At 44.8% G+C, this 63,240-nt stretch overlaps 1 protein-coding gene across 1 annotated transcript; it reads right to left on the bottom strand.

Moving 5' to 3' along the window:
* Nucleotides 1–25,191: 25,191 nt before the first annotated feature.
* On the bottom strand, nt 25,192–56,349 carry LOC142649424 (uncharacterized). Its single transcript, XM_075825524.1, has 4 exons — nt 54,963–56,349; nt 34,577–34,748; nt 33,744–33,919; nt 25,192–31,901 (listed from the first exon to the last, which is right to left on the bottom strand). Exons 1-4 carry the CDS (start codon nt 56,217–56,219, stop codon nt 31,710–31,712), a joined length of 1,797 nt encoding a protein of 598 aa, XP_075681639.1. The 5' UTR covers nt 56,220–56,349; the 3' UTR covers nt 25,192–31,709.
* Nucleotides 56,350–63,240: the final 6,891 nt, after the last annotated feature.

Consider the following 63,240-nt stretch of genomic DNA (forward strand, 5'->3'; position numbering starts at 1 on the left):
GATCTCGCGAGATCACGCTGTGCTGTCACATACACCCACATTAACTTTACCGAAGTGTCTTGAGAGTGAATAGAGATCACCTCCAGCCAGGACGCGATGTCTATTCATACTCCCGACACTTCGGTAAAGTTTCTGTGAGACTTAATCACACAGCACAGCAAGATCACGCTGTGCTGTGATTAAGTCCCACAGAAACTTTACCGAAGTGTCAGGAGTGTGAATAGACATTGCGTCCTGGCTGGAGGCAATGTCTATTCACTCTGCAGTGAAAGAAGCTGGGCTGGAACAATGAGAAGTGTATGACGCTGATTGGTCACTGATTGGTCAGTGTCATACACTCCTCTGTACCCAGTTGGTAATAAGGTAATAAATGCCCAGTTGTCTATTAAGAAACTAATTAGCATAAATCTAAAATTGTTCATAACTTGCTCAAAAATGATCGTTTTTCAAAATAAAAACCACTGCTATTCTCTACATTACAGCGCCAATTCTATTATGTAGGAGATAGAGCACTTATAATGTGGTGACAGATCCTCTTTAACTCTGATACAGCATTTAGAAAAACACACATGATCTCTAAGCTTAATGGTACTCTTTTGAACCATGCCTTTTTCATTTTTCTTTTCACAAAAGCATTAAAAAGAGGTATCAACTATAATATATATCATCACCCATCTTAAGTTACCCCCTGGAGAAGAGGTAAAAACAAATCCTAACATTTCTTCAAGTTATTGGTATGATTGTATGTGAAAATACATGACATCAGAGTCACCTACTATAAATGTAGGAGGGATATGTTGTGTTTGTTGGCCCGCAATATGTTAGAAATATGTGACTAGGAAATAAAGAATTTGAAGAGTATCTCAATTAAATGTAATGTCATGTATTTAATTTTCATTTCATTAATTAGATTTAACTATATAGATTTTTTTTATTTGTAAAACCTTCCCTGGGGGCCGCTATAATAGAGACACGCACTTTCTTTCTGTACCTTCTGTGTAGTCAGTACAGCAGGGTGTGTATACTTTATGGGAGTCAATTGACAGAGAAATCTCATAGAACTGTCATTAACTAGCCCACTCTCTGATAATGAGATGACTCTCCTCATACTGTGTATACAGGTGCAAGAACACATGTGACTGCAAATTTATACACACTAATGTCACCTAAGCCAATAATTATAAATAAATATGCATTGCTGCTAAATCTACTTACAAATAGTGAGGTTTTTAGCGCACATTTTTATTTTTTTTATTTTTTAAAACATTTTTATTGAGAACATTTTAAAATTTTGTAACAGATATAAACATCACAAATAATATGCTCATAGTAGAGCAACACAAAAGATACACCGTACAATAAAGAAAAATACATGGCATATAACTTTTTCCATATCATGAGTGAAAACAATCTCTCCCCCTCTCCCAGAACACAACTCCGGCAATTACAAATAACAGCGCATATAGGCAATAAGAGTGAATGATTCCAAAACAACATTCCCGAATTAAGATATGAGTTGCATCCCACCAAGGGTGCCTTTGAGAAGTTCCCTATGATACCAAGCGGTGTGCCGAAATTGTGTATTAAAAGTGTATTAAAGAGGCTCTGTCACCACATTATAAGTGACCTATATTGTGCATGATGTGATCGGCGCTGTAATGTAGATTACAGCAGTGTTTTTTATTTAGAAAAACAATCATTTTTGACGGAATTATGACCTATATTAGCTTTACGCTAATGAGTTTATCAATGGACAACTGGGCGTGTTTTACTTTTTAGCCAAGTGGGCGTTGTGGAGAGAAGTGTATGACGCTGACCAATCAGTGACCAATCAGCGTCATACATTTCTCCCCATTCATTTACACTGCACATAGCGATATAGCTATATCGCTATGTGCAGCCACATAAACACACTATAACATTACTGCAGTGTCCTGACAATAAATATACATTAACATCTCTTCTGTCCATTTGAGTGATTCTCAGCTGACACTTTTACATAAAGGCCTGTCCTTTACCCCCACTCCACTATTTGATGAGTTTACTTGGAGTAAAGATGTCAACCTATTCGCTAGAAAAATAGCTTTATTGTAATGGCAGGAAGGAGGTGAAGGGAACAAGTGAGCCCTAATCTACCCACCGCCCTGTCCCTGCCTACTTGCAACGACCCGCCCTAGGCGACGGGGTACAACTTGGCGGCGGTCCCTACGCTGTCTAAGTGCAAAGGAGACAAACAGGGAACACGCAAGGGAATACAGTAGCCCACGGAACGCCGCGAGGAAACGGAGCGGTGAATGAGCCAGTCAGGATCAGGAAGTAGTGGAGTATACAAACGGGAGCACGGAGCAGAAGCAAGCCAGGGGCAGAGCAACGCAGGATAAACGGAACTGAAGCAAGGCAGAAGCACGGCAGAAGCAGGCTGGAGCAAGGCAGCAGTGGGGCCAGGAATCCAAGAAGAATAACAAGCAAGGAGGAAGAGAAAAAGGCAGGTATAAATGGACAGGGGGCGGAGCTAACTCTGACTGACCAGGCCGCGATAGGTTCTCCCACTCCTGAGCCTGCCACCCTGATTGGTGGGAGCAGGTGTCAGTCTCAGAGGTCTGGCCTCAGGTGTCGACTGATTAATCCTGGGAGTATACCCAGACGTAGTGCCTGGCAGATCCTTTACATTTATATAAATATTTTAAAAATAACAACACGATTATGGAGAACAGTAACAGAATGGAGCATGACACACTCATGGACCTTGAAAGCCTCCTGTACGAGAACGAATTTGGACCTATTACAGCAGTTGGTCCATTCTCTTCACTGCGTCCGAAATCTAGACTCACCCCACCTTTCTCACAATATGCCCACCTGGACATCTTTGTTAAACTAGTGTGTGCTGATTTGAAAAAAATTAGATCAGACAAAAAGAGAGCACTCTCTAATCTCAGTATCATGGAGAGAACAGCACTGGACGAACTCCGTAATAATGAACACATTACTATAAAGCCCTCTGTTAAGGGGGGCAATATTGTGATTATGAACCATGGTGACTATGTGGCCATGGTTCATAGACTACTAGATGACGCTACCACGTATTCAATCTTGGATAAAAACCCAACTGATCTTTTTCTAAAGGAACTATATGTGCTACTTAATACAGCTAAGACACAGAACATGATAAGTAATGAGGAATTCAAACGGATTTACAATCCCACCCCCACGCTAGCAACCTTTTATGCTCTGCCTAAGATTCATAAGACTACCCGCCCATTACCGGGGAGACCTATTGTGTCTGGTAATGACAGCCTTACGCAGGGCATAAGTATGTATCTAAATGAAATACTCTCGCCATTTGTCACCTCTCTTCCCTCTTATCTAAGGGACACTAAGGACACCATAAACAGGATCCAGGAGATACATGTCACTCCCTCCACCTTCATAGCCAGTGTTGATGTGGAGTCACTTTATACTAATATCCAACACCAATTCGGCCTCACAGCAGTTGCACGCTTCCTGGGTACTAAGGGAATTCAATTCCATACACACAATAAATTTCTTTTAACACTACTTCGATTTCTTTTGACACACAATTATTTTTTATTCGATCACAAATTCTATCATCAAACTAAAGGAACAGCCATGGGCACCATCTGTGCACCTACCTATGCTAATTTATTTTTGGGGTGGTGGGAAGATACTATGGTTTTCACTGACACACTGGCTATCTACACTTGTCACATCCTATTCTGGGGGAGATTTCTTTTGACACACAATTATTTTTTATTCGATCACAAATTCTATCATCAAACTAAAGGAACAGCCATGGGCACCATCTGTGCACCTACCTATGCTAATTTATTTTTGGGGTGGTGGGAAGATACTATGGTTTTCACTGACACACTGGCTATCTACACTTGTCACATCCTATTCTGGGGGAGATATATTGATGATATTCTCCTCCTATGGGATGGCAACATTAACACCTTTCACAATTTCATGCACGCACTTAATTCAAATCATATAGGCATGAAATTTACTCATGTGATTCATAAAAAAGAAATTACCTTTTTGGACCTTAAAATCTCCCTGGACCCTGTTGGTGGTGTCCATACGGATATCTCACGTAAACCTACGGCGACAAATAGCCTTTTGCATTGGGATAGCTATCATCCTCCTGCCCTCAAAAAAGGAATCCCTATCGGGCAATACCTCCGTGCTAAACGGAATTGCTCTGACAAGGAGGCTTTTGAACTTGAATGCAGTGGTCTATTTGTTAAGTTTCTAGCTCGGGGTTACCCTAGGAAATGGCTAAATAAAGCTTACGCTAGAGCGAGAGCCACTGATAGAAAAGAATTATTGTATGAACAAAAATCCACGAGTACACACTACACGACTACTGCCATCGAGTCTGGTGGAACTACCAAGGTCAGTTGTATTGGTACCTTTGACACTGGTTCACAACAGGTTCGTGAGATTCTTGAACGCCATTGGCCAATTCTTCTGTCCGACCCCGATCTTCAGGGGTTTGTACACTCAGTCCCAGCCATTACGTACCGCAGAGGTAGGAATCTGCGAGACTATCTGGTGCATAGTCATCATACTGGACCCTCTACTATCTCCAAAAACTGGCTGAGGACGTCTGTCATAGGCTCTCATCCATGTGGCCGTTGTTCCTTTTGCCATTTAATGCCCACCACTAAACAATTTACCAACCCAGTTGATAATAGAATATACCAGGTCAGACAATTCATGAACTGTCAGAGTAAAGGGGTTGTCTATATCGCTAAGTGTCCCTGTCCCAAATTGTACGTGGGGAAGACCGTACAGGAGCTGAGGAGGAGAATATCCAAACACCTCAGCACTATTAACAACAGAGAAGATACACCCTTATCTAGGCATATACGTTATTCTCATGATGGTGATATTTGTTCGCTACAATTTTGGGGTGTTACGCAGGTCAAACTTGGTCCAAGAGCAGAGAATCTGGACCGAAAATTATTACAGGAGGAGGCACACTGGATCCATCGTTTGGGTTCTCTTAGCCCAGGTGGTCTGAATGAGGGCTTTACGTATGCTGCGTTCCTGTGAATATATGCGCTTATCAAGTTATCAACTTAAAAATAGGATGGCATTTGCTATCGAATTGACCGTTCTATATTAATTATGGGTCATGTGATCATACACTGACCCTTATTGAACCTAACTTTTTCTTTATGTCTTTGACATTATCTCTACTAATCAATCTATCCACCATAGTTTGTAGGCAATACTTGCTTTTACATCTCTTTAGAACTATACTCAGGAAATGACACAGTGACGTTATGTCATCTTGTTAGACTCTACCTTATAGACTAAACACAGTCGTTTCACTTGCTCCCATGGTTATTACTATCCATAACCACATCGCTATTATATGCAGCCGCTTTACGTATGGGGATTTTCTCTATTACCATTTTTGCTGCTACTGCGCATGCGCGATGAGGGCATGTATTTATGGTCAGCGGTATCTTGTCTGCTTTCACCCTGATGCGCCTGCGCGCCTTGTCTTGTCCCCATTGGCTATTCCGACTGGCCGGCCGTTGGTAGCGTGGGACGCCTATTGCTCACCGGAGGGCTCGTCTCATGCCCTCTCTTTGATTGGCTGTTGCCGGGCGGGGGAACACGTGGAATGACGTCAACACACATATAAGCACGGACATCTCGCCGCGCGCTGTCATTAGCCCCGATACCCCTGAAGACGCTACATCGTAGCGAAACATGTCGGGGGGGCTTCCTCTTTCATTTTAAATACTAGTCCTGCTGACTCCTATAATCTAACTGTGAGCTGGGCGCAACGTGCTGCAGCCGTTGGCTCTAGGCTCCTCATACTCTGCACTGTGCCGATTGTAGTCAGCATTTGGACCTTGCTTTTATTTATATGTAGTCTGTCAGTGTTGCATAAACTTAATAAATACTTTATTATTTTATATTTTGGTAGTTGGAAAACAGGGCTTTGCTTGCCGGTAGGCAAACCATTTCTCTCATATTAAATCCAATAGCTCGCTTTTATTTGGATTAATTCTGAGCCCTGCAAATGATCCATAATTGCGAATCAAATCAAACATTTTCTGTAGATGTCGAGATGAGAGAAACAACAGAATATCATCTGCGAATATAGCTGATTTCACTTCAATGTTTCCCACATGTACACCAGTGAACAGCTGGTCGTGTTCTAATACATAAATCAATGGCTCCAACGCTAAGTCGAACAATAGTGGCGACAAGGGGCAGCCTTGTCGCGTTCCTTTATGTAAATGGAACGTCTTAGATCTAAATCCTGACGTGCATACTGCCGCTGTGGGGTTAGTATACAGTGATTTTAAATACAGTCTAAATCCCCCCCTGTATATTAAATTTATCCAGGACCATGTTCAGCCATCGCCACTCAACATTATCAAAAGCTTTTTCAGCGTCTAATAGCACAAGTGCTGGTTGGTTGGATAGCGATGGCAGAGCTTTAATCTCATTCATTACCCCTAAAACTTTCCTGATATTTGTTACTGCTGCTCTGCCTTTGATAAAACCCACCTGTGACGGTCCCACCAAAAGGGGCATCATTATCGCAAGTCTAGCCGCCATAATCTTTGAGATCAGTTTGAGATCCTGATTGATAAGTGAGATGGTCCTATATGAACTTGGTTGCAAAAGATCCTTCCCAGCTTTAGGTAATACCTTTTATATATGCAGTATTCGCTGCAGCAGGTATGTTTGCACCTTGCAATAATTAATTAAAATATGACAATAATGTCGGGGTTATCTGTTCCTGTAGTGTTTTGTATCTCCTACATAATCTGATTGGCGCTGTAATGTAGATAACAACAGTGGTTTTTATTTTGAAAAACGATAATTTTTGAGCAAGTTATGAGCTAGTTTAGATTTATGCTAATGAGTTTCTCAATGGACAACTGGGCGTGTTTTTACTTTTTACCAACTGGGCGTTGTGAAAAGAAGTGTATGAGGCTGACCAAATGGGCGTTGTACAGAGGAGTGTATGAGGCTGACCAATCAGTGACTAATCAGTGTCATACACTTCTCATTGTTCCAGCCCAGCTTCACATTGTGCTGTGGATCATGCTGGGCTGGAACAATGAGAAGTGTATGACACTGATTGGTGCTGATTGGTCAGCCTCATACACTTCTCTTCACAACGCCCAGTTGGTAAAAAGTAAAAACACGCCCAGTTGTCCATTGAGAAACTCATTAGCATAAGTCAAAACTAGCTCATAACTTGCTCAAAAATGATCGTTTTTCAAAATAAAAACCACTGCTGTTATCTACATTACAGCGCCGATCAGACTATGTAGGAGATAGAGCATTTATAATCTGGTGACAGAGCCTCTTTAACATTCCATGTCACTACTCTCATAAAACAACAAAGGATATAGTGCTATGGTAGTCGTCTGTGTGCCATGAATAAATCTGAAGATGTCGTGCCGTGGGAGCAAATAAGGGATTAATAAGATACCCGTGCTCCTTGGAGCCAGTGTCAGTTTGTCGGTAATGTCTGCCATTTAACAAAGAACCATAACTTGTAGGAAATATTACAACTCTCCCTCTCGCCATCAGGGATCCCCAACTCTCCCCATTATTATTTCTCTGAACTTCGCTTTGTTCTAACATGTTACCTTCTCGAACCTACCTTTAGATATAATAGTCAAACATCAGAGTAAGCATAGACAAGGTGCCTTCATAACATCAATTAGTTATAACTTTGTTACCACATGTAGACATATATGCCACCTAACATAGGCTTGAGACTCTACTGTCCTATCATGATGGTTATAACAGTTAGACAAAAGCAAACTAACTAGTTTCCTGCTGTACTCACTACTTACAGAAAAAGGAGAAAAGAAAGTTCACAAAATGCATGTCTCGTGTCGTTTTCATATGGGTTGCTACACATGCCGTGGAGTTTGAGGCAATCTTTTATCTTTAGGTGGTTGGCCCTTTGTATAGGAAGCCATCTGCTGCAAATCTTTTCCAAGAGACTCCCCGTCGGTTGCAGGAGGAGTAGATTCTTTAAATAGGTCTCTGAACACCGCTTCTGCTTCTTGATGTTCAGTATAGATTTTCAGGGTGCTGCTTGGAGTAGTGACCCTTAAAATCGCTGGGTATTGTAATTGGAACTTCACTCCGTGGTTATGAAACGCAATGAAGATCTTACTGAACAGTTTACGTTTTTTTGAGACTTCTGCCGAATAATCTCCAAACAGCAGGACTCTGACGCCATTTAGCTTTGTCGGTCCCTGCCGTGTTTTATATGAGCGTAATAACGCTTCTTTATCAGAGTAATAAAGATAACGCACTATAACCTGCCTGGCTCTTTTACTCTAGCCCTGTTGATGATGTAAGTTTTGTCGGTCTGGGCCCAGTGTGCTCTTTCTACTTTACATGGCCCTTCCACATTCAGCACTAGAGATGAGCGAACTTATGAAAAGTTCGGTTCGGCTGGTTCGCCGAATTTCATGAAAAAGTTTGATTCGGACCGAACTAGTTCTGACCGAACCTGTAATACAAGAAAGCCCCTAAAAATCGTGTATAACACTGTTTAAAAGCCCTAGAAGCCCTGTATAACACTCTTAGGTCACCCATGAGTGTATCCAAGTACTTTTGAGCTGTCTTTAAGGCAAAGTTAGTGTCAAAGTTACGCCAACATGTATGGCTATAGGAAAACATGTGGGGCACGGTGATAACTAACAGAAACCACTGCACTTGTGCATGTTGTATGCTTAATGCATTGTTAAAAAAGGTACAAAAATTAACCATTTTTGGCGGTAGATGCCTGCCAGGGTTCATACATATAAGGTGGTAAAAGAAGAAGCAATGGCTTTTGACAAGCCCTCAAAAAATGTACCCTTTATGGTGGCAGATGCCTGCCGGGGTTCATCCATACATGGATGTAAAAGCAACAAGCAATGGCTTTTGACAAGCCCTCCAAAAATTTACCCTTTTTATTGGCAGATGCCTGCCGGGGTTCATCCATACATGGATGTAAAAGCAACAAGCAATGGCTTTTCACAAGCCCTCCAAAAATTTACCCTTTTTGTTGGCAGATGCCTGCCGGGGTTCATCCATACATGGATGTAATGTAAAAGCAACAAGCAATGGCTTTTGACAAGCCCTCCAAAAAATGTACCCTTTTTATGGGCAGATGCCTGCCGGGGTTCATCCATACATGGATGTAAAAGCAACAAGCAATGGCTTTTCACAAGCCCTCCAAAAATGTACCCTTTTTATTGGCAGATGCCTGCCGGGGTTCATCCATACATTGATGTAATGTAAAAGCAACAAGCAATGGCTTTTGACAAGCCCTCCAAAAATGTACCCTTTTTATGGGCAGATGCCTGCCGGGGTTCATCCATACATGCATGTAAAAGCAACAAGCAATGGCTTTTCACAAGCCCTCCAGGCCTGCTTGTAGCAGACGGCAGTGGAGGTGCATTGGTGGTAGTAGAGGTAGCCAACAGATAGCAAGGGTGGTGGTGGTGGTAGTAGTAGTAGCAGCACATTAAAAGACACTGGACAGTCACAGACAAAGCCCTGTGGTGGGGCAGGCCTGCTTGTAGCATACGGCAGTGGAGGTGTATTGGTGGTAGTAGAGGTAGCCAACGGACAGCAAGGGTGGTGGTAGTAGTAGCAGCACATTAAAAGACACTGGACAGTCACAGGACAAAGCCCTGTGGTGGGGCAGGCCTGCTTGTAGCAGACAGCACTGGGGGTGGATTGGTGGTAGAAGTAGTAGCAGCACCAACAGCAGCACATTAAAAAAAGAGTGGACAGGACAGAATCCCGTAGTAGCAGGCGGCAGCAGCAGCAGCAATGTCAGATCTAATCAGTGGCATCAGGCACAGGGGTTTTAAAATCCTCACCGATCCACGCTTGATTCATTTTCAGAAACGTGAGATTTTCCAAGCTGTTGGCGGAAAATCTTGTTCGCTTAGGGGTGACGAAGCCCCCTGCCGCGCTGAATACCCTCTCTGACGCTACACTGGAGGGTGGACAAGACAGTACACCCATGGCAAACTGGGCCAGTTCTTGCCAATGATCCAATCTGCTCACCCAGAAGTCCATGGGGTCTGGGATCAGGATTTCTGACGGAGAAAGGGCACAGTCCAGGTACGAGTGAACCTGGTTGTTTAGGTGCTGGACCAGGTGATGGTGAACATCCCTTTGGTGACTACAATGTGTGTCAGGTCGGGGTATTGGATGTTAAAATGTTGTCATCATATTTTCCAAACTGAATTGGCTGCTGCTGCTGCTGCCGCTGCTGCCGCCTATTGCAGAGGTAGCTCTGCCAGAGGCGGTGGAACGATGAGACAGTGGGGAGTGGAGAGTGGCCCCCCGATCAGACATGCTTGCAGCAGGTGTTTGCCGTTTGAAAGCCGTGACAAGCTGGCTGCATAGCTTCTCTCGATAATAAGCCAATTTTGCCTCCCTCTCGGAAGGCGCAAAAAACTCCCCCATTCTGGCTTTATACCGAGGGCCTAAAAGTGTGGCTATCCAGTACTCATCTCTTTGCTTCATGCTAACAATACGACAGTCAGCGCGCAAATAACGAAGCATACAGCTCGCCATCCTGGCCAGCGTTACAGAGGGCCCGGTTGGTTCCATCTCCGCCCCATACTGCCATGGTTGTCCATCATCAAGGTCGTCGTCAGACTCGTCATCACCATCACTGTCATGTTGTGCGGCTGCCTCGTCCCCTATCCCTTCCTGTGATTCCATCTCCAAATCCAGCTCCTCTTCAGGTCCTGTTTCCTCATCCTCATCCTCCTCCTCCTCCTCAACATCCATAGCCAGAGGTCATCCTTCCTCCATCCTTTGCTGAATCATCGCTGTGAGCGTTTGCTCCATAATGAATATCAGCGGCATAACATCGTTCATTCCGCTAGCGTCACGGCTCACAAATCGTGTGGCCTCTTCAAAGGGCCTCAAAACGCGACATGCGTCTCTAACCAGCTGCCAGTGCCTGAGCTCGAAATTACACTGGCTCCAAACGCTGCCCGTCTGCTGCATCAGGAAATCATTCACGGCTTTCCGCTGTTCGTACAGACGGTCCAACATGTGCAGGGTGGAATTCCAGCGTGTTGGAACGTCGCAAATCAGGCTGTGTTCTGGGAGATTGTTTTGACGCTGCAAGTCCAGGAGGGCGTGCTTAAATGCATACGAACGTCTAAAGCGAACGCAAACCCTCCTGGACATGGCCAGCACACCCTTCAAACCAACATATGACTTTAAGAAGCGCGTTATGACCAGATTAATCCCATGTGCCATGCAAGGAGCGTGTGTCAGGTGACCTAGACGCAGTGCAGCCACAACGTTCTTCCCGTTATCAGAGACAACATTGCCCAGTGTGAGTTTCAGAGGAGACAGCCAGCATGAGATTTCCTCCTTGATGCACAGCAGCAGCTCCTGCCCTGTGTGGCTTTTCTCGCCCAGGCTCAGCAGGTGTAAGACAGCGTTGTGGCGCTTCACCTTGCACCTATGAAAAGAGGAGGGAGGAGGAGTGGAAGATACGCTGTGTCCTGTCGGGGACGGGAAGACCTCCATTGGGGAGGGCAAGGAGGAGGAGTAGGAGGAGGAGGATGGTAAGCGCCTGGTGTCCGGAGTTGAACCAGAAAGATACAAGCGTGGAGGTGGTAATGCCTGGCATTGCTGCGGTGGTGCATCGGACTGCAAAATATTGACCCAGTGGGCCGTGAAAGACATGTACTGTCCCTGCCCATAGTTGCTGCTCCACGTGTCGACGGTGGCATGTACCCTGCTGCACACGGATAATTGCAAGGACTGGCCCACCTTTTCCTCCACGTGCTTGTGCAAGGCAGGGACAGCTGTTTTGGAGAAGTAATAGCGGCTAGGTATTCGCCACCTAGGCTGAGCGCACGCCATCAATTGCTTGAAGCCGGCGGAGTCGACCAGGTGGTACGGCAGCGACTGCACCACCAACAACTTAGCCAGGTGTGAATTAAGCCGCATGACAAGTGGATGACTGGGTATATATTGTTGCTTATTGGACAACGATTCCGTAATGGATAACTGACGGGACGTAGGAGGAGCACTAGATGACAGTGATGATGATGATGACAATGACATGGTGGATAAGGCCTGGCTACTACTTAGATGACAGGGACTCGGAGCAGCAGCAGCAGCGGCAGAGGGGTCTTCATTAGATGTACATGATGGTGGGGCATGTCGATTGTCCCGCATGGCCTTGTGATGCCGCACCATGTGTTTACGTAGAGCGGTAGTTCCTACATTGCTGCCCTGCCCACGCCTTACATTCTGCTTGCACATACTGCACTGTGCCATGTTTTCGTCCTCCGGGAAGGTACAGAAAAATTGCCACACGGCAGAGTACCGTAAAGAGGTAGTACCACGTCCACCACCACCACCACCGCCACCACCACCACCACCCGAGCTTGCCCCTTGTCTGGCAGGCTTTTTTCGGGAGCCTACACCAGTAGCATCAGTGTCGCTGTCACCGGCTCCTGAGCTGACCCTACCTCTGCAACGTTTTGCAGATTGACTTCTGCCCCTACCTCGGCTTGGCTGTTTATCACTGCCAGTGCCGCCACTACTACCCTCCTCCTCTGACGCCGTCATCACCTCGTCACCTGGTTCCCACGTCCTGTCTAAAACAACATCATCATAGCCCTCCTCATCATCCCCGCCACTTCTGTCACTGTGTTGTGAATGTGATGTGACATCATGGCGGGCTCCATGCCCCCCCTCTAAACTGCGTCTGCCACCACGGCTACCACCAACACCCCCACTACCACAGCTATGCTTCTCGGACACCGCTTCCACCTGCACCACCGCCGCAACACACTCCGTTGGCTGACTCGCGGAAAACAAATCATCATCACTATGTTGTTCAGTATCTTCATTTGCACCCGAGGAGATGTCTCTTAGGACTTTCAGGAATGATGGCTTCCCGCTAGGAAGGGGGAGTGAAGACATAGATGATGGAATGGAAACGCTAGAAATACCCATATTCCTACTGTCACTGTGCCAAGGAACTGTAGAGGATCTGGAATCCAACGAAACCTGGCTTGAAGCCAGATCGTCAGAGTCTTCCTGCTGAGATGACCGTGAGCCAGCCAACCAGTCCACAATGGCCGTATTGTCTAAAGTAACCCGCCCACCAGAGGAGATGGACAAGTCTGGCTTGCTGATACTGCTACTACTACCAGCAGGCACATGGCTGCTGCTACTAGTGGAACTGGGCACATGTCTTGTGCCACAAATGCTGGTACTGGGTCTGGCACCAACAGATCCAACATTTGGACTGGAAGAGGACATGGCATGGGTGTTTTTTCCTCTACCCCGTCCTTTCACAACCGTTTTTTTACCAGACATTTCACTGCTGTGCTGGAGTGCAGCAAGTTGAATCAAAACCCAGGGGATGAGCCCCTTCTAAAAGCGTATTCACACACTGGCTTGGCAAATGGCAATGAGAATTTCTATCAGCCACTGTGCACTGACTCAGGGAATGCTGGCCCTGGGCATTGTAGTACTACAAAGGCTGCCTCAGCTGCCTGTATTGCAAGTTGGATGCAACGGGGATGAGCCCCTTCTAAAAGCGTATTCACACACTGGCTTGGCAAATGGCAATGAATGAGAATTTCTATCAGCCACTGTGCACTGACTCAGGGAATGCTGGCCCTGGGCGTTGTAGTACTACAAAGGCTGCCTCAGCTGCCTGTATTGCAAGTTGGATGCAACGGGGATGAGCCCCTTCTAAAAGCGTATTCACACACTGGCTTGGCAAATGGCAATGAATGAGAATTTCTATCAGCCACTGTGCACTGACTCAGGGAATGCTGGGCATTGTAGTACTACAAAGGCTGCCTCAGCTGCCTGTATTGCAAGTTGGATGCAGCGGGGATGAGCCCCTTCTAAAAGCGTATTCACACACTGGCTTGGCAAATGGCAATGAATGAGAATTTCTATCAGCCACTGTGCACTGACTCAGGGAATGCTGGCCCTGGGCGTTGTAGTACTACAAAGGCTACCTCAGCTGCCTGTATTGCAAGTTGGATGCAACGGGGATGAGCCCCTTCTAAAAGCGTATTCACACACTGGCTTGGCAAATGGCAATGAATGAGAATTTCTATCAGCCACTGTGCACTGACTCAGGGAATGCTGGCCCTGGGCGTTGTAGTACTACAAAGGCTGCCTCAGCTGCCTGTATTGCAAGTTGGATGCAACGGGGATGAGCCCCTTCTAAAAGCGTATTCACACACTGGCTTGGCAAATGGCAATGAATGAGAATTTCTATCAGCCACTGTGCACTGACTCAGGGAATGCTGGGCGTTGTAGTACTACAAAGGCTGCCTCAGCTGCCTGTATTGCAAGTTGGATGCAACGGGGATGAGCCCCTTCTAAAAGCTTATTCACACACTGGCTTGGCAAATGGCAATGAATGAGAATTTCTATCAGCCACGCCGCGGTGCACTCAGGGAATGCTGGGCGTTGTAGTACTACAAAGGCTGCCTGTATTGCAAGTTGGATTGTTATGTTAACCCATGCAACGGGGATGAGCCCCTTCTAAAAGCTTATTCACACACTGTAGGTAGGTCATATTCGCAAATACGTTTCAAGTGCAAAGCCGGAATGCTTTTCAGAAGACCCACTATCCGGATGTTATTACGTCGCGATCTATTTTCTAGATAATCAATCTTAGACATCATCCGTTGTATCAGCAGCATCATCCTCCAACATAGATATGCGTTGTTCTGCCTCATCTATACGTGTGCTATGTTGGACAATGTTGTTTTGTATTAGTTGCAATGAGGCTGATATAGTAGTCGCCAGAGTGTCCTGTATATATGGTGTTATACGTTTGGCCACTTCTATGGCCAGTTTTTTTTATAATCAATCATCGTCGCCAATCCGCAGGCTGGCTCCATGCTGTCGTCATGAGATATTAGATCCTCATGATCCGACGATGAACGGCTTACCGCCTGCTTCTCCTTCCTAGTCACAGGTGGCATGGCGTGTTTTTAGTCAGAAGTAATAAGGTCCTCACAAGGAGTGAGCCTGGGTCAATATTAAGTCTGCTGTGCACCACAACAGAAGTTCCGAATAGTACAGGACGGAGAAAACAAAGATGGTGCTCACCGGCTTTAAGCAGGCTGCACGTGGGTTTGGTGCCAAAACATTTAGGGCCGGCTGTCTATATAAACTGAATATTTTACCTCCCTTGCAGGGCAATATCGTCCCAGAGATGTCCAGCACAGCAGAGATGCTAGTCAGCAACTTATCTACGTCCTCGCCAGGGTTCGCCGATCAACATAGCCTGTGTCGGGAACTTCCGTCGAGTGAGTATAAATGTCTGCCATCCCAAAGAACACCTATCACCTCCTCAGTGCTCTGCCAGATAGGTGCAATAAAATCAGAATGTCTGCTTGAACTTGCGAGATGTATATGTCGAATTTTTGTAAGTTAGGTCCAGAGAGCTACTTTCTCCCTCCTTACATGTCAGCGCCGGAACCGGAAGTCGAATAATGCTATCTTTAATTCAGCAGATCCTACTTGTATGCCATTAAACAATGTAGACTCCTCTAAAAACTTGGCCATGGGTTTCAGCGCTAGGTTAAATAGGAGTTGTGACAGGGGACAACCCTGACGGGTCCCTTTATATAACTGAAAGGGGGCTGATAAAAATCCAGGAATATGAATGCGAGCCTGTGGGCTGGCTTAAACACCCTTCAAAAAAGTTCTAAAGGCTCCCTGAATATGCATCCTGTCTAGCACCATCTCCAGCCATTCCAACTGTATACTATCAAAAGCCTTTTCTGCATCCAACGCCAGCAGCCGTGGGTCTGGATCCTGGCTGGGGATGATGCTTAACTGTCTCCAACACTGTCAATACCTTTCGCAGATTCGCCACTGCTGCTCGCTCCCTAACAAAACCTACCTGGGATCGTTCTACCAATGCAGGTAGATATAAAGCCCAGCAATTTGCCAAGGTTTTTGACAGGAGCTTCTGATCTTGATCTATTAAAGATATTGGTCGATATGACCCCGGGTCCAGGGGATCCTTACCTTTTTTTAGGCAATACCTTGATATAAGCCATTTTGGCCTCAGCAGGAAATAGGCCAGATCTAAGCAGGGCGTTATAATAATCTGACAAGAGGGGGCTAATTTAGTCTCTCAAAGTCTTGAAGAATTCCCCTGAGTACCCATCCGGCCCAGGTGCATTACCGTTAGATAGGGTCTGTATCGTACATTTAATTTCTTCAACCGTGATGTCTGCGTTTAGTGTTTCACATTGGTGCTGAGTTAATCTGGGTAATTTTACCTTTTCTAAGGCCTCATTGCACACGGCCCTGCCCGTAACCACAGCCCGCATTTTCGGGCTGTTTTCCCATACAAAAAACGAAAAGTAGGACATGCTCCATAATTCTCGACATGGTTCTATGGCATGGACACCTTACTATAGCGATACGGAAAGGTGTCCGCGGCCAATAGAACCGGGTGGGTCCGCAATTACGAAGATTTTTTACGGTTGTGTGCATAGGGCCTAAGAGCTCCCTACCTTTGTTTAGGTCAATAGGTGTGTCGGTGTCACGTAGCGGGTAGTGGACCCACTAGGCCGTACCGCCATAGCGGGGAGGCAGATGGCCAAACAACAGGAAACCCCAGAAATACAATGTCCCGCACAAGGGTACAAGGGTACCTGGATAGTCAAGACGGTGGCCGCAGCTCTGGCATTGATGGAGATGGGTGCAGCAGATAACGCCAAACGTGGCCGATGACACAGGTGCCGCAGGTTGCGCCAGACGTGGCGTATTCCTCTGGATGTGGCAGATGTCACAGGACGTTGCGGATTCTTCTGGACGTGGCAGATGACACAGGACGTGGCGGATTCTTCTGGATGTGGCAGATGACACAGGACGTGGCAGATTCCTCCGGACGTGGCAGATGACACAGGACGTGGCACGACTCGATACTAGAGGCACAGCACGGGAAACAGGAACAGGTAACAAGGCACAGGTAACAACTGGAACGGCAAACACTAAGGGACCATTTGCAAGACAGACTGGGAAAACGAACAACGCTCAGGCAAGGATCAGAAGGCCTGGGGCCTACTTATAGACCAGGAAATCGTGGAAGTTGATGATGATGATTTCCTTTGTGCGCACGCTGGCCCTTTAAGTCCGGGCACGAGCGTGCGCGCGCACCCTACGGGACACAGCAGACCGGAGCAGGAGTGAGCGCTGGCGTCTCCTAGGAAGGAGATGGGGACCAGCGCTCACGGATCCATGGCTGTGGGCGTCGGGAGGTGACAATATCCCATTTGATAAAAAGTGGGATATTGTGCTCCTACCTTCACCTGGTGACAATACGGTATTGAGGTCACCCCCTACCACTAAGAGCCTAGTACGGTCCTGTTGTATTTGTATTTCTAGTAAAATGTTGATTTTTTGGGGGGTCTGAGGTAGGAACTCCTTGTATATCTTTAAGGGTTAAAATGTGCGTTGGTGTATATCTTTAAGCGAGCCAGCAGTTTACCTGCTTTATTGCCAAACCTAAAGAGTTTAGCTTCAAACTGTGACCGATAAATATCTTCCCTTTTGTCTAGCCATAGATCAAACTGTTATTTGGCTTCCTTCCATTTATCTCCCAGTGCCTTAGTCGGGGAGTGCAAAAACGCAGTGTATGCACACCTTAAATGGTCACTAGCTTTCCTGTACCCCTCGGTTGAAGAGTGGACATGAATTGCATAATTTTCCCCCGAATCACGGCCTTTGCTGTGAGCCAATATAACGTGGTATCAGATCGATGCGCTTTGTTATCCCCTTCAAGTTCTATCCACCATCCCCTTTGCTGCTGGAGTAAATTGTCATCGTTCGCTAAGAAGGAAGGGAATCTCCATATTAAATCCATTCCCTTAGAAACAGTGTTAGCAAGGGTAAGCGTAATCGGAGAGTGATCAGAGATAATTGATCCTCGATCGTCGCTTCTCGCAAGCGGTGGGGAAAAAAAGCACTCACTAGCACATAGTCGATACGAGACCAAGATTGATGAGCGTGTGAGTTATGTGTGAATTCCCTAGCATCCGGGTGTAGGCAGCGCCAAGCATCCGTGAGGGCAGTGTGTCCTAAGAAATTTGGCAGAATCAAATCCCTATGTCGTTGTGAAGGGGATATTGTGCTCCTACCTTCACCTGGTGACAATACGGTATATTGAGGTCACCCCCTAGAGCATAATTTCTAGTTCACTAAAGAATCGGGCATTGGTGGCATTAGGGCCGTATACATTGTAGATACTGAGTGTTTCACCTGCATGTTCAAATAATAGATGAACCCAACGACCTTCATCGTCACACTCCGGGGACACTACGTTAAAGACAAAGTTTTTGTGCATCAATATCATGACTCCCGCCTTGCCATCTCAAGCGGCCGAGCCGAAGACCGACCCTACCCTGAATTTTTGCATATATTTAAACTCTGGTTCTATAAGGTAAATCTCCTGTAAAAGGACTACGTCCGGTCGAAATCTTTTCAAGTGTCTCAATAGTTTGGTCCGTTTATGTGGGGATCTAAGACCTTTTACGTTCCATGAGACTATCTTCATGTAATTGGACTATGCATATGATGATTTAAATTACAATAGAGCCGTGACGGGGCCATGAAGTTGGATTTTCAGAAGTTTTTTAAGCCACTCGCGTTTTCCGCTGCGTTTTTCGCTGCATTTTTTATGGCCGTTTTTGGAGCTGTTTTTCTAATGAGTCTATGAAAAACGACTCCAAAAACGCTGTTAAACGCTGTTTTTTTCATTGAAATCAATGGGCAGATGTATAGAGGCGTTCTGCTTTCGCTTTTTCAGACGTTTTTCGGGACGTTTACGGCCCGAAAAACAGCTGAAAACACTCCATGTTAACATACCCTCACAGAAAAGCCATGTGTGAACATTGAGAACAGAACTTAAATAAGGCATAGAAAGTAAAAACATGTGCAAAAGCAACGGACATTGAGAAGAAACGCCCTTGACGAGTGTATGCATAACACAGCTCACTATTGGCGTATTGGACTTCGCTTTTTTCTGGCGAACAGAAAATACCTCACTTTCCCAGACCTATAGAACAGAAGTACAATGAGCCAGTGGCACTCCAGACCATATACTAATGATAGGACAATAGAGTTTAGAATAAAAAGTAGAAAATGAAGTCTCCGATCCCCTGCCACAATTTACATGTCAATCACACATTAACGTTCAAGACAAAAGTTAAAGACAACGTTTTTATGCATCAATATCATGACTCCCGCCTTGCCATCTCAAGCGGCCGAGCCGAAGACCGACCCTACCCTGCATATATTTAAATTCTGGGTCTATAAGGTGAATCTCCTGTAGAAGGACTACGTCCGGTCGGATCTTTTCAAGTGTCTCAATAGTTTGGTCCGTTTATGTGGGGATCGAAGACCTTTTACATTCCATGAGACTATCTTCATGTAATTGGACTATGCATATGATGATTTAAATTACAATAGATCCGTGACAGGGCCAGGAAGTTGGATTTACCCTCAGGGTATGTGCACACACAAACTCAAAAACGTCTGAAAATATGGAGCTGTTTTCAAGGGAAAACAGCTCCTGATTTTCAGACGATTTTTTAAGCCACTCACGATTTTCGCTGCGTTTTTCATGGCCGTTTTTGGAGCTGTTTTTCTGTAGAGTCTATGAAAAACAGCTCCAAAACAGGCTGAAGAAGTGACATGCACTTATTTTTCGCGGCCGTTTTGAAAAAAGTCTGTGAAAAAAAACGACCCGTCAGAACAGAACGCCGTTTTTTCTATTAAAATCAATGGGCAGATGTTTTGAGGCTTTTTGCTTCCGCTTTATCAGCCATTTTTCGGGAGGTTTATGTCTGAAATCACTCCGTGTGAACATACCCTCACAGAAAAGCCATGTGTGAACATTGAGAACAGAACCTGAATAAGGCATAGAAAGTAAAAAAATGTGCAAAAGCAACTGACTGAGAAAAAACGTCCTTGACGAGTGTATGCATAACACAGCTCCCTATTGGCGTATTGGACTTCGCTTTTTTCTGGCGAACAGAAAATACCTCTCCCTCCCCCACCCTCCCCGACCTATAGAACAGAAATACAATGAGCCAGTGGCACTCCAGACAATATACTAATGATAGGACAATAGAGTAAAGAATAAAGAGTAGAACATGAAGTCTCCGATCCCCTGCCACAATTTACATGTCAATCACACATTAACATTCGAAGATTAAACTATATAAAATTCTGCCATGTGGTTAAAGTCAGAGGAATTACCATTTAACTGTTTAACTGGCCTTCAGCGTCCACAGAGGTCACCTCACAGGACCAAATGTCCCTATGGATCAGGGGTCTCAAACTCGTAAGTGAGCCGCATATAGAAAAGATATGAAGTTGACGGGCCGCATTACTTTAAAATTTGATACAATACAAAATTATTGTTAATAAATTACTTATTTTAACTACTATAACACTATATTACTATAATAATAATAATAATAATAATAATAATAATACTACTACATTACTATCAAATTAATACTACATTACTATAATAATCCAGTTTTCCAGTTTAAGTGTCGCTAAATGCAGTCCGGCGGCTCAGTTGGCAGCGTTTGGCAGACACACATGTCAAGATTGGGCAGCCCCTTTTTAGATAGTGCCACAGTGCCCTCTGTAGATGCTGCCACAGTGCCCTCTGTAGATGCTGCCACAGTGCCCTCTGTAGATGCTGCCACCGTGCCCTCTGTGGATGCTGCCGCAGTGCCCTCTGTGGATGCTGCCGCAGTGCCCTCTGTAGATAATGCCACAGTGCCCTTTGTAGATAATGCAACACACCCCTAGATAATGCCACAGTGCCCTCTGTAGATAATGCCACAGTGCCCTCTGTAGATAATGCAACACACCCCTAGATATTGCCACAGTGCCCTCTGTAGATGCTGCCACAGTGCCCGCCGTAGATGCTGCCACAGTGCCCTCCGTAGATGCTGCCACAGTGCCCTCCGTAGATGCTGCCACAGTGCCCTCCGCAGATGCTGCCACAGTGCCCTCCGCAGATGCTGCCACAGTGCCCTTCGCAGATGCTGCCACAGTGCCGTCAGGGGCTTGCCCGGAGCTGGAGTCCCGGAGCAGAGCCGCTTCTAGCACTCTTCCTGGGATTCCAGCTCTGCTCCTGACATCATTGTCCATATATGGACAGAGATGTCAGGGGCAACCCCAGAGCTGGAGTCCCGGGCAGAGCACTAGTAGGCTCTTCCTGGTACTCCAGCTGTGGTCCTGACATCACCGGGACTCCGCTCTGGGAAGACCCTGCACTGTCCATATATGGACAGCGATGTCAGGGATTTCCACAGAGTCCTGGAGCAGAGCCTGTACTAGAGCTCTGCACTGGACTCCGGCTCTGGGGAAGCCCCAGACATGGCGTGTCCAAACATGGACACCGATGTCAGGGAATTCCACAGAGTCACGGAGCAGAGCCTGTACTAGCGCTCTGCCCGGGACTTCGCTCCGGGGAAGACCCTGACACACTGTCCATATATGGACAGCGATGTCAGGGAATTCCACAGAGTCCCGGAGCAGAGCCGATACTAGCGCTCTGCTCGGGACTCCGCTCTGGGGAAGACCCTGACATCGCTGTTCATATGTGGACAGCTATGTCAGGGAATTCCACAGAGTCCCGGAGCAGAGCCTGTACTAGCGCTCTGCTTGGGACTCCGCTCTGGGGAAGACCCTGACATCGCTGTTCATATGTGGACAGCGATGTCAGGGAATTCCAGAGTCTCCGAGCCGAGCCGATACTAGCGACTCTGTGTCCCGCGGGCCGCAGATAGCAGCCCCAGTGACCGCATGCGGCCCGCGTGCTTGAGACCCCTGCTATAGAACCTTCAGTCTGGAGATGGAGAGCGGGTGCGGTTTCTCGGCTGTCTCTGTGGTTTAGGGGAGTCCGCTCTTCATAGAGACCATTCTCTGGGAGCATTTCCAGGTGATGAAAATAAAGCCTCCGACCAAGTCTGGCCAGCATCTGACCGGCCACGTTGGAGGTACTTGGACTGGAACGTCGACCGTGTCAAACTTCGTCTTGCGGGTTGTTGAGGGTGTCTAATGCATGCTTCAAAAAGTGCTTCCTCGGCTTCAGTCGCTGAAGTGTAGACCTTGGCTTGCCCATCCACTTGAAACACCCGTAAGATAGCAGGGTATTGTAGGGGGAAAGCGTTTTTTAGCTTGGAACAAAGCGGTACATATATTGCTAAAGGAACGGCGGCATTTGGCGACCACCACTGAGTAGTCCTCGAAAAGTAAAACCTTCATGCCCCTAATCTCCAGAGGTCGGGATCGACGGCGCTAGGCTTTCATGAGGGCCACCTTGTCATTATAATCAAGCAACTTCAGCATGACTTGTCTAGGGCAGGGTGGTCGGTTGGCATCAGAAGGCTGATGGTGTCTCGGATTCGGGCCCACTCGGCGTGTGCTCTTTCCACCCTACATGGGTGATGCAAACCCAGGGCTTCCAGCAAGTTCTTCTTCTACAGGCACTGTAAATCAGAAAGAGCAACCGATTCTTTCAGACTCAATTCTCAAGTTACTCCTCCTGGATTGGTATTCCAGGTCGTCTACCTTGTCCCCCAGCTGAGTCGTAGTAGTCAGAACGGTTTTAAGTGTAGATTGCCAGCGTTATACGCTGTTCTAGTTCATCCATTCTGGTTATTTGCACCAGATCCGCATGCATGCGGTTAAGGTAATTTTGAACTGTGGTTTCCAACGCCTTCTGGTGGTTCGGAGCTATCTGTCTAGCTACCTCCTGTGCCAGGGCCACATAATCAACAGTTGTGGGAGATGGCACAAAGTCAGCCGGGGGGGGAGTGGCAGGAATTTTACCTCCCTCCTCAGCGGCCAGCTCCGCTTCCTCGGAAGCTAAAAATGACTTCTGGGCGCTCTGGAGAAGGTATCTCTCCATGCAGGCAGTGCTGGAGACCTCACTATCAGCGCACAGTACCTTAGCGCACATTTTGATCAAATTTTGTGAGCAAACCTGCCAAGACATGGCAACCTCTATGAGGTGGGAAGCTACACAGCACATAAACCCAGAACTGCTGGCTAAGAACCCCACTATTTGTAAGTAGATTCAGCAGTAATGCATATTTATTTTATATTTAGTGGCTGAGGTGGCATTAGTGCTCGCAGTGTGCGGTCGCCATTTTCTTGTGTGCTCTCCTCATACTGTGCCTGTATATACGACAAAGCTGACAAGTGAGCTACAGCGAACAGGAAATATCAGGTTTTTGTGACTGCTCTAGTGGCCAGTGTGAAAAAATGCATTTTGAAAAATTTCAGTTATGTGGTTTGTCACTTAAAAAAAAATAAAAAAAATATTTGGGCCATGCACTTGCAATATAACCAAAAATAAAAATTTAAGAACAACGACGAAGTTGTGTGATCAGACAGGGACTGGCCGAGAAAATAGATAGGGGAATATCTGGAACCTGGTGTAAACCATATAGAAAAGGAAAAACATCACATGGCAAGGCATAATTTAAGGCCCCATGCCCACGTCCGTTTTTTCCTTCAGGGTGCTAGCCGTTTTTTTTGACAGCTAGCACCCTGACCCATTCATTTCAATGGGGCCATGCACACTTCAGTTTTTTTGTTCCCTTCCAACAAAAGTAGAGCATGTCCTACTTTGGTCCGAGATGGGTCAATGGGTCCGTCAAAAAAACTGAAGGCACATGGAAGACATCCGTGTGCCGTCCGTGTGTGACGGAGCCATTGCCTAGTAACGGCTGGGCGGGCAGAAGTACACATAGAGAGAGATATTGCACTGCCCTAATCGGCAGCCCCTTCTCTCTATCCAGCACTGATAGAGAGAAGAGGCTGCTGATCAGTGCTGGATAGAGAGCGATAGAAAGAAAATTAAGTTCATACGTACCCCAGCCATTGTCTTGGCGACGCGTCCCTCTTTTGACATCCAGTCCGACCTCCCTGGATGACGCGGCAGTCCATGTGACCGCTGCAGCCTGTGATTGGCTGCAGCGGTCACATCGGATGAAACGTCATCTCAGGAGGCCGGACTGGAGGAAGAAGCAGGGAGTTCTGGGTAAGTATAAACGTATTTTTTTCTGAGTTGGGGTTTTTGAAGGAAACATTAGAAATCTTTATTGTGAGCGCCGCCGCGCATGGTACTCACTGTCCAGCGGTAGTCACTGTCCAGGGTGCTTAAATAGTTACTGCCGATCAGTGCAGCCCCTTCTCTCTATCCAGCACTGATAGTAACTCTTTCAGCACCCTGGATAGTGACTACAGCTGGACAGTGAGTACCACGCGCAGCACTCGGAAACACGGAAGTGTACACGGAGTACACACGGAAACCACACTGATCCAATTACAGACACACGGATCCGTGAAAACGGTGATGGAAGTGTGCATGAGGCCCTAAGGGGCCATTAGTTGGTTATTTGTCTTAGACTTCGTCATCTTCAGCAGTAGTGAGATGTCAGATGTACCAAATGGACAATACAGGGTCATATAGATCTTGTGTCTTATGCTGCTTTGCAGTAAGTAATTTAATTGATCTAACTTTAAAAATGCGGTAATACAAGTCCTGTGATGTAGGGATATCAGTTGTTCTCCAAACTAAAATAAAGTTTGCAGACATTTGGTTGCGGTAAGGAGCTGCAGGAGCAACCGAGGCCGTGGGGTTGGCCATACATTTTGACATGTATCATTTGTATAACAAAAGAAAGTATGCTGTAATATTACTACAGTAGGCCATCCGTATGCCAAAAGAACGTTATTTTGGCTTAGGTTTAACCGCTTTTGGCTCTGTTCACATCTGTGTTGTGGTGTCCACAATGCAGGATCTGTCGTATGGCAATTAAAACGACTTTAGTGAGGATTTTGACCAATCGTAACGCTTGTTACTCAGCAATGAATGGGAGGTCACATGACAGGCCAGTCAACCATCAACATGTAGAAGAACAGGTCATGTATTCTAAATTACCCTAAAATGTTAATATAACATTCTGGAATGGTTTGCACAAAAATATACAAACACTGCTATTAGCTGACAGATGCTCTTTACGTAGGGCATACTGACAAAGAGTTGTGTATAGTAAAAATATCTTGTACTATATAAAAAGAATAAAGTGACAGAAATGATATTTCTTAAAAATATTTTTATTTCAAAAGATAGAGCTATTAAAGATTAAAAACAGCCACACAGCCTTCTACAGCAGTATTTTGGTACCACATTGAACAGTTTTATGGGTTTTGTCATGTAAGAAGCTTTTCCATTGCCTTGTTTGCTCGTCTGTACAATTATTACCTGATAATACTAAGGAAGGCGATTTTCGGGTCGGCCGGGGGCGGAATGTCACCCGAAAGCCGCCCGCAAATCACGGACTGTGCACATGGGTGCGGCCAATATTTGCTATGAGCCTGGACCGCAGAACACGGCGTAATAAGACTTGCCCGTTCTTTCTGCGGTCCGGGCTCCTAGTCCAAGCACGGACCGTGAAAACCACGGTCGTTTGCATGGCCCCATAGGAATGAATGGGGCCGCAATTCTCCCCAATTTTCAGGGGAATTGCGGCCGCAAAAGCACGTTTCTGTGCATGGGGCCTTAGGCTATGTTCACACATCGTTTTTAACCAATTTTTGAGGTATATATTCAGAAAGGCTCCGCCAAATGCGTACATAGACTGTAATGGGTCTGATGTATTCCATAAGAGTGCACATTTGGCACAAGTTTGGGCGGTATATGTTGGCTTCGGTTTTTTTTTGTATTGGAATGCATAGTCGACTTTGCTTTCAATACAAGGGGATTGAAGAATCTTATACCGTGCAATATACTGCATGTTTTTTTTTACAATGCAAGTCAATGGAAAACTTATGCAATTGTATAGTATAAAGTGGCACACATCGGGCCATATGTTTGGTGTATATGTCAGGAGCATTTCCCAAAGTATACCCTAAAATATGGAAAGAAAATAAAAAAAGATGTAAATAGAGCATATACATTTTCCCTTGAAAAAAAACCAAAAACAAAAGCTAAAATTCATACTGTACTGACGGTAAATTGTCCTTTTGTTATTAATAGAACATACTGACAAATTGACAACTGATCAGCAGTTTCTAAAAAGAGAATTAAAAAATAACAAATATGGCGGCACTTCCGGTTGTCACTTTTACAGAATCCCGCCACAACGAAATAAATAATTGCCAATATCTCTGTAAGGAAAAAAATATAATAACTAAACTGTGGCTGCTGCGCTAACTTTTAATTAACTAAAATATTAAATTATCACATTTTTATTTTGGGTGAATATCTTCTTTAAAAAGTCATTTGGACCCAAAACAGGATAAACTAATGTAACAGTTAGGCCAGAATCACACACAGTTTTGGTGAAGTTTTTTGAGCCAAAGCCAGAAGTGGATCTAAAAAGGTAAAAAAGGTATTAAAGACTGATGCATCTCCTTTCTTACATGTCCATTTCTGTTTGGTCAAAAAAAACTGTGCCAAAACGGTGTGTGAGATCCTGGCCTAATATGGTAATTCTGTTTTTAACCCCTTAGTGACCAGCCCATTTTAGGCCCTAATGACCAAGCTATTTTATTCGTTTTTCTATAGTCGCATTCAAAGAGCTATAGCTTTTTTATTTTTTCGTCTACATAGCTGTATGAGGACTTGTTTTTTGCGGGACTAGTTGTGCTTTTTAATGGCACCATTTTTGGGTACATATAATTTTTATATTAACTTTTATTAACCTTTTTGGGGGGGATTATAAAAAAAACCTGAAATTCCGCCATTGTTCTATGCGTTTTTAAATTGACGCCGTTCACTATGCGACGTAAATAACATGTTACCTTTATTCTATGGGTCGGTACGATTACGGCGATACCACATATGTAGAGGTTTTTTTATGTTTTACGACTTTTGCACAATAAAAACACTTTTGAACTAAAATTATTTGTTTTTGCATCGTGGCTTTCCAAGAGCCGTAATTTTTTTATTTTTCCATCAATGTAGTGATTTTTTGGGCTTGTTTTCTGCGGGACAAGACGTAGTTTTGATTGGTACTGTTTTGGGGTGCATGGGACTTATTGATTCATTTTTATTATGACTTTTTTGGGGGGCAATGGAAAAAAATTGCAATTTCGCCATGTTTTTTTGCGTTTTTTTTTTACGGTGTTCACTTTGCGGTTTAAATTACCTATTAACTTTATTAATGGAGTCATTACGGTCGCGGCGATACCACATATGTGTACTTTTTTTTTTACACTTTTACTAAATAAAACCACTTCTTATGGAAAAAAATGGATTTATTTTTTTACTGTACTTTTTATTAATAATCTTTATTTCACTTTGATGACTGATTTTATTAGTCCCACTAGGGGACTTTACTGTGCGATATTCCGATCGCTGCTATAATGCTCTGGTATACTTCGTATACCAGAGCATTATTGCCTGTCAGTGTAAATCTGACAGGCAATCTGTTAGGACGTGCCTCCGGCGCGTCCTAACAGGAATATGTCCAGGGCAGACCTGGGGGCTTTTATCAAGCCCCCGGCTGCCATGACACCCCATTGGAGACCCGCGATTTCATTCGCGGGCCGCCGATGGGTGACAGAGGGAGCTCACTCCCTCTGTAAACAAAGTTAAATGCCGCGGTCGCTATTGACGGCGGCATTTAACGGGTTAAACGGCCGCGATCGAAGTAAACTTTGATCGCGGGCGTTGGAGCAGGAGCTCAGCTGTCATCAGACAGCAGAGCCCCGGCTCCAGCCTGCACGGGAGACCCGTGCAGGACTTAGACTAGGCTGACGTGAAAAGGCGTCAGCCTAGCCTAAAGCCCATTAGTGAATCACGTAAAAAGGCGTATTGGTGGTCACTAAGGGGTTAAAGTGAAACATCCTTTAAGCCAAAAAACTAAAATGCATATAATGACTTTTTAAATACCACCACTTGACTACTTAGGAACTGCCAATTCTACAACAACAAGCAATGAGGGAATGCAAGTCACGCAAATATAGAAAGCTCTAAAATATAGAAAGCTCTGTCCAGTGCACAATATTTCATATATCCCTTATTAATAAACAATAAAGATCACCTGCAATATAAGCATTATTATTAATTCATGTTTCCAGTCTAAGAAATTGGAATTTACCTCCAACTTGCAGGTACACAGGTTAATAAACGAGGCCGCATTCAAACGTTGCAGCTTAATCGGCAGTGTAAAAAAAAGAGGCAAAATCCAGTTTTGCAAAAACGTTATATTCTTAGGGCCTGTTCACATCAGTGTTGGCTTTCTGTTCCGGGGTTCCGTCAAAGGTTCCACTTTAATGACAGAATCAATAACGCAGTCGACTGCACTATTGATTCGGTCAAAAAAACGGAAACCTGATGGAATGGTGACAAACTGAAACCATTAGCAATGTTTCCGTCACCATTGATATCAATGGTGATGCAAACGGAAGCTAAGGTTTCCGTTTGCCTTTCCGAGGGGTTCACCCGACAGAAACCTCCAATGGAACCCCTGAACAGAAAGCCAACGCTGATGTGAACCGGCCCTTGGAGAACTGCACTCAGTGATTGCTACTTCAATAGAAAAATTATCCCTGCTGAATTTCAGTTTCCCACAGCTGGCGGTGGACAGACTATTGAGTGTTGTCCTCAGTGGTCTATACATCGCCTATGGGTCACAGGATTCTGACTTTAAATATAACGATTTATGAAAATCTACAGCCAACATCATGGGGCCGTGAAGAATTTGTTTTCTCAGTCTGTGGTAAATTGGACTTGCTCCTTCTGTAAGAAAAAATATTTGAATAAAATTATATTTAGGCACGACAGTTTTCATCTTGTTGTGAATTCTATTTTTCTGTTCTGTCCTGAGTGCAGAAATGAATTTAAAGGCTGCATACACCTTTGAATGATTGAGTGCTTGGTGGTTTTACAATTTTTCGAATTGACATTAAAAATAATTTTTACTTTTTATGATACAGCTTCTATGTATCCTGTGTACATAAAAGCTGTATCATTGTCTCAGCCGATTCCGGACAACTTGGCTGAGAGCGGGTCCTGCATGTCTCTGACACACAGGATCCAGCTAATATGCATTACATCTAAGTTCACAACTTAGATGTGATCGATATTAGCTGGATCCGGTGCTGAATTGCCTGAGAGAGAACGATACAGCTTTTATGTATACAGAGTACATAGAAGCTGTATCGTAAAGAGGAAAAATATTTTTTATAAAAGTCAATTAGAAAATTGCTTAAAAACATTTATTTAATTTAAAAAAAGATTTTTTTTATTCAAAGGTCTGCATAACCATTAAGCTGTGACGGTTCCGCCCACGATAGATACCAATGGTGCCTGTCGGACCACATTGACTCCTAATGGGTTTCATCAGATTCCGTCAAGGTGTCCGTCATTTGCCGAAAAAAATAGCACGGCATGCTGTGCCATTTTGTTTAGCAAAAACCACGGTACTTGCGACGTAATCCTGGCGCAGATGTAAACAGAGCCTATATGATGCAACAGCATGAGTTTGTGGTGACACAGCCGCCACAGAAAAATTCTGAGAAAATGTAAGAAACATTTTAAATAATTTGAGTCACGTAATAAACACAGCGTTCTCCTTGTTGTGAAGAGCCTATAACTATTATAAGAGTTGAGTGAATAAAACTTGGGAGCGCATACAACTTAAGATCTTGGAAAGGAACCATGTAACATACATTACAATACAACACCCCCAATCAAGGAGTGTTCACACATTGCTTTTCGTACAATTTTGCGGTTTCAAAGCAATACGAGTGTGTCTCAATGTAATCATGCATCACGTATGTACTCTAACATCTTCTAGCAAATGTTCTTTTATTCAGCAAAGAGAATATTGAAAATCAGGAAACACACGAGACCAGAAAAATCATTTAAAAGAGGAATAGCCATTTTGTTTCAGCTAACTAAAAAGTGCATCTTCATTAATTTCAGTGCATTTATGTCTCTTTGGTGAGGTTCTCTCTCATATCGGACCCTGAATTATAAAAACAACGTTCTGTAGCCCGATTTCACTGCTAGTTGGTACTGAACTCTAGAAACTTACAGGCTAATCTTCCTAGTCAAATGCTGTCTGGCTTTTCTAGTAGCACTCCGCGCGCCTCCTTGCGCGTTTCGATGCGTGATATTCATATTATGGTGTTATTTTCCCCTAAAAGCAATTCTGATACAGGAAAATGGCTCCCAGCATTCAAGGGAGCATATCATATTTTTTTTCTATACAGAATTCGACAGAAAAAACCTCTGTATGCCTTTATATTAAAACAGAGGTATATGGAATTTCAGTAGGGCCCCAAGTAATTATATGGGTGCCCTATTACGCCTTCATACAACTCAGTGGTTGTAGAGAGCTGTAATATGGCCATGTACCTTAGATCCAAGTGTCCACATCACCAGGCTTTAGAGGAACACAACATGTAGAGACCAATTACAGTTACCGAATGTCCTAAGTGACCTTATATACTTCTTAGTTCAATGTTTTAAAACATCAGTGCATGGTACCATTTCTTTGACCCTTGGTCCCTTCCCACAGACCGTAGCTGCTTTATGATTTTTTTTTACATAGGGAAGTAAAATAAATTGCTATTATGATGGTTTTATATGCTAAGAGGGCTACAGGAAGTATAGTTTTGGTCTCTACACTATTTTCTGTGCTGCGCCATTCCTCACATTGTCACCACAAAAACAGAATTCCTACAATGTACGTTACAACATATTGCTTACCTTAGACTTCTCTTTTAGAAATACAATAATATTAAGGCCAAATTTTATTCTGCAGTGCAATAAAAATACTGTTTTTAAGACCTCTTACAACAACACTCAAGCTAATATTTATAGAATCAGACTCCGGCAACTTGTTTGCAGCCTATCAACTCTTTGGAAAGCAGTGACATCACTAAGGCGCTCTCTGAGAATATTCAATCAACGTTCTATGATTTACTGTTTTCTAGGGTGCACTTTCACAAATACAAAGAACCAAAAAATGTATTTTATCAATTAAAATAGTTTTTGCATTGTGACTCGATCCATTATTTAAAAGGGGCGTTTGGTCAAGACCACTTGTCAAAATGTTCGAATAAGAAAAATTTGGTCCACTTGCATTAGTAAGAACCATGAACTAACTACGAGCGGTCTGAGCCGCTGTGCAAGAATTGTCATGGCCCCTAACCAACCACCATAGTTAAAAAACATGAGCCGGGTTAGCATAATACCATTGAGCAGCTTTTATCTCATGTATCTGGTCTTTTCATACTTTGCACCAACATTTTAAAGCATCAGATTCAGGGGCACCTTTTGGTCATGGCCCTTGCCCTAATGGTCAGTCCACCCATCCAGAATTTAGAGCAGTGCTACTCTGAGTTCTGGAGGATCATTGGCATCCACCAAAAGAATCGATGGATGTCGATCAAGATGTAATGTTTCCTTTTCCCTCCAGCTCTGATAAAGGGATAATAAGCATTTACATTACGGTTAAGCCAGCATCAGTGGGAATTCTGGTTATCATCTTCACCAGTGACCTTGAAATTGAAAAGAAGTTACCCAAACAGGACATCTCTTAAAACCGGCACACTTTTTGATAAATTGGTAATATTGATGGTTAGGACAAAAATTATTATTTTATTTCAGCAGAGTTTTCTAAAAGCAGCTGTGAAAGAAATTCTTTTGTGTCTTGGATCCCAGAAGAAATCTCAGAGCCATCCTTAGCGACATACGTTCCAATTATAAATAGCTTCCGATTTTCACAAATCTCCGATAGTGCAAGGGCAGCATGAATCTCAGGGATGTGGTGTGCATTTTGTAGGTCCTACAAGGAGAACAGAAAAGTTGATTGGATATGATAACTGCTGAAATTCAACATCCAACACTGAAGATTGAATATAGTAATACATGATGAAACCTTTAACTACATAATGTCTCAGTGAAGAAATTCGGGAATTATACAAAAAGCATTAAGAAAAAAAGTGTCTTGCAATAGGAAAGTGAAAAGAATGTTGGCCAATAAAATAGCAATATGTTTAGGGCATTGAATATACAGGGTGGGCCATTTATATGGATACACCTAAATAAAATGGGAATGGTTGGTGATATTAACTTCCTGTTTGTGGCACATTAGTATATGGGAGGGGGGAAACTTTTCAAGCTGGGTGTTGACCATGGCGGCCATTTTTAAGTCGGCCATTTTGTATCCAACTTTAGTTTTTTCAACGGGGAGAGGGTCATGTGACACATCAAACTTATCGAGAATTTCACAAGAAAAACAATGGTGTGCTTGGTTTTAACGTTACTTCATTCTTTCATGAGTTATTTACAAGTTTCTGACCACTTATAAAATGTGTTCAAAGTGCTGCCCATTGTGTTGGATTGTCAATGCAACCCTCTTCTCCCACTCTTCACACACTGATAGCACGTTCAACTCCAACGAACATGAGATTATTTTGCGAATGGGAGGACAGGAGCGTCTGCCAGATATTTCTGGCTCCCCTCATTTCCAGGGAAAATATCAACATAGGAGAGATAAAATCCAACCTGCTGTTTAGTCCATGTTTTCCTTGACAGCAGATGTCAAGGGACTGTCTGGTATTGGAATGTCAGCGGGATACACTAAAATACAATGTTTATGGCCAGATTTGTTTTTCCCTAATACTTTTTATTGTACTGACTATTAAAAGGGGTTTTCCCATCCACAGGATATGTCATAAATGTCAGATAAATGCAGGTCCCACCTCTGTGATCTGCACCTATCTCTAGAACGGGACCCCCTAAACCCCGTTCTAATGCTCTGTGTTGTGGCTGAAGCGTGGGATTCCCGACCACGAATTACGGAAACAGCATAGCTCGCTGAGCTACACTGTTTCCGCAACTCCCATAGTAGTGAATGGCAGTTACGAAAGCAGCGTAGCATACGAGCTGTGCTGTTTACGTAACGACCATTCAGTTCTATGGGAAATACACCATGTTATCAGGAAGTGGCCGGGAGGCAGTGGGAATCGAGAAAGGTACAACAGGGTTAAGGGACCCTGTTCTAGTGATAGGTGCGAGTCCCAGAGGTGGGACCTGCATCTATCTGACATTTATGACATATCCTGTGGATCGGTCATAAACGTCTCTGATGGGAAAACCCCTTTAACTTGTTCCACTTCATATAGTCCATACTACAATACAGTTAGGGTCAGTTTACACAGAGATTTTTGGCGATTATTTTGACGTGACAGTGTCGAAATCGGCACCAAAATATGGCCAAATCGCCCCCCATTGATTTCAATGGGAGGCAGAGGCATTTTTTTTTCCCCAGGCAGATTTTAGCCGCTTGTGGGGGAAAAAAAGTGGTTTGTTCTTATAGCAGTTTCCACCTCAGACCTCCCATTGAAATCAATTGGAGGCAGAAAAAACCCAGGGCGCACATTTCTGAGTGTTTCTAGCTGTGTTTTCTCCCCCCACAGTCCTTGCATTAGATTCAACAGGTGCAGGCAAAAAACGCAGCGAAAAAGGCATAAAAAATAAAATAAAAAATGAGTTAAAACAATGCTGCCAGTTCAAAATCTGCCTCAAAACTCCTGAAGGAATTTTCTAAGAGGGCTATTAATGGGTACATTTTACATTCATAGCTTCATTCTACAAATACATTTAGAAGAGCATGCATCAATACCTGTTTATTAGCAAGTACTATAAGAGGAAGGACAGAGTCTTGCTGGATCAATTGATGAAGATGTCTTTTAGCAAGTGGAAGACGACCATGATCAGCAGAGTCCACCACAAAAATTACAGCAAATGCCCTAGAAAGGTACATTTTCCAATAAGGTCTCAGCTGCTCACTCCCTCCAACTGTAGGTAAAACAGAAAAACCCTGGTTAACTTGGAGTGCACGTTAATAAAAACACGGTCTTATGGAAGCCCATTCAATATTAGCCCGAGTTTTCATCATACTGGGAATGATGTAAACAGTGAAAATTTGTTGGCGCTATGCAAGCAACAGAACAAAAAAAAAACAAGACATAGATGCCATTAAGAATTTAGGGGTTGTTGGAGATCAAGAAGGTTAATTTCCTGTAACATGAAATCCCTCCCAGTTAGGCCTCGTGCACACGTCCGTGATATATACGGCTGCGTTTCCCGGACCGAACACAGTTCAGGGAGCCGGAGTACCTAGCATCATAGTTATGTATGATGCTAGGAGTCCCTGCCTCTTAACAGAAATATTGTCCCGCACTGTAATCATGTTTTCAGTACAAGACCGTATTTCTGCGGCAAAGCATCATACATAACTACGATGCTAGAAACTCCGGCTCACTGAACAGTGTTCGGTCCGGAAAATGCGGGTGACATACGGTTCATATATCACGGACCAAACACGGACGTGTGCATGAGGCCTTAGTGTAGCCACTCTACCTTTGTCAGGTATTTACATAGAAGGCTACTGCGGCAAACGGAGTATAGATTTGGCTCTGGCTATAGAATCAATAAATAAACCTTTAAACCTACTTTCCAAAAACTCCATTTTAGAATTTCCATTGCTGATGCACATTGCATTAACGCCTTCTGTAGGTGTTGGAATAAGTTTTCCTTTATTGGCTGCAATAGAGTTCAAGACGCTAGTCTTTCCTGATCCATCCAGTCCAAGCACTAAAACCTGCTTGCATGGTGCATGTTTTTCCTATTAAAGAAGCAAAAGCAGACAGTCAACAATAAGTAAGCTCTTAGAACTGTGAACAGGCGTCTATGTGGTTTGCTGCACAACAACACAAACATCGGAGCCGTCAGAATAATATGCATTATTAATACTTGCATTAGGTATTAAGGAGCTATTTAGTCCTGCAGCCCAATCACACCTCAAAATAAAAACATAATAAGAATATCAGGTCCATAAACAGCAGCTTGTATACAGTTTCCAGGTAACATCAAACAAAATGAAGATCTATTATAAAGATGCTAGATTGGTTAACCATAAAGCTAAGTCGGGGCTTCACTTTCCTACATAACAATTTATGTAGCTCTTCAATGGGAGAAAAGGCTGCAATACCTGTGAATCACCGCTACATACGTGTCGACGATTCACAGTGAGAAATGTAGGGAAAGCAGCATTCGTACGAGCGCTACACCCACTTCAAAACAACTGATCGGCGGGGGTCCCGGGAGTCAGATCCTGACCCATCAGCTATTGATGGCCTATGCGGAGGATTGGACAGCCCCTTTAAGCTACATAAATTGCTATGTAGGAAAGTGAAGCCCCGACTTGGCTTTACGGTTAACCAATCTAGCATCTTTATAATAGATCTTCATTTTGTTTGAGGTTACCTGGAAACTATATACAAGCTGCTGTTTATGGACCTGTTATTTTTATTATGTGTTTATTTTGTAGTGTGAACTTTTAGGGACTGGACAACCCCTTTAATCTTTCCACCGTGTGCTTTTAAAATAGTTTCTAGGGACGGATGCAAAATATATGCTCTGTGCTTATTCTGGCTTTCTACTTCCACAACAATTTGTAAATGCGGTTGAATTTATGAAGTATAAGAACAATCCACATGTATTTGCTACCTGAGCACGCACCAAAATTGGCTATACTCTTATAATAAAGCCACTGTACTGAATTGAGTTATTTCAATAATAACAACATATTAAGGAATTCCTGTTGAGAAAAAAATTGTAACTATACATACATTAAAAGTATTTTTTTTCATTACATGTCAATTTAAAATGCAATATAAGTGTGGAAAGTTGGGGTCCATCCACTAGGATTCCCTCCAATCCTATTAATATTAAAAAAAAAACAAAACAACAAAAAGTCTATGTTAGAAACATTTGCTAGGAATAATTAAATACACATAAAAGTCTAAATAAATGTGTAGAGTATCTCAAGGTATGCATACATAAGTAAAAAAAAAAAAACAACAAAAAAACTGTAGTTAAAAAAAGGCTTTCAAAACAGAAGCAGTAGCATTAATATAGCGGAGCAAAAAAACTAAAACATACCATTCTTTTCTTCATTACTTTGCATGCGCTTTCAGGACCACATTACTCTCTTGTCTAAATACAAGAGTAACAAGGCTCAAGTAGAAAGAAGAGGTAGAATGCAATGTGGTGACGTAGTTATTGGGAGCCGCCATTAATAAGATTTGGCTAATGCAGTTAATTCTAATCCAGCTCTGACCTAAAAGCAAACACACCTTTACGTACCTTGATATTTACTGAGCATCAGGTTAGCAGAAGGAAAAGAAATGTAAAAGCATGATTGGTGAATTTTCGGAGAAGAAGATAGATATCTCCATCTATAGCAATAATTCAAAAAAAAGTAGTAGCAGCACTATTGAAACTAGTTTTGGGTGCCAGCATCACAACCTTGATTAGGGTCCTAATAAGTTTACAAAAAAAGTTGCAGCAGAGAGAGAGAGACAGAGACAGAGAGAGAAGAATGAGAGAGGAATAGCCGTGTTTTTTAAAGCCGGTATTTCTAAAAAAAACGCAGCACAATACAGTAGCAGCATAGTGGATGAGATTTAAGAAAGCTCATTCACATGCTGCGTAAGATTTCCGAGCCGAAATTGACCTGCGGTGCATGTCAAATCCTGCAGCGGAATGTGGCCAGAAATGCTGCGTTTTTCAGAGGAGAGGTCACCATCTCCTTCCATTAAAACACACCAAAATATTTACTGTAATGTAATTCTATTTTCTGCCATAAAAACCATGCAGAAAATGGTGCGTTTTTGCCGCAGTAGAACGTCTGCGTTTTTCAACGGAATTGCTACAGAAATTTTCTGCAGCAATTCCGTTGTGTGTGGAGAAGCCCTTTGGGTGGATTCACTCGTGGCATATTTTTACGCTGCAGATTTTGTCTAGGTATATCCGCCATAAAATGTGTATGTTTTGTAGTGGATTTGTTTCAGACTGCTGCGGATTTCACACAATGCAAAGGATGCAACAAACAGGCAACAAAATCTGCATGTAAAACCTGCAGATTTTGCAACGGATTCACTGCAACCAAATCCGTGGTATAAAAATATATGTATTTGTTTAAGGCCTCATGCACATGAACGTGTTTTTGCGTCCGTAATTCACCTGCAAACCTGCGGATCCATTGCAGACCCATTAATTCCTACGGCCCTATGCACACGACCATGATTTTCACTGTTATGTGCAGGACCGCAAATCCGTACCACAGAAACTCAGGACATGAGGTCTGCATATTCGCTACGGACATGCCAATAAAAGTGAATGGGGCCGTGAAAACTGCGGATACACCTCCGCAGTTGCGGTTTTGCGGAGCAGATGCTAATGGCTCCTGAGTGATTATGTGACCTACTCAGGGGGTTGGGACAAGCTTGTGACATCATTTTTTGCCTTGCCCGTTTTAGAAGCTCTGCAAATGCGGATGACACACGGATGCAAATCCGTATTGCGGGTCCTTGAAATTGCGGACCACAAATGGACCACAGGCGTGTGCATGAGGCCTAAGCCGAAACCAGGAGCGGAACATAGATAGAAGAAATATATAAAAGGATGGCCTTAAAGTGTCTTCTCTACTGGATCCAATTCTAGTTTTCTCTTAAAAAAAAAATACATGCACAATCTGCACAGTGGGAACAAGGACTTAAGTATATACACAACTTGAGGGGAAAAAAAAAAAAGACTGCACGGCACTCACCGCTTTCCAAAGGTGCTTTAATTCAACAAACAGAGGCAGGCATAACAGGGGAGACAAGGACAAGAGAACTGGCCTGCTGGGATTGAGTGCTCTCATGCATGGCTAGGGGATTTAAGTGAGCTGCTCATCTGTCGTGAGGGGGGCTGTGCGGCAGCGTCGCCGAGGGGGTGCTGTGCGGCAGCGTCGACGCGGGGGGGGGCTGTGCGGCAGCATCTGCTGCGGGGGGGGCTGTGCGGCAGCATCTGCTGCGGGGGGGGGCTGTGCGGCAGCATCTGCTGCGGGGGGGGGGCTGTGCGGCAGCATCTGCTGCGGGGGGGGGCTGTGCGGCAGCATCTGCTGCGGGGGGGGGCTGTGCGGCAGCATCTGCTGCGGGGGGGGGCTGTGCGGCAGCATCTGCTGCGGGGGGGGGGCTGTGCGGCAGCATCTGCTGCGGGGGGGGGCTGTGCGGCAGCATCTGCTGCGGGGGGGGCTGTGCGGCAGCATCTGCTGCGGGGGGGGGCTGTGCGGCAGCATCTGCTGCGGGGGGGGGCTGTGCGGCAGCATCTGCTGCGGGGGGGGGCTGTGCGGCAGCATCTGCTGCGGGGGGGGGCTGTGCGGCAGCATCTGCTGCGGGGGGGGCTGTGCGGCAGCATCTGCTGCGGGGGGGGCTGTGCGGCAGCATCTGCTGCGGGGGGGGCTGTGCGGCAGCATCTGCTGCGGGGGGGGCTGTGCGGCAGCATCTGCTGCGGGGGGGGCTGTGCGGCAGCATCTGCTGCGGGGGGGGCTGTGCGGCAGCATCTGCTGCGGGGGGGGCTGTGCGGCAGCATCTGCTGCGGGGGGGGCTGTGCGGCAGCATCTGCTGCGGGGGGGGCTGTGCGGCAGCATCTGCTGCGGGGGGGGCTGTGCGGCAGCATCTGCTGCGGGGGGGGCTGTGCGGCAGCATCTGCTGCGGGGGGGCTGTGCGGCAGCATCTGCTGCGGGGGGGCTGTGCGGCAGCATCTGCTGCGGGGGGGCTGTGCGGCAGCATCTGCTGCGGGGGGGCTGTGCGGCAGCATCTGCTGCGGGGGGGCTGTGCGGCAGCATCTGCTGCGGGGGGGCTGTGCGGCAGCATCTGCTGCGGGGGGGCTGTGCGGCAGCATCTGCTGCGGGGGGGCTGTGCGGCAGCATCTGCTGCGGGGGGGCTGTGCGGCAGCATCTGCTGCGGGGGGGCTGTGCGGCAGCATCTGCTGCGGGGGGGCTGTGCGGCAGCATCTGCTGCGGGGGGGCTGTGCGGCAGCATCTGCTGCGGGGGGCTGTGCGGCAGCATCTGCTGCGGGGGGCTGTGCGGCAGCATCTGCTGCGGGGGGGCTGTGCGGCAGCATCTGCTGCGGGGGGGCTGTGCGGCAGCATCTGCTGCGGGGGGGCTGTGCGGCAGCATCTGCTGCGGGGGGGCTGTGCGGCAGCATCTGCTGCGGGGGGGCTGTGCGGCAGCATCTGCTGCGGGGGGGCTGTGCGGCAGCATCTGCTGCGGGGGGGCTGTGCGGCAGCATCTGCTGCGGGGGGGCTGTGCGGCAGCATCTGCTGCGGGGGGGGGGCTGTGCGGCAGCATCTGCTGCGGGGGGGGGGGCTGTGCGGCAGCATCTGCTGCGGGGGGGGGGCTGTGCGGCAGCATCTGCTGCGGGGGGGGGGCTGTGCGGCAGCATCTGCTGCGGGGGGGGGGCTGTGCGGCAGCATCTGCTGCGGGGGGGGGCTGTGCGGCAGCATCTGCTGCGGGGGGGGCTGTGCGGCAGCATCTGCTGCGGGGGGGGGCTGTGCGGCAGCATCTGCTGCGGGGGGGGGCTGTGCGGCAGCATCTGCTGCGGGGGGGGGCTGTGCGGCAGCATCTGCTGCGGGGGGGGGCTGTGCGGCAGCATCTGCTGCGGGGGGGGGGCTGTGCGGCAGCATCTGCTGCGGGGGGGGGCTGTGCGGCAGCATCTGCTGCGGGGGGGGGCTGTGCGGCAGCATCTGCTGCGGGGGGGGGCTGTGCGGCAGCATCTGCTGCGGGGGGGGGCTGTGCGGCAGCATCTGCTGCGGGGGGGGGCTGTGCGGCAGCATCTGCTGCGGGGGGGGCTGTGCGGCAGCATCTGCTGCGGGGGGGGGCTGTGCGGCAGCATCTGCTGCGGGGGGGCTGTGCGGCAGCATCTGCTGCCGGGGGGGCTGTGCGGCAGCATCTGCTGCGGGGGGGCTGTGCGGCAGCATCTGCTGCGGGGGGGCTGTGCGGCAGCATCTGCTGCGGGGGGGGCTGTGCGGCAGCATCTGCTGCGGGGGGGGGCTGTGCGGCAGCATCTGCTGCGGGGGGGGGCTGTGCGGCAGCATCTGCTGCGTGGGGGCTGTTCATTATGTCACCATATATTCTTATTAGCCTCAGTTATACAATCCGTTTTAGTCAGGCACTGACCTCTATTTATTTTCTTTTAATATATTGTTATGTTAACCCCTTCAGGACTGAGCCAGTTTCGGCCTTCAGGACGAAGCAGATTTTTCAAATCTGACATGTCACATTATGTGGTAATAACTTGGGAATGCTTTTACCTATCCATGTGATTCTGAGATTGTTCTCATGACATATTGTACTTTATGTTAGTGAAAAAATGTGGTCGATAAATTCAATATTTGTAAAAAAATTCCAAGATTTAGAGAGATTAGCAAAAATTAGCATTTTTCTAAATTTAAATATCTCTACTTGTAAAACAGATAGTAATACCACACAAAATACTTACTAGTTTATATTTCCCATAGGTCTACTTTATGTTTGCATCGTTATTTTTCTAGGACGTTACAAGGCTTAGAACTTTAGCAGCAATTTCTCACATTTTCAAGAAAATTTCAAAAGCCTACTTTTTCAGGAACCAGTTCAGTTCTGAAGTGGCTTTGAGGGCCTTATATATTAGAAAGTCCCAATAAATCACCCTATTTTGAAAACTGAACCCCTCAAAGTATTCAAAACAGCATTCAGAAAGTGTTTTAACCCTTTAGGCGTTTCACAGGAATTAAAGCAAAGTAGAGGTGAAATTTACAAATTTCATTTTTTTTCTGTACCACAGAAGGTTTTACCCGAGAAATGCAACTCAATATTTATTGCCCAGATTCTGCAGTTTTTAGAAATATCACACATGTGACCCTAGTGTGATAATGGACTGAAGCACCGGCATCCGAAGCAAAGGAGCACCTAGTGGATTTTGGGGCCTCCTTTTTTTAGAATATATTTTAGGCACCATGTCAGGTTTGAATAGGTCTTGTGGTACCAAAACAGTAAAGACCCCCCAAAAGTGACCCCATTTTGGAAACTACACCCCTCAAGGAATTTATATAGGGGTATCATTAGCATTTTGAACCCACAGTTTTTTTGCTAAATTTATTTGAATTAGTATGTGAAGATGAAAATCTACTTTTTTTGTGAAAAAACGTAGAAATTTTTACTTTTTACAAGGAATAAAGTAGAAAAAACACCCCAACATATTTAAAGCAATTTCTTCGGATTATAGCAATACCCCATATGTGGTAATAAACTGCTGTTTGGACACACAGCGGGACTCAGAAGGGAAGGAGCACCATTTGGATTTTGGATTTCTGATTTTGCTGGAATAGTTTTCAGTGCGTTTGCAATGCACTGGAGGGATGAAAACAGTGGAAACCCCCCAAAAGTGACCCCATTTTGGAAACTACACCCCTCAAGGAATTTTTCTAGGGGTAAACTTAGCATTTTTTTTACCCCACAGTTCTTTTGGTGAATTCATTGGAATTTGTCTGTAAAGATAAAAATCATCTTTTTTTCTGTAAAAACGTAGACATTTTTAATTTTTACAAGGAATAAAAGGAGAAAAAGCACCCAAATATTTGTAAAACAAATTTCTCCCGATTACGGAAATACGCCATATGTGGTAATAAAGTGCTGTTTGGACCCACAGCGGGGCTTAGAAGGGAAAGAGCGCTATTTGGCTTTTGGAGCTCAAATTTAGGCCTTATTCACACAAACGTGTTATACGTGCGTGATTTTCACGCGCGTCGCACGTACCTATGTAAGTGAATGGGGCCGTTCAGACTGTCAGTGATTTTCACGCAGCGTATGTGCGCTGCGTAAAACTCACGACATGTCATATACTTGCCCGTGTTTCGCGCAGCACGCACCCATTGAAGTCAATGGGTGCGTGCAAATCGCGTTCAGCAAACGGAAGCACTTCCGGGTGCCGCGCTTGATTTGGGCAACAGTAGTAAAAAGAATGAATGAAAACAGCTCGTGCTTTTCGGTTTGTAAACATAAAAACAGAGTGTCATAATGATGCCGGCTGCGCGAAAATCACGCAGCAACGCCCCCTATGCTGATGCCACACGGACCTTTTGCACGCGCAAAACGCAGTGAATAAGGCCTTAACTGGAATAGTTTTTGGGTGTCATGTCGAATTTTCAAAGCCCCCAAGAGAGACCAAAACAGTGGAAGCCCCCAAAAAGTAACCCCATTTGGGAAATCTATCTAGGGATATAGTGGGCATTTAGACCCCACACGTCTTTTGCAGAATTTATTAGAATTAGGCCGTGAAAATTAATATCAACATTATTTCCACTAAAATGTTTCACAAAGGATAAAAGGAGGACAAAGCCTCCCAACATTTGTAAAGCAACTTCTCCCGAGTACGGCTATACCCCACAAGTGGTCATGAATTTTTTTCCATTAGAAAGTAATTAACCCTTTCCGAACTGATACATGTTTTGCTTTTTCGTTTTTCCTCCCCGCTTTCCGAGAGCCATAACTTTTTTATTTTTCCATCAATAGAGTGGTGTGAGGGCTTATTTATTGCGGGACAAGCTGTCGTTTTTATTGGTATAATTTTTTTGGTACATACAACTTTGAGTACTTTTTAGTACATTTTTTGGTAGAGCCAAGGTGACCAAAAAACAGCGATTTTGCAGTTCAAAATTCTTTATTTTTCACAGCGTTTACCGTGCAAGTTAAATAATGGTATATTGTAATAGCTTGGACTTTTACGGACGCAGCGATACCAATTTTGTGTATTTTTTTAAAATTACTTTATAGAAAAAAAATGTGAAAAGGGTTTATTTTTGGACTTTAAATATTTCTTTAATTTTTTCCACTAATAATAACTATTTACTTTTGTTTTTACAAATTTTATTAGTCCCCCTAGGAGACTTGAACCTGCAATCGTTAGATCACTGGTAGAATACACTGCAATACTAATGTATTGCAGTATATTGTCATTTTTACAGGCTCCGGTAACAGCGCGATCGCCGTTTCTGTCCGTTAGTCCCGGGTATCAGCTGTAATACACAGCTGACACGCGCAGCGTATGGCGCGGGCTCAGCGCGTGAGACGCTCCATATGTTACCCCCCACCATGACATGGTATTAAGTCATGGTGCGCGAAGGGTTTAATGCGCAGCAGATGGTGCAGAGTGAAAATTTTAATTTTCCACTGATGTGCCATTTTAGTGCACTATATGTTGTGCCCAGTTTGTGCCACAAATACCTCATAATAATGGGGTAAATAAATAATAATCCGCAGATATGTGGACAGTGTCGCATTTATAAATGGCGCCCAATCTTATCCGCTTTTGGGACACTGCACATTTTACATCGCCATATTCTGGGATCCGGAACTTTTTTATTTTTTCACCAACGGAGCAGTGTCAGGGCTTATTTGTTGCGGGATAATCTGTAGTTTTCATTGGTAACATTTTGGGGTACATGCGATTTTTTTTATCTCTTTTTATTCCATTTTTCAGCAAGAAAGGTGACCAAAAACCATAAATTCTGACAATGTTTTTTATTTATTTTTTACAGCGTTCACCCTGGGCTATAAATGACCATTAGATTTTATTCTGAGGGTCGATACGATTACGGCGATACCATATGTATATAATTTTTTCATGTTTTGCAGTGTTTGCACAATAAAATCACTTATTTATAAAATAAATTATTTTTTGTGTCACCATATTCTGAGAGCCATAACTTTTTTATTTTTCAGTCAAAAAAGCTGTGTAAGGGCTTGTTTTTTGCGGGACGGGTTGTAGTTTGTATTAGTACTATTTTGGCGTGCATGCGACTTTTTGATCACTTTTTCTTGTATATTTTGGGAGAGGTAGTGACCAAAAATTTTTTAATTCTGCCATTGTTTTTCGTTTATTTTATTTGCGGTGTTCACCGTGCGGTAAAAATAATATTATAGTTTTATAGTTGAGGTCGTTACAAATGCGGTGATACCAAAACACGTGTTAATTTTTTTCCTATAATAAAAGACTTCTTATAGGAAAAAAAGCAGTTCTTGTTTATGTCACTTATAACTTATTTTTACACTTTTTTTAAAACATTTGTATTCTTTTTTTTTTTTTACTTTTTTCACTTGTCCCACTAGGGGACACTTAGACTTGCAGCATATTGTACTGCATTCCAACTGTCATTGTGAAGTGACAGTCACACTGACAGGAAGCCTACGACGACCAGCCTCCGGATGGCCCTCATAGGCTTCTGTACATGGCAGCCCGGAAGCCATTGTCTGGCGTCCGGTTGCCATAGGTACCAACGCCAGACACCGTGATTTCACGGGGGGGCTGCCGATCTGCGCTAAACACCTTAAATTCGGCGATCGCAATCGAACGCCGCATCGAATGGGTTAACTGCCGAAATCAGCGGCGATGGGCCACTGATTGGCAACGGGGAATGCAGGGCAGACACCCTGCAAAGTTAACCGCCGCTGCGGTGTAGCGCCGCGCGACGGTTAACTGTCAAAGCACTGACGTAACTGCACGTCGAGGTGCGCGAAGTTACTGCACACATCGACGTGCAGTTACGTCAAGGTGCGGGAAGGGGCTAAAGAAGAATGCCACTTTTTTTAATATTATTTGCCCATCCATTTGTACATTGGTGTTTCAGTGGGGTGCTGTGTGAAGAAATTCTTACCGATCCCCGCATCTTGTCTTTTTCGGGTCCAGCGCCGCTCACGTGAACTTCCCTCTGACATGTCTTGAATCGCTCTGACTTCCCCAGCCCTCATTATAAAAGCTTTTAGCGTTTTTATATTGATTATAATAATTAGGGAGCTGTCTTGTTATGGTGGCACAAGCTGGGCACCACATATTGGCATATCTATGGAAAAAAAATCCCATTTTCACTCTGCAACATCGAGTCCACACTAATTTCTACAAAACACCTGCGTGGTTAACATGCTCACTACACCCCTAGGTGAATGCATTGAGGGGTGTAGTTTCCAAAATATGGTCACTTCTGGGGGGTTTCCACTGGTTTGGTCCCACAGGCACCCAGAAACCAATCCAGCAAAATCTTCACTCCAAAAGCAAAAATGGCGCTCCTTCCCTTCTGAGCCCTACCGTGTGCCCAAACAGCAGTTTATGACCACATACGGGGTATTTACGTACTCCAGAGAAGTTGCTTTACTAATGTTGGGGTTCTTTTTTTTCTTTATTTGTTGAGAAAATGAAAAATTTTGAGCTAAAGCTACATCTTATTGAAGAAAAAGGATTGTTTTTATTTTCACTGCCCAATTCTAATAAATTCTATGAAACACCTGTCGGGTGAAAATGCTCACTACACCCCTAGATCATTTTCTCAATGGGTGTGGTTTCCTAAATGGAGTCCCTTTTTGGAGTTTTTCATTGTTTTGTCCCCTCAGGTGATTTGCAAATGTGACATGGCCTACGCAAACCATTCCTGCTAAATGTGATCTCCAAAAGCAAAATAGAGCTCTTTCCCTTCTAAGCCCTGCCGTGTTTCCAAACAGCCGTTTATGACCACATGTGGGGTATTGTTTTGCTCGGGAGAAATTGCTTTATAAATGTTGCGGTGCTTTTTCTCCTTTTAGTCCTTGTGGAAATGAGAAAAAATTAGTTAAACCTACATTTTCTTTGAAAGAATGTAGATTTTAATTTTCACGGCCTACTTCCAATAATTTCTGCAAAAAACCAGTCAGTCAAAACGATCACTATACCCCTAGATAATTTCCTTGAGGTGTGTAGTTTCCCAAATGGGGTCACTTTTGTGGGATTTCCACTGTTGTGGCACCGCAAGAGCCCTTCAAACCTGACATGGTGCCTAAAATATATTCTAATAAAAATAAGGCCCCAAAATCCTCTAGGTGCTCCTTTGCTTCGGAGGCCTGTGCCTCAGTCCATTAGTACACTAGGGCCACATGTGGGACATTTCCTAAAACTGCAGAACCTGGGCAATAAATATTGAGTTGCATTCCTCTGGTAAAACTTTATGTTACAAAAAAAATTTAAAAAATGGATTAAAAATTTATTTCTGCAAAAGAATATGAAATTTGTAAATTTCACCTCTACTTTAATTCCTGTGAAACGTCTAAAGGGTTAATAAAACTTTCTAAATGCTGTTTTGAATACTTTGAAGTTTTTAAAATGAGGTGACTTCTTGGGGGCTTCTAATATTTAAGGCCCTCAAAGCCACTTCACAACTGAACTGGCCCCTGTAAAAATAGCCTTTTGAAATTTTCTTGAAAATGTGAGAAATTGCTGCTAAAGTTCAAAGCCTTGTAACGTCCTAGAAAAATAAAAGGATGTTCAAAAAACGATGCCAATCTAAAGACATATGGGGGATGTAAATTAGCAACAATTTTGTGTGGTATAACTGCCTCACAAGCAGATACATTTAAATTGAGAACATTTTTGCATTTTTCACAATTAAGTGCTGAACGTATTGAGCAAATTTTGCCAGTAACATAAAGTCCAATGTGTCACGAGAAAACAATCTCAGAATCGCTTGGATAGGTAAAAGCATTCCGAAGTTATTACCACAAAGCGAAACATCAGATTTGAAAAATGAGGCTCTGTCAGGAAGGTCAAGAGTGGCCAAAGAGGGAAGGGGGTTAAAGGATGTCTGTCAATGTCCTAATTGCCAGCAGCACATGCACATTAGTATGTGAATCACTGGCCTCAAATCCGTGTCTTGACTCCATCAGAGGGCCACATATCGGGACGGATTTCTTATTACTCCCTAAAACTTAGCTTATAGCTAGACAAGGCAGGCAGAACTGCGCCAAATTTATTACAGTGGTTCATGTTGTAAATTTAGTGCATCTTGCTAGACATGTTAGACACTTTTCTTGATATAACCTCTTTTGCTGATTTAGACCAAAATTGTTTGACAACATTTTGGTGCATCTTGACCCCTTCACGACTGCCACACAGCTATATACGTTCTAACTGCCTATGCCCCGTGCAGTTAGCACGTGTATAAACGTTGACAGCCTGGAACGGGTTTAATGAGTGCAGTGCTGCTTCAGTGCACTCATGTCTGCCGGGGCTTTGAGAGCCCCGGAATACACGCACCGCTGTAGATGGTGCCACCCACAACCCCCTGTAGGCAGCGAAAAACTCTCTGTAGATAGCGCAAAACTCTCTGTAGATAGCGCCACCTAAGCTCCCTCCAACATCGGAATCCCCGGCCAGCGCTCTGGCCATGGATTCCCCTCCTAGAGGGAGTCCCCGCCGTCTCTCCATCCCCACTGTAGATCGTGCCACCCCCCCTGCAGATAGCAACCCCCCACTGTAGATAGCGCAACTTAAACGGACTCTAGGACAGGAATCCCTGGTGTCAGATCATACTGGCCGGGGATTCCGCTTCTAGAGGGAGCCCCTGACGTCACTGTTCATTTGGACAGTGACGTTAGTGGCTCTCTCTAGGAGCGGAATTCCAGGCAGACACACTCCGCTACTGGAGAAGCCCCTGGTGTCACTATCCCTATATGGACAGTGACATCAGGGGCTACTCCTGGAGCGGAATCCCCGCTCTGGCAGGGGATTCCGCTTTTAAAGTTAACCCCTGACGTCACTGTCCATTTATGGACAGATTTCAAGGGCTTCCTGTAGGAGCAGAATCTTCAGCCAGAGGGATTCCGATACTACAGGGAGCTACAGTGGTGCCATTTACAGGAAGGGGGTGTCATTTACAGGGGGGTGGCGCTATCTACAGGGGGTGTGGTGCTATCTACAGGGGGGTGTGGCACTGCATCTACATGGGCATCGTGTGCGACACTATGTGGGCATTATCTACAGGGAGAAATGTGGCACTATGTGGCCACTATTTACAGTGGGCACTATCTATGTGGCACTATCTACAGTGGTATTGCGTCACTATCTACATGGGCACTGTGGGTTGTTTTTTTAGGGGGTTGGGACAAAAACCCCTAACGAATAAAATTCATCCATTTTTTTTAACGTCCATGAAAAACGGATGGCAAATGGCAGTTAAAAACGGTCAGACGGCTGGGAAATGGATTCAAATTTTGAGACACATTGAGGCAAAACAGCCATGAAAAACTGACAGTTGATCCGTTGTGGACTGCCATTTTTTTCATGGTCATGTGTATATAGCCCTCTTCACTCTCCCCTCACAGCGATCCAGGGTGACGGAGCGAGAAGAGGACCAACTGTTACAGAGCTCTACAGTGTAATATATATTTTTAATGTTTTTGTTATTATGTATTGTTATTCACGATGTCACATACACACTTCTGTATTTTCTGTATCATGTCTATGTTTATGATGATACCGTACACAATATATGATGTTTGTTTTCATACACTTTGTATTTGATTGTTTTATAATGAGACTAATTATGTAAAAGAGTCTCAAACATATATAAACTTGCTGAGTAGATGTGTCACTAGGCTTGATAAAGATCCTATTGTAGGATTGAAACGTTGCTGTTAGTTTGGATTGAATAAACCACCATTTTTTTCATGTTGGAGTGCTGCAAATTTTCTTCTGCTATATATCATTATACGTCCTAGGATCGGGACGTTTTGCTGGGCACCTGGTCGATTATTCATTAGTGAGTGCTGCTGTCTTCTTGTGTGCTATATATATATATATATATATTTGTCAAAAAATGAGCAGCAACTCCAATAGTAAGGGTGAAAAAAGTGGGTACTTTTATTGCCCGTGCAACGTTTCAGCCCCGTTCACTGGAGCCTTTCTCAAGCTTGGGGTATTTTACAACCGTTTTTGGTTTGCCAAGTGAACATAGCTATAACCCCTTCCCTACTTTTGACCTTCCTGACGGAGCCTCATTTTTCAAATCGAACATATTTCACTTTATGTGGTAATAACTTCGGAATGCTTTCACCTGTCTAAGCGATTCGGAGATTGTTTTCTCGTGACACTGGACTTTGTTACTGGCTCGATACATTCAGTATTTAAATTGTGAAAAAGACCAAAATTTAGCGAAAAATTGCAAAAAGTAGCATTTTTCAAAATTTCAATGTATCTACTTGTAAGACAGGCAGTTATACCAAACGAAACAGTTGCTATATAACATCCCACATATGTCTACTTTAGATAGGCATCATTTTTTGAATATCGTTTTATTTCTTTAGGACGTTACAAGGCTTAGAACTTTAGCTGCATTCTCACATTTTCAAGAAAATTTCAAAAGGCTATTTTTACAGGGGCCAGTTCAGCTGTGAAGTGGCTTTGAGGGCATTATATATTAGAAACCCCCAATAAATTACCCCATTTTAAAAACTTCACCCCTCGAAGTATTAAAATCAGCATTCAGAAAGTTTCTTGACCCTTTAGATGTTTCACAGGAATTAAAGCAAAGTAGAGGTGAAAGTCACAAATTTCACATCTTTTTTTGCAGAAATTCATTTTTAATCCATTTTTTTTTTTTGTAACACAGAAGGTTTAACCAGAGAAATGCAATATTTATTGCCCAGAGTCTGCAGTTTTTAGAAATATCCCACATGTGGCTCTTGTGTGCTACTTCACTGAAGCACCGTCCTCAGAAGCAAAGGAGCACCTAGTGGATTTTTGGGCCTCCTTTTTATTAGAATATATTTTAGGCACCGTCAGGTTTGAAGGGCTCTTGCGGTGACAAAACAGTGGAAATCCCCCGAAAGTGACCCCATTTGGAAAACTAAACCCCTCAAGGAAATTATAAAGGGGTATAGTTAGCATTTTGACCCCACAGGTTTATTGCAGAAATTATTGGAAGTAGGCCGTGAAAATTAAAATCTACATGCTTTCAAAGAAAATGTAGGTTTAGCTAATTTTTTCTCATTTCCACAAGGACTAAAAAAGGAGAAAAAGCACCCCAACATTTGTAAAGCAATATCTTCAGAATAAAACAATGCCCCACATGTGGTTCTAATTGGATGTTTGGACACACAGCAGGGCTTAGAAGGGAAAGAGCGCAATTTGGCTTTTGAAGCTCAAATTTAGCAGGAATGGTTTGCTGAAGCCAGGTCGCATTTGCAAAGCCCCCGAAGGGACAAAACCTCCAACAAGTGACACCATTTTTGAAACTACACCCTTTGAGGAATTAATCTACAGGTGAAGTGAGCATTTTGACCCCACAGGGGTTTTATAGATTTTATTAGAATTGGCCAGTGAAAATAAAAACAGTCCTTTTTCATCAATAACACGTAGCTTTAGCTCCAAATTTTTCATTTTCTCAACAAATAAAGGAAGAAAAGAACCCCAACATTTGTAAAGAAACTTATCTGAAGTACGGAAATACCCCGTATGTGGTCATAAACTGCTGTTTGGGCACACGGCAGGGCTCAAGAGAGAAGGAGCGCCATTTGGCTTTTGGAGCGCAGATTTAGCTGGATTGATTTCTTGGAACCATGTTGCTTTTGCAAAACCCCTAAGATACCAGTACAGTGGAAACTACCCAAAAGTGACTCCATTCACGAAACTACACTCCTTGAAGAACTCATCTAGGGGTATAGTGAGCATTTTGACCCCCACAGGTGTTTCATAGATTTTATTAGGATTGGCCAGTGAAAATTTAAAAACAAACCTTTTCTTCAATAAGACATAGCTTTAGCTCAAAATTTTTCTCTCTCAACAAATAAAAAAAAAAAAAAGAACCACAGCATTTGTAAAGCAATTTCTCCTGACTACGGCAATACCCCATATGTGGTCATAAACTGCCGTTTGGGCACACAGTAGGGCTCAGAAGGGATGGTTTCTGGTCGCTATGTTTGTATTGCAAAGCCCCTGTGGGACCAAAACAGTGGAACCCCCCCCCCCCCACAAGCGACCCCATTTTGGAAACTACACCCCTCAAGGTATTTGCAGAAATTAGTGTGCACTCGATGTTGCAGAGTGAAAATGGGATTTTTTCCAAAGATATGCCAATATGTGGTGCCCAGCTTGTGACACCATAACAAGACAGCTCTCTAATTATTATGCTGTGTTTCCTAGTTTTAGAATGACCCTACATGTGGTCCTAATCTTTTGCCTGGACATTCGACCAGGCTCAGGAGTGACTGAGTACCATGCAAAATTGAGGCCTAATTTGGCAACTTACACAGTATTGGTTCACAATTGCAGGGCTCTGATGTGAAACAATAAAAGAAACCACTGAGAAGTGACCCTGTTTTGGAAACTACACCCCTCAAGGCATTTATTAAGGGGTGTAGTGAGCACTTTCACCCCACAGGTCTTTTCGATAAATGATTGTTGATGGTGCAAAGTAAAAATCAAAATTCAGAGATATGTCATTTCAGAGGGAAATATGTAGTGTCCAGCTTGTGCCACTGGAGAATGACACCAAAAATTGTTGAATGCTATATATGTGGAAGTAAACTGCTGTTTGGGCACACTGTAGGGCTCAGAAGGGAAGGAGCGCCATTTAGCTTTTGGAGCGTGAATTTTGCTTAGTAGTGGTTTTGCTTGGAGTTTTACTGGTATTTCAGTTTATAATGTGGGACATATGTGAGCTGGGCAGAGTACATCAGGGGCATAGTCAGGTGGTATAATAATGGGGTAAACAATAAAATAATCCATAGATGTGTGTTACGCTGTGCTCAATCCTTTATGCACAGGCCAGCGTCGCACCCATAAATGTCCTTTCTTATCCCCCTTTCTGCATCTTTGCAGGTTGGGGAATTTAGCTGGGAAGTGTTGTCCTGGTATAATACGGACGCCCTCGCTTCCAGCGGATATGTTTGGGCCCTACCCTTCATGGTTCCTTAATTTTAGGGCCTTGATAAATCACCACTTGAAACAGAAGAAATGTTCCCCCCCGGGCTGCACAACTGGATATTTTTCTTTATTGACTTTTGGGCCTTCACGAATTTTATTTTTTCATAGACGTAGTGGTATAAGGGCTGTTTTTTTTGCGGGACGAGCTGTAGTTATTATTGGTAACATTTTGGGGTACATGCGACTTTTTGATCGCTTGTTATCCTTTTTGGGAGCCAAGGTGATCAAAAAACAGCAATTCTGGCGTACTCATTTTTTATTTTTTTTATACAGCATTCACCATGCGTCATGAATTACATCTTAACTTTATTCTGCGGGTCAGTCCGATTCCGATGATACCAAATTTATAGCACTTTTTTTATGCTTTACAACTTTTTGCACAATAAAATTACTTTTCTAAAAATAATGTATTTTTTCTGTCGCCAAGTTGGAAGAGCCATAACTTTTTAATTTTTTAGTCGACGGAGCTGTATGAGGGCTTGTTTTTTGCGAGACGAGCTATAGTTTTTATAGGTATTATTTTTGGATACATGCGAGTTTTTGATAACTTTTTATTTCAATTTGTGGAAGACAAAGTGACCAAAAAAAACAGCAATTCTGGCATTATTTTTTCGTTTTCTATTTACGGCGTTCACTGCGCGGGACAAATAATATTTTTATAGTTCAGGTCATTACGGACACCAAATATGTATGGTTTTATTATTTTTTTCAATACTAAATGACTTGATAAAGGAAAAAGGGCGGTCGTGTTTTATATTACTTGAAACGTTTATTTATTTTTTTACAACTTTTATTTTTAGGCTGGGTTCACACGACCGGGTCCCGCCCGAGCCCGAGTGTCGGCCGGTAAAATCGGCCATTTTGCATAAAGTTTTGCATCCGTTCCGGGCCGGGCAGATCTGGACAGTGACATCAGCGGCAACTCCTGAAGGGGAATCCCCATGTGTTCGGGGATTCCGCTTCAGGAGTTTCCCCTGATGTCACTGCCCAGATATGGACAGAGACATCAAGCGCACAGAGTCATGGGGATTCCGCTCCTTCAAGGAGCTAAAGTGGGGCTAGCACATAGCAGAGCGGGGAGATACCTCCCTGCTCTGCTATAGTGGCGTCGCTACAGTAGTAGCAGCCGCAGCAGCTGCTAGCGGCGCCATGGAAGGTGTCGCCCGGCCAGGGCGCTTTTAAAACAAGCAGGGGAAGGGAGCCAGCGCAGCTCTCCCTCCACCTGCTGTACACCCCGGCCCTGCCACACAGTGTACAGCGTACAGCCATTCGTCCGAATGGCATCAACTCCTCCTCCTCACATGCACTCTGCGTTGTGAGGAGGAGATAGAGCGCAAGCGACGGAAAACCCGGCCATCACTCGGGACACATTCCGGTGATGGCCGTGTATTACCCGGCCCCATAGACTTCTATGGGAGCCGGGCGGCCGGGTACCCGGCCGAAAATAGAGCATGTCCCATTTTTTGACGCCCGGTTTTCCCGGCCGTCAAAAAAATCGGTCGTGTGAATAGCCCCATTAGGGGTCTATTATTCCTAATGCAGCCAGGTGCCGGCCGATTTATGAACGGCCCGCACCCGGCCGGGAAACCCTGTCGTGTGAATGAGGCCTTACACTTTTCTTTAGTCCCACTAGGGGACTTGAAGGTCCAACTATTTGATTGATGTTCTAATACATTGCACTACCTATGTAGTGCAATGTATTAGAACTGTCAGTTGTTCACTGACAGCAAGCCGATCAGGCTCCGGTCGGGGCCTAATCGGCTTTCGTAATGGCAGACAGGAGGACATTGTTCACCCTCCTGTTGCCATAGTAGCAGTCGGCATCCTTGCCATTGCATGGCAGGCTGCCAATTTGCTACCAACCACTAAGATGCAGCGATAACTTTGGATCGCTGCACCTAAGGGGTGAAATGGCAGGAATCTGAGCTAGCTCCTGTTCCTACCGTTACAGCGGGGCATCCGCTGTAGCATACAGCGGGGCATCCGCTGTAACATACAGCGGACACCCACTGCTGATGACGCCAGCTCAGCTTCTGAGCCAGAAGCTGAGCTGGCGCCATCTTGCCAATAGTACCGGAAGCCTATTAGACCCTGCCGGCGAGAGGGGTATAGGAGGCTTCCATTGCCAGCTGACCGGAAGGCCAGTATTAGGCCTCCGGTTGCCATTGCAGCCACCGGTAACCCAGCGATCACTTTGCTGTGGTGCCGGTGGCTAAAAACTCTATCGATCTCTATTGAACGCAGCATCTGAGGGGTTAATCGGCCGGATCGGATGGTAGCTCCGGTCCTGGCCGTTACCTCCGGGTGCCAGCTGTAACACACAGCTGGCACCTGGCGGTGATGGTGCGGGCTCAGGAGCGACATAATAGTACTGAGCTTTGCGGGAAGCCCTGCCCGACAGCGCTGTGTATATATACGGCGGATGTCGGGAAGGGGTTAAGCAACACCCACATTTTGATAAACCATGCACCCTTTTCTAGACATTTTAAAAATGTCTAGGGAGGCTCAAAAAAAAAAATAAAAAAAGAAAAAGTGTCTAAAACACATAAATCCGCCTCCAGTTTTTTTTTGCGCAAATGGAGCCAAAATTCTGCACATTTAGCTTAGTAAATTTCCCCCATCACGTTCAACCAACACAGGGCTAATTTACATGCCCATATTTGCAACCTGGCTTTCTGCCATTTTTTCTTTTGACAAATACAGAATTGGATTTCAACAGAGGATCTGTAGGATAGGCCACAGGATTTGTAGGATAGTGCGATCATCGGGAGACCCTGACTCATCAGCAAAACGTAGACCACTCGAACAAGGCTGACTGCTGTACCACACACACACATACACACACACACACACACACACACACACCACCACCACCCATCAATCACTCACTGGGATCCCATCTTCTAGCAGCAAAAGGTTCACCACCCCTGGGATGCTTCTTGACCTTGGGCTTTCAAACTACTCAGTCCATGGTTTTGATCTGGGGTCTACCTTTGGGCTACAGGTGGTGTACACCTAGCAGCGTAAATCTAGCACTTACGATCCTACCACCGTGTGTAGATCTGTTCCACATAAAGAACAGCTACTACACTTGATCTTAGCCAGAAGGCAGCTAAAACTTTGCTTTAGAAAATAATGGATAATATTAAATAGAAAGTTCAATATCTCTTTACTAAACTTCCTATATTTTACCTTCCAAATTGAAATAGTTACTAGAAGTTATTACTTTATCTCAGAGGCTTCTCACCTTATGATGTATTTCAGCAGATGACACAGTGTCACTGATCCCCTTTTCCACAGGTGGATCTGCAGATGATCTGGGTGACTTTGGTGCCTTCTCTTTGGTTTGTGTTGATGAGGCGTTACAGTGCTCTTCTATTGATAAGCTCTCCACGTTGCGATATCCCCCCTGTAATACGGAGGCCTCCTCCTGTGCGGCAGGATTTGAGTTTGTACTCTTTATAGAGGTCACAGGAAATGCTGCACTCTCCCGCTCTTGTGTCATAGATGTGACTGCAGCTGTTGCACTCTTCTTCTCCTCCTCCGGAGTCATAGATGTGACTGCAGCTGTTGCACTCTTCTTCTCCTCCTCCGGAGTCATAGATGTGACTGCAGCTGCTGCACACTTCTTCTCCTCCTCCGGAGTCATAGATGTGACTGCAGCTGCTGCACACTTCTTCTCCTCCTCCGGAGTCATAGATGTGACTGCAGCTGCTGCACTCTTCTTCTCCTCCTCCGGAGTCATAGATGTGGCTGCAGCTGCTGCACTCTTCTTCTCCTCCTCCGGAGTCATAGATGTGACTGCAGCTGCCGCACTCTTTTTCTCCTCCGGAGTCATAGATGTGACTGCAGCTGCCGCACTCTTTTTCTCCTCCGGAGTCATAGATGTGACTGCAGCTGCCGCACTCTTTTTCTCCTCCGGAGTCATAGAGGTGACTGGAGCTGCTGCACTCTTCTTCTCCTCCGGGGTCATAGTTGTGACAGGACCTGCACTCTTCTTCTTCTCTGGGGTCATAGATGTGACAGGACCTGCACTCTTCTTCTTCCCTGGGGTCATAGATGTGACAGGACCTGCACTCTTCTTCTCTGGGGTCATAGTTGTGACAGGACCTGCACTCTTCTCCTCCGGAGTTATAGATCTGACAGGACCTGCACTCATCCCTTCCTTATGTACAGACGAGGTGTCCGGGGCTACACGTTTGTCATTTCCTTGTGAGACTGTTCCACCCACTTCTTTCTGTACTGCAGATACAGCTTGAGTTTTGCCTGCTCTGGACACTTGCTTTGCTCCCTCATGTTGCTCACTGATTATGAAGGTGTCTGATTCTCCTTCATCCTGATCTGATATAACCTCCACATTTCCTTCCTCCTTCACCCTCAGTTCTCCACCGTCCTCTGCACTCTTTTGACTCCTAGCTGAGAGGTATCTCCAGGTCACAAGGGCCACCACTCCAGTAGCAGATAGCAGAGCTGCGGGCAGACCCATGCCCCGGAGGGCCGACATCCTCCCCTCAGCCTGAGGAAAAACACCAGAGAATATAGAGAACTACTTTCCAGCAGGGAAGAAAAAAACAGACTGTCCTATGTTATGGGTAAATGCTAGAAACAAGTTGGCTAAAGGACCTTTGATGATGTCATGATCATGTGATCAGTCACATGTATGGGAGGAGTCAGACTCTGGGTTCTGTGATTATAAGGAGTTTCAGCAGAAAGAGGAGCAGTCACTCACAGACTTGGTTGCAGAAACTCCATCCCATACTTCTGAATGGGGTTGTTTCTGCAGCATGCACATGGATTTCTGCCGCATAAGAATCCGCCCTTAGGGCTTGTCCACACACAACGGAATTGCTGCGGTTTTTACGGCAGAAAATAATGCGTATTTTGCTGCATTTTTCACAATGTTAGGAGATGGTGACATCTCCTCTGAAAAACGCAGCAATTCTCCACACTATCCGTAGCAGGAATTGACATGCTGCGGTCCGAAAAATATGCACCGCAGGTCAATTTCTGTTCAGAATATTTACTCAGCGTGTGGATGAGATTTGTTAAATGTCATCCACTATGCTGCTACTGTATGCTGCTGCATTTTTTGTGGCCGGAGAAAACGCGGCAATTCCGCAGCGGGTGGACGAGCCCTAAGACTGGGTTCCCACGTAGCGTAAATGCTGCAGAATTTCAGCAAAGGAATTCTGTGCGGAAATCCCGCAGCATTTACAGTAACAGCAAAGTTGATCAGAATTGGAAAATCTGATGCACACGCTATGGAAAAAAAACACAAAAAAGTTGTGCAGAAGTGTTCTGCGGTGCAACTTTTAATTCCACAGCACGTCAATTTATGCTGCGGGTTCTGTGCGGAGATGCTGAAAGTTTAGCCCATAAACTTCAATTGGAGAGCATCAATTTTGCAACAGATTTGTTTTGCAGCGGAAACGCAGTAAAAAATGCTGGAAATTCACAGGTACACATGTACTTTGCTATAATCAATGTTTAACTCTAAGGCTGGGTTCACACGAGCATGTTACGTTCGGAATGGACGGAACGTATTTCGGCCGCAAGTCCCGGACCGAACACACTGCAGGGAGCCAGGCTCCTAGTATCATAGCTATGTACGATGCTAGGAGTCCCTGCCTCTCTGTGGAACTACTGTCCCGTACTGAAAACATGATTACAGTACGGGACAGTTGTCCTGCAGCGAGGCAGGGACTCCTAGCGTCGTACATAACTATGATGCTAGGAGCCCGGCTCCATGCAGTGTGTTCGGTCCGGGACTTGCGGCCGAAATACGTTCCGTCCTTTACGGACGTAACATGCTCTTGTGAATCCAGCCTAAATCCTAAGGTAAAGCCGCAGCAATATTTGGTGCAGATCTCTGTTGCAGATTTACCAGTGTCTTTTTGAGATTTTGCTGCAGATATTCTGTTGCAGAAAATCTGCAGCATATCCTGTGCGTAGGAACATACCCATTAGCCAGGCTCCCACACAGCGTATCCGACCTGGAACCCGCAGTACATTCTGTCCGAAAACAGCACAACGTTGTGGTGCGCTTTTTTCGGATGGAATTTCCGCTGGGAAAACCCGACCTTAGGTTGGGTTCACACAGTGCAGATTTGCTGCAGATTTTGCATGAGTTTTTTTAAGCCAAAACCAGGAACGGAACCTTAAGGCTGGGTTCACACGACCTATTTTCAGACGTAAACGAGGCGTATTATGCCTCGTTTTACGACTGAAAATAGGGCTACAATATGTCGGCAAACATCTGCCCATTCATTTGAATGGGTTTGCCGACGTACTGTGCAGACGACCTGTAATTTACGCGTCGTCGTTTGACAGCTGTCAAACGACGACGCGTAAAAATACTGCCTCGTCAAAAGAAGTGGAGGACACTTCTTTGAACGTTTTTGGAGCCGTTTTCTCATAGACTCCAATGAAAACAGCTCCAAAAACGGACGTAAAAAACGCCGCGAAAACGGCGCGAAAAACGCGAGTTGCTCAAAAAACGTCTGAAAATCAGGGGCTGTTTTCCCTTGAAAACAGCTCCGTATTTTCAGACGTTTTTGGTCACTACGTGTGCACATACCCTTATAGAAGAAATATATCAAGAAAGGCCTTATAGGTCTGCTCTCCTGGATCCAATTCTGGCTAAAAAAAAAAACTCATGCAAAATCTGCAGCAAATTTGCACTGTGGGAAGCCAACCTTAGAAAATCTGCAGCAGAATCTCAAAAAACCGCTGGTAAGGCTGGATTCCCACGTAGCGTAAATGCGGCAGAATTTCCGTCCTCCTCCCTCCTGCAGTCCGGCCTCCTGGGATGACGTTGCATCCCATGTGACTGCTGCAGCCAATCACAGGCTACAGCGGTGGTCACATGGGAAGATACGTCATCCCAGGAGGCCGGCCTGGATGATGTCAGAGGCCGGCCTCCTGGGATGACGTTACGTCCCATGTGACCGCCGCTGCAGCCAATCACAGGATGCAATGCTCACATGGGCTGCAGCGTCATCCAGGGAGGCGGGACCGGACTGCAATGGAGGGCCGCGTCACCATAAAAACGACCTACGTAAGTATGAGCGGTTTTTACCGCTGCTTTCCGCAGTGGAAATTCGGACGGAATGTACTGCGGGTTCCAGGTCGGATACGCTGATTGGTTTTTAAGCAGTGTATCCGTCCAGTGGGAACCCGGCCTTATGGTATGTTCCCGCAGGCAGGATACGCTGCAAATTTTCTGCAACGAAAAGTCTGCAACAGAATCTTAAAAAAAATGCAGGTAAATCGGTCACTGAAATCTGTAGCTAATAGTCTTCATATTACTGCGGAAACAGAATGTAGCTGCGGATATCATTAGTGTGAAGCATTGATTGTTGCAAACTTTATGTGCACTTGCGGATTTCCAGCGGTTTTTACAGCATTTATGGTGTGTAAAAACTGTACAAACAGCAATAGAACACACTTGCATGTTTTAGTGCAGAATTTCTGCTCCGCATTGAAGTCTATGGCCCAATCACACAGTATCCCTGCTCAGAATACGCGGCATAAATTGACATGCTGCGTAGTTGAAAGCTGAACCGCAGAAGATTTTCCGTACGACTTTTCTGCTTTTTTCTGCAGCGAGTGGCTGACATTTGGCCAAATCTCATCCACTTTCACTTTGCTGCTACTGTAAATGCTGCAAAATTTCCGCACAATATTCAATTGTGAAAATTCTGCAGTGTATCCCGCCTGTGGGAACACACCATTATACTTCACCATCCTTAGGGCTTATTCAGACGAACGTGATATACGTCCGTGCAACGCGCGTGATTTTCACGCGTGTCGCACAGACCTATATTAGTCTATGGGGCCGTGCAGACAGTTGCGTGATTTTTACGCAGCGTGAGTCCGCTGCGTAAAAGTCACGACATATCCTTTCTTTGTGCATTTTTCGCGCATCACGCACCCATTGAAGTCAATGGGTGTGTGAAAATCACGCGCACCACACGGAAGCACTTCCGTGGGACGCGCGTGATTCGCGCAACAGCAGTGAAGAGGATGAATGAAAACAGAAAAGCACCACATCCAAACAGAGTGTCATAATGATGGCGGCTGCGTGAAAATCACGCAGCCGCGAATCATACAGGGCTGACACACGGAGCTGTTAAGTGCCTTTTGCGTGCGCAAGACGCACACGCTCGTGTGAATACGGCCTAAGAAAGAGTTGTTTATTGGTGTATGTAGGTACGAGCATAGAACTCTGCTGTATAAGAACTCTGTCTATATATATATATATATATATATATATATATATATATATGTACCGTGTTTCCCCGAAAGTAAGACAGTGTCTTACTTTCTTTTTATCCCCAAAAGCCCGACTATGTCTTACTTTCGGGGTATGTCTTATATTGTAAAAAAATTGTCGAATTTTATTTTTTTTTTTTCACAAACTTTATTTAACTGTTTTACATTTTTTTTTTTAGTCCCACCAGGGGACTTCACTATGCGATGTGCCGATCGCATATATAATGCTTTGGTATACTTAGTATACCGAAGCATTATTGCCTGTCAGTGTAAAACTGACAGGCAACCTATTAGGTCATGCCTCCGGCATCGCCTAACAGGCAGATGCTGAAGGCAGACCTGGGGGTCTTTGTTAGACCCCCGGCTGTCATGGAAACCCGACGGCGACCCGCGATTTGTTTGCGGGGGCGCCGATCGGGTGACAGAGGGAGCTCCCCCCTCTGTCAAACACATTAAATGCCGCTGTCACTATTGACAGCGGCATTTAATGGGTTAAACTGCCGGAATCGGCGCGCGCTTCGATTCCGGCAGTTGCAGCAGGAGCAAGTGCAGGGGACGGCGCGGTGACGTATGGAGAGGGGGGCGGCGCGGAAGTGGGCAGGAGGCGGCAATACCCCCGTGTTTCCCCGAAAGTAAGACATATGTCTTACTTTCGGGGTACGGCTTATATTAGCCGACCCCCCTGAAACCCCCGATACGTCTTACAATCGGGGGTGTCTTACTATCGGGGAAACACGGTATATATATATATATATATATAGATAGATAGTCCTTCTCAATGAATTAGAATATCATCAAAAAGTTACTTTATTTCAGTAATTCAATTCAAAAAGTGAAACTCATATTATATAGATTCATTACACACAGAGTGATCTATTTCCAGCATTATTTTCTTTTAACCCCTTCCCGCTCCTGGACGTACTATTAGGTCATGGCAGCAGTATAGTTCGCGCTCCATGACCTAATAGTACGTCTCGGGAGTAACGGCCGTTTCGGCCGTCCTCCCGACACATACAGGAGCTGTCACAGCTCCTACAGCGGGGACTGATCGATGTGTCCCCGCTGATTAACCCCTTAAAAGCCGCGTTCTATAGAGATCGCGGCTTTTTAGGCGTTAAGCTGCCATCGCCGGCCTGCTACACGATAGCGGCCGGCGATGGTGACTATGGCAACCGGACACCAAACAATGGCGTCCGGCTATGCCATAGACGGAAACCTAGTGGGTCCTGACACAGTCAGGACCCACTATGCTTGCCGTCAGTGAGTAGCTGACAGTTCTAATACACTGCACTACACATGTAGTGCAGTGTATTAGAATTGCGATCAGGGCCTCCTGCCCTCAAGTCCCCTAGTGGGACAAAGTAATAAAGTAAAAAAAAGTTAAAAAAAGATGTGTAAAAAGAAGAAAATAAAAGTTTTAAAAGTATTAAAAGTAAAAATCCCCCTTTTTACCTTATCAGTCATTTATTATTAACAAAAATATATAAACAAACAAATAAACTATACATAATTGGTATCGCCGTGTCCGTAACGGCCTGAACTACAAAATTATTTCGTTATTTATCCCGCACGATGAACGCCGTAAAAGAAAATAATAATAAACCGTACCACAATCACAATTGTTTGGTCACTTCACCTCACAAAAAATGGAATAAAAAGAGATCAAAAAGTCGCATGTACCTAAAAATGGTACTGATCGAAACTACAGTTCGTTACGCAAAAAAAAAGTCCTCGCACGGCTTTATTGATTGAAAAATAAAAAAGTTCTGCCTCTTAGAATAAGGTAACACAAAAAGTGAATGATTTTTTACAAAACGTATTTTATTGTGCAAACGCCATAAGACATAAAAAAAAACTATAAACATAGGGTATCGCCATAATCGTATCGCCCCGCAGAATAAAGTGAATATGTCATTTATAGCGCACGGTGAACGCTGTAAGAAAAAATAGAATAAAAAAACAATAGTAGAATTGCTGTTTTTTAGTCACCACGCCACCTAAAGATAGAATAAAAACTGATCAAAGAGCCGCATGCACCCCATGAAAACTACAATAGATTCCTCAAGGGGTCTAGTTTCCAAATTGGGGTCACTTTTGGGGGGTTTCCAATCTTTTGGCACCACAAGACCTCTTCAAACCGGACATGGTGCCTAATAAAAAAGAGGCCTCAAAATCCACTAGGTCGTCCTTTGCTTCGGAGGCCGGTGCTTCAGTCCATTACCGCACTAGGGCCACATGTGGGATATTTCTCAAAACTGCAGAATCTGGGCAATACGTATTAAGTTGCATTTCTCTGATAAATCCTTTTGTGTTATAAAAAAAAATTGTATAAAGAGGATTTTCTGACAAAAAAAAAATAAATGTAAATTTCACCTCTACTTTGCTCTAAATTTCTGTGAAACACCTAAAGGGTTCATAAACTTTCTAAATGCTGTTGTGAATACTTTGAGGGGTCTAGTTTGTAAAATGGGGTGTTTGATAGGGGTTTCTAATATGTAGGCCCCTCAAAGCAACTTCAGAACTGAACTGTAACCTAAAAAAATAAATAAATTAGGCAATACTTCGCTTCTTACATTATACTGATAATGAGCCGTGCCCACCCCGAGATTACCCCAGTTTTGACCGTTTGTATAAACGGAGACCCCTATTAGACCGTTTCAGTGCCCGGTTTTCCCAAGCATACACCCCCGAGAAGTATATTTCTATTGATGAGTCCCTGGTACATTTTAAAGGGAGGGTTCAATTCCACCAGTACCTGCCAGGTAAGAGGTTAAGGTATGGCGTGAAGATGTATAAGCTGTGCGAGAGTGCATCAGGGTATACCTACAGGTTTAGGATATATGAAGGAAAGGCCACCCCCAAACCAGACTGCATCCTGGACTACAATAGGTACATGGGAGGGATGGACTTGTCAGATCAAGTCCTGAAGCCCTACAGCGCCATGCGGTGTGGTATAAGAAGCTGGCCGTGCACATCATACAGATGGCTTTGTACAATGCGTACGTGCTACATCGATGTGCAGGCCAGAGGGGAACTTTCCTGGAATTTCAAGAGGTGATTATCAAGAACCTAATCTTTAGGGACCAAGAAGGGGGGGCATCCAGTACTTCTGGAAGCGAGGCCACATGCATCGTACCAGGGCGGCAACACTTTCCAGGAGAAGTTCCCCAAACTGGCAAGAAGGGAAAAAGTCAACAGAGGTGCAAAGTCTGCTATAAGAGGGCGATAAGGGATGACACAATATATCAATG

This window comes from Rhinoderma darwinii, chromosome 1 (genome assembly GCF_050947455.1).
Source record: "Rhinoderma darwinii isolate aRhiDar2 chromosome 1, aRhiDar2.hap1, whole genome shotgun sequence".
Lineage (NCBI taxonomy): Eukaryota > Metazoa > Chordata > Amphibia > Anura > Rhinodermatidae > Rhinoderma > Rhinoderma darwinii.

What these genes read in the sequence shown, in the direction of transcription:
- LOC142649424 (XM_075825524.1), bottom strand. Translation starts at nt 56,219, where the DNA reads ATGTCGGCCCTCCGGGGCATGGGTCTGCCCGCAGCTCTGCTATCTGCT. An exon ending in CTGCTGAAATACATCATAAG is followed by an intron (nt 34,749 to 54,962) that starts GTGAGAAGCCTC and finishes CTTCTTTAATAG; the next exon opens with GAAAAACATGCACCATGCAA. An exon ending in TAGTACTTGCTAATAAACAG is followed by an intron (nt 31,902 to 33,743) that starts GTATTGATGCAT and finishes TTCTCCTTGTAG; the next exon opens with GACCTACAAAATGCACACCA.